We start from the raw sequence: 72,089 nt of genomic DNA, 5'->3' as shown, positions 1-72,089 counted from the left end.
CACTACTTCCATATGCCTGTAGACCCCACCCCAAATTTTAAAAAAGTCATTGACGCTTTTCTTGATTCTGCAGTAGAGGAAGGAATCATCAGTGCAAAAACAAGAATTCAACTAACAGTACGGGACCCCCGCAAACAATATCTATATCTCTTACCCAAAATCCACAAATCCCTTAGGGAACCTCCCGGTAGACCTATAGTCTCGGGAATTGGTTCACTTACTGAACCCTTATCTGTCTATCTAACAGAGCACTTGAAGCCCCTACTGGCATATATCAGAGCCAGAATTAAAGACACAACTGAATTTCTTCAAATAGTTTCGGAATCCCAATTGGAATCTCATTGGCTCATGTGTACTCTGGATGTGAAGTCTTTATATACCTGCATTCCCCATTGGGACAGATTGATGGCATTGGAATTTTGGCTGAATAGAACCAACATTTATCCTCCTGGTTTTAACACTCTTTTAGTCTGTATGGCTGTTTTTTATTTCCAGGACCAATGCTACTGGCAAATTCAGGGTACAGCTATGGGGGCTTCTTTTGCCCCTATTTATGTGGATCTATTTATGGGGTATATAGAGGAACAGATCATCTATGATGGTATGCATAATTTATATTTGCCTGAAATTGATATTTGGCGGTGCTATTTGGATGACTGTTGGCTAGTTTGGAGAGGAGGATCAGAATATCTTATAGAATTTGTGGAATATCTCAGCTGTAATAAGTGGGGTGTTGAATTTACTGTTAATTATCATGCACAAGAAATTGATTTTTTGGATGTTCATTTGGAGCGAAAACCAGATCACACACTTAGAACAACAGTCTACAGGAAGTATCCACAATACAATAGTTTGCTACATGCTTCAAGCTTACATCCCAGACACACAATTAACAACATTCCTAAATCACAATTTGTTAGAATTAGAAGAATTTGCTCTTCAGAGCAAGACCTCACCATATGTCAACAAGATTTGACTGACAGATTTTTAGAGAGAGGGTATAAGCATGATAATGTTCATAATGCCTCTACATGGGCATTTAATCAATCTAGAGAAAGTTTATTATCATACAAACCAAAATATTCTCGGGGCAAACAGGATACTATCAGGCTAGTCACTACTTTTGGGAGGAATACTTCTCAGTTCACAGATATTATTAATAAAAACTGGAACATACTTAAAAGTAACATAAGATTAGATGACTGGTTGGGGGAGAGATGCAAATTTTCATACAGAAAAGGTAAAACTCTTCAATCACATTTCTCTTATTATAAAAGGATCACATCTCAGTCTAGACTGATGGGGTGTTATCCATGCGGACATTGCTCATTTTGTAAATACATTTTCAAGACCAAGAACTTTACCAGTAAAAATACAGGCAACTTATTTGACATCAAGTGTTTTGCCAACTGTGGAAGTGAGTGGGTCATGTATTTAGTGACTTGTACATGCCAAGCATTTTATATTGGGCAGACCTCAAGGCAGTTCAGATGTGGCATGTCTGAACATTTGGGTGACATTAGGAATGGTAGAATGACCAACGCGTTGTACAAACACTCACTCACTCATCCAACAGCCAAATTTACTTTTACCATTATCGATAGAGTTTTTGGAAATAAAGATTTCAGAACAGGATGGCACGATTTACTTAACACTAAACAAAAGAAATGGATAGTGAAACTAGGGGGTCTTTTTTCCCCTGGTCTTAATGACAAGTTATAAAACTTTTATCAAGTTTCGGATAAATGTCCAGTTATTATTTTAATAACTTATATTCTTCTGAATAAATTCAATTTTTGTTGTTTCTATATTTTCAATTTTTTTATATTTTTAATTTTTATATATATATATATATATATATATATATATATATATATATATATATATATATATACATATGTATACATGTATTTCATTTGCACTACTTTTTTTGGGTCTAACAGGGAATGATGACATTATTTGCTTCATTGGTTCCATTATTTAAATGCAGTTTGTCAACCACAGATCATGTATAACCACTGAAGAAAGCTATAAGCTGAAACTGGTCTGGTTCTAATAATAAATTATTTTTGCTTCTATTTCTGCTTTCATCCCTGGTGCTGGCCTTTTTGTTTGTTAAATATTCAAGCTACTGTGGCTCGTGCATCTGCCGTAGTTGCTTGCACTTTGTTTTTTGGAGTGATCAGTATAGGAGATACCATTGTGCAGTAACTTAGAGCAAACCTGGATATTGCCAAGGAGAGTTTTAATATAACTATAGAAGGCTTTGTGGTTGTTTTTAGTGTCTGCCACAATTCTGCCTTCATAGCTGGTTTCAGAGGTTTTGATGAGGGATCTCACCTTTTTGTTGAGGCTAATAAGGGAGTTTTTCCAGTCTTCACCTTTTTCTGCAACCATTTCTTCCTTCTGTTTTAAAGTTTATTAATAGCAGGGGACCACCAGATTGGCTTCCTTTTTTTTTGAAGGAGAGTGTCTTGGTTCTGTTGGGTATGGCTAGTTCCATGCATTTATGTACATGTTTGTACAGTGCATTGGTGTTTGATTTGGCTGTCATGCATCTATTTTCCATTGACATGGGTGCCATGAAGTTAGCCAACTCTATTTTTAGGAGCCCAAAGTCAGCATTGGAGAAGTTTTTCATGGTGGTTACCTTTGCAGGGGGTGTGGGTGAGATGTGGACTTCCATGGTGATTAGTTTGTAGTTGGATCTAACCAGGGAGGAATTGACTATTGGTGTACAGCAACAGTTGCCCATGTTAGTAATAACCAGGTGAAGGATGTTGCTTCCTCTAGAGGGAATGAGCTGGTCCAGAGCATTGGAATTGATGAATTCCAGGAAGCTTTGGGCCAGTGTATTGGTACATGAGTAGTTTTTCCAGTTGATGGAGGGGCAGTTGAAGTCACCTAGTATGAGAGTGTTGGGTTGGACCCTAATCGTTTACAAGGTGCTTAGGAATGTCGAGTAAGAGTAGTTGGACATCATTGGGGACCTATAGCAGGCTATGACCTGAATCGCCATCTTACCCAATGTTAGTTGTACCTGAAGTATCTCAGATGCGTTATGCTGGGCTAATAGTCTGGAGGTGTGCATATCCTTTATGAATATGGAGACACCACCTCCTTGGAGCTTTGGTCCATGTTCTGCACCTAAAAGGTGTGGAATGAGTTATAGCCTGATAGCATAGGGGTGCTTTCTGCTTGTTTAAACCAGGTCTCTGTTACAGCACAAATATCAATGTTCTTCATTTTGAGGAGTGCTTTGAGCAAGTGTATCTTGAGATTTAGACTTCTAGCATGGAGCAGCATGGCCCTCAGATTGCATTTATTTATATCTGTTATGGTGGTAATTTGGCCTTTGGATCATCACCTAAAAAGGCACTATATTGTATTTATAAAAAAAATTCATACCTGGATGCCATTGCCTATATTTCTCTTCAAATATCTTAGGTGCTACTCTTTTTGTATTGATTAGTTTTACTTTCTCCTTTGTATAAATATTTCACCATAATAAATCTCTTTTTCTTTCCCATGTCCACATTTCTTCTTTAGATGTCTCCTGCTCCTTCCATTTCTTCTTACTTGGGGAATCATTGTTCCAGCATGCTGTGATATAACCTATGTCAGACTTTCTACACTAAATCCTTTACTTTGTTGGTATTTCATAACTGCAGCTTCTGTTTTTTTTTAAACAAATTTATTGATTTTCAGATATAAATAAACACATAGGATGTTTACAGATATTCAACTTTAAAATAAAATAAAACAATTACTAAACAAAACATAACTAAAGTATTTACAGAGACATCCACAATTATACATTATATGAACCTTGATGTATGCTAACAATGTCATGAGTAAACAGACTGTTTTTCTAATAAGACTTTTAACATATTCCATATGTTGTATGAAAAAGTGTTCCTGATGGATCTTGTTTTAATGGTAAATATTTCAAGTGGCACACTTCGTAATAATGTTTTTAAATTCTGACAAAGAGGGTGAAGCATCAAATTTCAAATATCTTGTTCATAGGTTCATAGGTTCATACTAGGCTATCTGCCCTGGGGCATTTATAAGCCTAGCCCGATTGTGTTTGGCTTACGCCATCCCTTGATTTGAGTATACTGTGTCCTTTTTAAAGTTTAGTTTACTGTGCCTCTGTCTAATAGTGACACGGAAGTAATCCCCAGGACAAACCTACGATCCCCCATCCACTCATCAAGATTCTTCTTGAAGAGAGTCAGTGAGGTGCTCTGCCTACCATGAATTGGAATTCTATTCCAGAGCGAAGGGAGCCTCTGGGTTATGAATCTGTCCCTCCAGCATGTTCTATTTATTTCTGTGCTGAGGTTCAAGTCCTTCGAGCGTGTGGCTCTAAGGGATTTAGATTTACTGAGGTGGAGCATGTCCATTAATTCTGGGTTGGACATAGCTTTATTTGTCATGCATAAATCGCCTCGAAGTAGGCGGTATGCAACTGAGTAGAGCTGGAGTTTTTTTTAACCAAGCAGCATATGGCATCTGTTTGAGTCCCTTGATCCTCCTGGTGAGGTACTTTTGGGGTCTTTCTAATTGCTGCAGGTGTTGGGTAAGGTACATCCCAAAGGGGGCATTGTATTCTATGATGGGCCTGATGAGGGATGAATAAAGGGGCACTATTATCTCTTTTGATCTAGATTTGAATCCTTTCATGATGAGGTGGGCTATGTAGAAGGTCTTTCTGACCACTTTGGCAATGTGGTTGTCAAAGGAGAGATTGCTATCAACTTGGGTCCCCAGATCCCTAATTACTTTCTCTGTACTTAATGGGCTATATGTTGTTATAACTTTTCTAGCAACAGCTCGTATAGACCATATCAAATTATATTTTTTTCAATACAGACAGGTATTGGTGTATTAAATAAAACCAAAGATTTGGAAGTGTAAAGTTATCTGAAAATAAAACTTGAAGAATGTTATTAATGCTGTACCAATAATTTATAAAGCTATGCAGCCAACAAACATGAGACCAATTTGCCTTCATTTCTATTTTACATCTGCAGCAAACATTATCTTTTTTGTTGATTTTACCCAGTATATAAATGTTAAAAATGATCTGTATATAAATGTTCATGTAAATAATCTCCATTTAAGTGAAGAAGTTGCCAATTTAGTTGATTCTAATATTATTTTTTTATCTTGATTGTTAGGTTGTTAATTATTGATTGTGAAGAAATAATTCCAGTAGCTCTCAGGGTAACTGTTTCTTTTCTAATTATAGTATATATATGTGATAGTTTTCTTTTAATTGGAAATGTGTATTGTGTGGACAGAATCAAATAGTTTAATAATTTAGGTATAGCTTTTTTTTTAATTATGGGAGACATTAGAACAAATTTATTCAGAAAAAAAATTGTCTGCAGGCTTGTACTTCCAACTATAAGTTTTTATCTAATTCAAACTCATCTGTCAGAATGTCTATAGATTTCAATTCATCATTTACCATTATCTGGGACCAATATATTAGATTCTTATCCTTCAATAGCAACATTTTTGTAAGACTGGAGGAAGATATTATTCCTTGAGTAAAGACAATAAGGGAAAGAAGGAAAAAACAATCCTTATATCCTGGGAATTTATACATTTCTAAAATTGCTTAAGAGAAGTAACATAATTAGATGTATATGCGTGATGGGTATATTTAGTAAAATAGTATTTTAATAACCATATAAATAAGTTATATATATTGATGATTTATGAGTATTGGAAGTAGTATATAAATCAAAAGATAATATCTCTATTTTTTCCATTTAGCAGTATAATCTGTATCTTTAAAAAGTGATATAGATTTAATTACAGATGGAATTGAGTATAATTCCAAGTCTAGTAAACCTATTCCTTCACTAGACCAATGTCTCATGTGATAAGCTAATGCCACTCTATGCTTATTTGTGTACCATAAGAACTTTGAGATCAATGAATTGAAATTCTTAAAATTGATTTAGGAGGAGGTAAATATATTGATTGTACAATTTATAACATTTTGGAAGTAATATCATTTTAATAATTGAGAGTTTCTCTTCCATTGTAAAAGGACGTTTGGTCCAATTACTTATATGATTTTTATAGCATCTAAACTTTGATTATAATTAGGTGGATTATATTTTTAATGTTTTTAGCTAGTATTATTCCCAGGTATGTTATTTGTTCTGGTTGTGCTAAATATTTTATAAACTTCTTATCAAATTTATAATTATTAGGATAAATAGGGAGTATTTTTGTTTTATTTTTGTTAAAAATCTAGCCTGATTTCTTTTGAAAATTTTCCATAGTTCTAAAAATAGCAGAAATGGAGGTATTATTTCTCTTCAAAGTAATAAGAATATCATCAGTGAATAGTTGTATTTTAGAAGTCACATTAGAACTTAAATTAAACCCCTCAATATCTCAACCCATCCTTATTAAATTGGCCCAGGGTTCCATTATTAAAGTAAATAGTAAAGGGGATAGGGGACAAGCTTGTTTGGTCCCTTTAGAAATTTGTATTTTTGTGAGATATTAGTACCTATTTTTATATAAGCTTGACTTCCTTTGTACAGATGTGAAATGAAGCCTATAAAGTTAATTGAGAAATGTAACTCCTCCATTACTAAGAATAAATAATCTCAATTAACTGAGTCAAAGGCGTAGTTTATATCAAGACTTATTAATGTTAGATTTTTGTTTACATTTCTAGCAGAATCAATCAGCATAATATTTTTTTTATGTTATCATATGCATTTCTGTTTACAATAAAGCCTATCTGATCTTCATCCACCAGTGATGGGAGAAATGTCTTTAATCTATCTTCATAAATGGACATAAATATTTTCTAATCAATGCTTAGTAGAGAGACTGGTCTGTATGAAGAACATTTAGAGGGATCCTTATTAGATTTTAGTACTGGAGATATAAAGGTGCAGTTCCAAGAGGGTGGAGTGATAGTTTTATTTTGATTAAAAACACTTTATGTAGTAAACTTAATGCAGCTTTGGGCATAATCTTATATATTTCAGGAATGATTCCATCATTACCAGGAGCTTTATTTTGTTTTAGTTTACTGATTTGATTTTGAAGATCGGTGAAAGAAATAGGTTTATCTATAGAATCCATTTGTTTTTCTGACAGTTTGTTTTTAGTGTATCTTTTGATGAATGCTTTTATCTCTTCATTTGAGTCTACAGTATATGATTTCTGGTTGATTTTATGAAAAAAAATTCTCTAAATTCTATTAAAATATCCCATAGGTCAAAAACCATCTTTCTTTTGCAATTAGAGAAAATCTCATTGATATGATTGAGTTTAATAAGTCTTTTGGTTTTGTTGGCCAGTATATTTAAGGTTTTAGGCTCAGTTGAAAAGTGTATAAATTTAAATTCTCTAGGCTGATCATAGTTTTATAATTTAATATCTCCAAATATGTATTATTTAATGCAATTAATGGTTTCTTCATCCTTCCTTTTTTATCTTTATTTATCCTGTTATTAAGTTTTAGTTTGTCTAATTTAGATAGTATCTCTTGAAAATCCTTGTCCCAAAGCTTGCTTTCCTTATTATACCAATTAATAATGTTCCAGTATAAATAGGCTTTTAATACATCCCATGTATATATTTTAGAATTGTCTACAGTAGCATTTAAGGGAATAAAATTTTGAATTTCTGAAGTGAGAAATTCTTTAAACTCTTTCAGTTTTATAATGTAAGCAATAATTCTTTTAATTTAGACATCATGTGTTGTTTTAATTATTAACTACACATTAACTCAAAGGTTATGGAATTGTGGTCCGATAATCGGCAGGAAATTACATTAGTTTTAGTTAAGCTATTAATCAATTCATTGGAAATAAGAACTCTATCTATTCTAGAATAAATAGCATGTCTATGAGAGTAGAAAGTAAAAAAGTGAGTTTGGATCAGCTTAATTATTAATAATTTTAAGATGATATGAATCAATAAAATATTTCAAATGTTTAGCTGGAGAACCTTTTACCAGAAGTATTAGTGCCATTATCATTTAAAATACAATTAAAAATGTTACCTTTGGATAGATGTACAACCTGGTTTAGGTGCTGTTTAACTGCAGTCACCCCAATCCCTGAAATCCAATAAATGTTTATAATTGTAAATAATTTTCTATTCATTTTAATTGTGACAGAGCAAAACATTCCCTTATCATCTTTATAAACCTCTATTAACCTGGGTAGAGGTAATGTGCTGCTCCATAGTATAACTCCTCTTTTCTTTTGAGAATGATCTGAGCTTGATAATACAATATATGCTTTAGTATTTACCTTAGATATATTTTCTTTTAGGAGATGCATTTCTTGCAGAAAAACTAAATGAGATTTATGTAGTTTTAAATATTTAAGCAAACTTCTATTCTTACAAAGGTTGTTTAGAGTATTAATGTTAATGGTAATACCTTTTAAAAGAAGCATATAAACTATTCATAAAGGTTAAGTAAAAGTTGATCATTAATATTTTCTGTGTGTATTGATTAAGCTCATTTCCATCAGTAGCAAAACAACTAATAAAAAGCAATAATTCAAATGAAATCCAATGTTTGATGATATTTAAAGTCGGGAACACAGTGGACATCAGGAAAAAGTATATATATATAATAATAAGAAGAATGCATAAAATTGAATTTATCCAAACTCTTCCTGGAGTTACAAACTCCCAATATGAGTAGCATTTACCACCCAAATCAATCACCCATCCAACAACAGTTATTCAGCCACTACCACTGTAAATAATTTAACAATATTTTTATGAGAAGAAATTATCTCATTAACTATCATAAAGGTTTAGACTGTAATAGATATAAATCTGATATTATAATTATCATTAGGTATTAGATTAAATCAAATTAAATCATAGACCACAACTTTCACAGAATGACAACAAAAATTCATGTAATATGTTTTAAAATAAACTATTGAAATGAGCTTTAACAAGCAACACAAGCATTACATCATCCTATGTATTCAAAAGGACAAATTGAATGTAATCCACAAAGAACATAACAGTAACATACCAAGTGATATTGTAATCCTCTCTATAAATATCAATCTAATAAGTCTAGCATTTAACTCTATAAAATTAGAGAAGCAATGAAAACTTGCCTCTATAATTCCAGTTTAACTACAATAGTCTTCTAAGTGCTAAACAGTTCAAATCATCTTCAACACATAAAGTACGTTTCAGAAAAGCATATCAATAGATTATAGTATATCAATTAACAAGTTTCAGAAAATAATATTTACAACAGAATATAGTGTTAAGTATGCATTGACTATGTGCACTATTTGCAATATATTATTGCTAAATAAGTAATCCCCATGTTGCTGGTTATGTATATTTGTATTTGTTCCCATAATGTGAAATTAAATACAGAGATTGCATTTGTCTGACATTCTCCACAATATATGAAACAAGAGGCATACTGTCTCCCATAATGTATATATACAGTATACACCAAACGTCAACTATTTCAATAAGGGGGAGTGCTGCATTGCATAGTGCATTATAAGATAGCCCTCTCAGTTTTTGTAGAGGAGAGCACCTCATTTTCAGTGTATCTTAATATTGCTGTGTGATTATGTACCTTTTCAGTGAATTGCAAAACGTTATATTCTTCTTTCGCCCATCTTTAACCTTATCAATGATTCTGTATCAGATGTCACCACCCCTTTCTCTTTTTCTTCTCTCTTTTCCTTCCTCCTTCTTTGCTTCCTCCGCCTATTCTCCCCTTCTTCCCTTTATTCCTTTCTAAAAAGGGGGGGGGGGCATGTCTACAGTCTAAATATGAAAGTCCAGCACATTATTTTAGCACTTGTTATCTGCTATCTTTATCCATGGTGGACAAAGCCACCCAAAGCCTTATTAAGATGACTTTTCAGCAGGAATGTTTTTGTAATGTGACGACACATTAATTGTAACACTTGTTCTCATAACTCTAGTGATCAGGACTGATTTGCTAGATTACATAGCAGTAGAACTTTATAAGGTATCATTTACACACATTATCCACATGTTAACAATATACAAATGTATGCAGACAGGACTGATATTTTATGTCCAAACATCGATACTGTTTAACAATTCATACATGAATTTAACCGTCCCCATGGGTAATACAAAAGTGGATCCTGGATTAAAGGGAAAAGAATGATGAGAATCTTTATCACTCATAGTCTTGAACCAAATCATTGTTATGGACATTCCACCTTATATTCTTGAACCAAATCATTGTTATGGACATTCCACCTTATATTCTTGAACCAAATCATTGTTATGGACATTCCACCTTATATTCTTGAACCAAATCATTGTTATGGACATTCCACCTTATATTTTGCTTCACTGGTAAATTTACTGAGACACACTAAATCTAGAACATTAACTTATATTAAACCTGTGGCTAGATAAGCCAGATTATCTTGTTGTACTATGACCACTCAGCTCTATGCCATCAAGACATAAAGCTAAAATACTAAGAAAACAAAAGATTGAACAAGCTCTATGACTAGATATAATATGACTTTTCTTCCAGCTACCACTAAAAAGGGGCCTGAAATGTACTCCATCAGCCAATTCCACTTAACAAAGAAAACAGATAAATAATAAGATTATGGTTTCTGCTCATCAAGCACTTTAAGCTGAGGCTCTGACTTAAAGCGTTGAGTTATGGATATATTTACATTTAAACTTTATTATTATATTTTTATTTAAACTTTGTTACAGCATCCATTTAGATGTCCAAAGCATGTAGGAATGTGTAAAACACAAAACTTTTTTATCAGTTATCAGTCACTGTCACCATCCCCCTCACCCAATAGATACACTGGACTCTTTCAAAAACATTCAGATAAAAGCATTAGTTGAAATGTAGACAGGCACTCCAAATACATTCTGTACTGGATTTTCAGAGTGACAGAATATATAATATCAAAGGCACTTGACAACATAAACGGCACATGTGTATTTACAATCATGGTTGCAGAAATGGGAAGCTGTAATATATGAACATAGACTTTCAAAACTTTAATGATTTAAATTATTGGTAAGAAAGCATATTACTGAATATCACTGACTTGTTGTCTGGCCTCTGTGTAAAATGTAACAGCTTAATAGTAGCACTGATCTGTGATCTAAAAATCGAGTAGTATTATAACAAATTCATCCAACACCCCGAGTCATGTTTCACTCAGTACACTCAGTTTCTTTACATCTGGATCAGTAATATTATAACAAATTCATCCAACATCCTGAGTCATGTTTCATTCTGTTTCACAACTGGACCCTATAGAATAAAATAGTCTAAACATCAGTAATTACAAGCAGTGAAATGAAAGGTCAGGGAGCAAAATGTAGCAGACTATAAACTCATGGACACTGCATCCCCAAATATGCATCTATGATGCTAGGTGTCTTAGCTATATGAGTGTCATCAATGTGGTTTACATCATTGTTTGTATATTTTGTCTCTTATCTTATGTATCAATGACTCACCATCAAACAGGTGTGCACGATTTGTGGGATGAACACTACTGTTGAATACTACATGGAGAGGAACTGTTAAACCTAAGCACCCAGCAAGCCAGGTTTCTAAGAAGTATCTTTTTAGCATTCAGAATGTTAGAGCATAAGAACAGAAGTTGCTTAACTAGGTAATATTTTATATGTTAGGATTTTGTCAGCAAAGTTGGATATAACTTAAAGCTGTACCAGTTAAGTAAGTTGTTAGAAGAGTGCCAGAAGCTCCGATAAGTTAATCAGAGCAGAAACTAAAATGTAAAACCACAAACCTATTTAATAAACACCTAACTTCATGCAGCAATTATAGCACTTTGATCACTAAGCAGTCAGTTTTATAAACATGTCACTGTTAACAGTATTTTTCAGGTTTGTTGTATTAAATAAAGGCAATATGAAGAAGGTCTCTTTTAAATAATAAAAAGGAGAAGCAATACATACAGACGAGAAAGCCTCTTCTTTAAAACAGCCAAAAGTCACACAACTAGGAAATACAAAATGTAGCAAGGTAGAAAATAGTAACAAGTGAAACTGGAGGCGAAATATAATCCAACTGTTTATTTCAAATGGTAAGCACTTTCGTCAGGTTTAAAAGCAGCAAACTTCTCCAAACACCATGAAATAATTTGAATGACCATATATACCTATGTCATAAAAGGCAGCAGCCAATCAAATCATAAAATAATCCCACATGCTATCATTTAAAAAAATTGTTGCAGAAATTCAACCCAATATTTATATCCTAACATCATATAAAAACATCCATTTGAAATACGTTTACCTTATAAAATAAGACCAAATGATATAACAAAAATACAAAATATAAAACAAATACATACGAAGTTATAGAATAAGCTTATATACTAAATGAATTAATATTATAATAATGACAGAATATATCATCAATCTATACGAATACATATGAAATAATGACCAGACAGTACCAATAATACCTGTTCATAAAAACATAAAAAATATGCATATGTTTATTTATCTGTCAAACACTTTAAGTTTTAATAAACTAGAAATATATGCTGTGTCATTCAAACCTGGTGGACAGTTGGCATTTAAATATATCTGCTACCATAACTACTTTTCCTGAATATATAATTTCCATGGACCACTCCAACTACTACATTGTACATGCTGCAGTACGGCAAACTTGAAAGTGTGTTGAGGAAATATTTTTAAATGCCTATATAATGCATTAGTTTCTTTATGTTGGCCAGACTCATAGAAATGCTCATATATTCTCTGTGCCAACTTACGCTGAGTCTTGCCGACATGATACGTGGTACATTGTGTACATATAGCAATGTAAACAACTGCTCAAGAGTAACAGCTATACTTGCCCTTGATTTTTATAACCTTGTCCTGTATGTTAATACTAGGACCAAAGAATATATGCTGGCATTGATGGCACATACCACAAGGTGTCATCTGCCCTAAAGTTGTCATGTTGCCTGTCTCTCCAGAATATTCTTGAAATTAGGTCCTCTCCGGTATACTATTTTAGGTGTTTGCCCAAAAATATCCAACATATCTGGATCCCCATTGATAATACTCCAATTTTTATTTTATTAATTTTTAAGTCTCTTCTTTTCTGAGGATCCATTTGATGAACTATTTATCGGTGCAACTCTCTTTCCCATTGAAAGGTTGTGTGGTCGAAGTTCAAGGTTCATTATTTGCCAAATCCAACAATAACAAAGCCTGGGAGAACTGTTGAGCATCAAACCGGCTCGTGCCAAGCTCTCTCGAGCTTGAAGTGCAGGAAAAAAGAAAGCTAAGAAGTTTCAGTGGGAAAAGTGAGTGTTACATAATTGTTAGCTAAATAAGTCTTACGCTGGTAACAGTAGCTCGAGGGATGCCAGGGACTTTCTCAAACACTAAAAATGTGACAGTCAATCACCACTAGGATAGATAACCGTAACTTGCAACTACTCAGAATAAAATAATTAGTTACTCTACAAGAGGCAAGAACACCCATTGCAAAATAACAAAACATAGCAAATAAACAGACTAACAGACATTTTAAATGTTTTCCTTTCATTTTGTCCCTTTTTTTATGAAAAAAGTACTTACTGTGTATATACAAAGCATCAACCATTGAACTTCATCTATGCAGCAGAACCATAAAACAAAACATCACATCTAGAGCACATCTTGGCCATGTCCAGCTTCTGTTTTTTAACTTCTACTTTGCTAATCTTCTGTTCTATGTTTCCTCTTTGAAGTCTTATTTTTTGTATTGTGATATTTTCCATATATGGGTGCCTTTACTTGTATTTCTCTTTCAATACCTTTGGGGCATCTTTTTTCATGTTGATTAATTTGGCTTTCTCTTTTGCATAAATATTGTACCATATCAGATCTCTTTTTCTTTCCCATTTCCATATTTCTTTTTTATACCTAGCAAAAATCTCTAGCTTTTGTTCTTTATTATTTTCACACTTTTCCAAAGGGTCTAAGGTTTCTCATGAATCTGTTGTGTTAATGAACACACATTTGCAGCTTCTGAAAATTTTTGTACAAGAATTTTTCTTTTATTTAACTTCTCTCTTAATCTTTTTGTATATCTTTTTGTCAGGAAGTTCTGGGCTTCTTGCATAATAGCAACGATACATAATTGTTTTCTTATCCTCAATATTCCACTCTATCAGCTTAATAGCTCTTTTTTGACCTATCAGTTTTTTGTGACTTTTGTGGACTACTACTTCCATCTACAATTGAGGGGGGGCATCCTTCTAACCATGGCCTAACCCTATTGTTTGGAATATTTCTGTCTTGAGGATTCAACACTGTCATTTTTCCAGTCATGGCACGATAGTGTCTACCAGAGTTGGACACTTTTTTAACCTGGGACTTGTGCACCCAGGTGTCTTTTTTATGATTTTAACCTTCTTCTGTGTAAAACACAAAACTTTTTTATCAGTCACTGTCACCATCCCCCTTACCCAATAGATACACTGGACTCTTCCAAAAACATTCAGATAAAAGTATTAGTTGAATTGTAGACAGGCACTCCAAATACATATGCTATATAAAATACAGTTTATATATCAGTGTTGCCTTGTTGAGATTTTGTAAAAGACAGGGTCCACCTCATGAAAGTACTCACCAAGACTTGAGGATATATTAATTTCCAGCAATACTACTCTCCTTTGCTTGATGATTTTATCATATCTCCATTTGAACTCCCTGTTTGTTTATTTATATAGCTATCTCTCTGTAGATATACATTTATATACATATATATGGAAATAGTAACATTTACTGAATCAACATTAGGTCAACAAGATTAATGTCAACCCAATAATGTTGAAACACAAATGTTGACACCAGTCTGCGCCTTCAGTGAGGTTACTACTCGGACTACTCTAAATTAAAACAATGTGTTCTCTACAAGGGGCCAACCACCCTGCACTCCCTGCTAATTATATATATTAACTCTGAGACTGTATGATACACTGGGAAGAAGTATACTCCCCTTCCCTGGGGATTATCCTTTATCACACAACTGTAGACCATGTGCAATGTCAACCAAAATGGGTTGAACATGCACAGGTCAATCTTATCCATGATCAAGGAATCTAATAGTAAGTATGTATATCTATGTATATCTGTCCATCTGTATATTTTAAGAGAGAGCGAGACAAAGAAGGCTGAGAGTTGAGTGGACAGAGGATACTTAGTAAAATGAATAAAGACATTGTATGGAATAAGAAAGATAGACTAACATAATATACAGTGCTGTATCTCTTGCCATTGGCAGACTTTTTTAAGACACTGTTATCTGTGGAGATCAGTGGCCCATTTATAGACTGTTTTATGGTTGGCTACCTCTAGCCTTTTGAGCCATGAAAGATCCAGCCCCCCCTTGACCTATTCCTACACAGAACAAAGGGTTCCACAAATACTGGCTAAAGACCCTAACACTTCAACTAATAAATAAGACATGATGGTATGTTATATGCATGTCTGAAAGTATCCTCCACCTGTGGAAAAAGTTTCCACTACTTGCAAGGCAGAATAGCACCCTTGCCACCTTCAAGGCAAACCAAGATAACTAGATAAACAAATTCATGCTGAGATTTTGTAAAAGACAGGGTCCACCTCATGAAGGTACTCACCAAGACTTGAGGATATATTCATTTCCAGCAATACTACTTTCCTTTGCTTGATGATTTTATCATATCTCCATTTGAACTCCCTGTTTGTTTATTTATATAGCTATCTCTCTGTAGATATACATTTATATACATATATATTGAAGTAGTAACATTTACTGAATCAACATTAGGTCAACAAGATTAATGTCAACCCAATAATGTTGAAACACAAATGTTGACACCAGTCTGCACCTTCAGTGAGGTTACTACTCGGACTACTCTATATTAAAACAAAGTGTTCTCTACAAGGGGCCAACCCCCCTGCACTCCCTGCTAATTATATATATTAACTCTGAGACTGTATGATACACTGGGAAGAAGTATACTCCCCTTCCCTGGGGATTATCCTTTATCACACAGCTGTAGACCATGTGCAATGTCAACCAAAATGGGTTGAACATGCACAGGTCAATCTTATCCATGATCAAGGAATCTAATAGTAAGTATGTATATCTATGTATATCTGTCCATCTGTATATTTTAAGAGAGAGCGAGACAAAGAAGGCTGAGAGTTGAGTGGACAGAGGATACTTAGTAAAATGAATAAAGAAAGATGGCTGACATTGTATGGAATAAGAAAGATAGACTAACATAATATACAGTGCTGCATCTCTTGCCATTGGCAGACTTTTTTAAGACACTGTTATCTGTGGAGATCAGTGGCCCATTTATAGACTGTTTTATGGTTGGCTACCTCTAGCCTTTTGAGCCATGAAAGATCCAGCCCCCCCCCCCGCCTTTGACCTATTCCTACACAGAACAAAGGGTTCCACAAATACTGGCTAAAGACCCTAACACTTTAACTAATAAATAAGACATGATGGTATGTTATATCCATGTCTGAAAGTATCCCCCACCTGTGGAAAAAATTTCCACTACTTGCAAGGCAGAATAGCACCCTTGCCACCTTCAAGGCAAACCAAGATAACTAGATAAACAAATTCAAATTCTCCTCAACTCTGCCTTGTGTTGCTGTCTTTGCAGCTGGAGAGAAGTTTTGAATATGCTCTATTGGCTGGACTTATAATGGAGTGCGGCTGAATGTCTAGCACTTGCCATTTATCTTAAATTAGTGTGGGGGGGGTAGATAAATTTGCAGGTCTTCTATCACATGATCTGAGGAAAAATTGGGTAACCTCTGTAAAACAAGGACTTTACTGATGTGACATTTTAAAGGATAGAAGGTAGGTGATGGAGCTAACCTATAGCTTCATTAAGGTGAAATGATGAGTTTCAGGATTTTTACAATTCATGTTAGCAGGAGAAGATCTGAGTTTTCCATAGCAGGAAGACAGCTGTCTCTTTCAGGGGTATGACAGTGGTGCTCATGTTTGGAAAAGAAGCAAATAATCATGAAGTTACTGTTAGAGAGGATTTGAAGCTGATGCTACTTGGTGTAGGATATGACTAGAACAGAGAGAGGACACTGAAGTTAGATATGTTGGATGCCTTTCACAGAAACAGCTCTGCAATCATTTGTGCTTGACAGTTTAAGAATCATTCCTAAATATTTAAAGAATATTTAAAGCAAAGGACTAATTTAACAGTTTTATTACTCAAGGGCAGACAAATATTGGTAAGTGGCATTACAGTATCAAAATGCTTCCATTAGTTTTATCCATTTCAATATTAGCTGTTTATCACTGATCTGGTAAAGGAGTGCATCTAGTTCAAAGTGTATTTCAGACTTATCAACAGGAAGTAATAGTGGCAATCAAAAACTTCCTTTAAAGCAGATTTTGTCAACTTAAAAAGCTGCAGAATGAATTTCGCCTCCCTTTGAATAAATAATGTTTACTATTAAGTAATGGATGTTAACACTAACACATACTTGATGGTTTCCTGGAAAGAAGCAAGTCAAACATCATGCAATATGCAAATTAGACAAATAAGCATTGCTTACTTCATCATACAGTATATTTTTAATTTTAAATGGATATTGAAATTATTCCTAGAACTCTACCTAAAAAAAATATTTTTAAGCAAGCTATTATCATCTTCTCTTTGTTGCTTTATTCAAGAAGAATGAAGTCACACAGCTATTAAACCTCTTTTAGTTAAAAGATTCAAAAGTCATATGCCTACGGATTTGTTAACATGTAGTCTTGATGCTGAAAATATAAACAAGCATATTTTGATGTTATAATTACACTGTCGGACTTTCATCTTGTGTACTGGTGACAATTTCAGACAAAACATTTTTATGACAAAGGCAAGGTTTCCTCTTTCTACCACTTTTCCTTACATTATATTCAGAAATCCTTGGCCAGTGTTACTTTAGGAAATACCCAGTATTAACTGTATTTGATAACTGCTGCTTAGTAGACATCAGGGAATACTTCAAGCACTTGAGTCCGATGCACTCAAAATGCAGTGTCTTAGCAAACTCTCTCTCTCTCTCTCTCTCTCTCTGTCCAGACCAGATTGCCCATCACCACTACTTTCTACACAAAGCAAAGCACTTTGATATTGTCAGCTGTGGATAAATTAGTAACAAAATATAACAAGGGCATTTATAGTGAACACAAACAATTCTGACACATCTGTCCTTAGTAAACCCTGGCTAAAGCATCTCTTCACTACCTTACACAGCTGCTTTCTTTAGTATACCACTATAAGTCTTGAGAGGCCAAGTTCTTGAATTACTGGAGGTTGTATGCTCCTTATACAATACTTTATAGATCACAAGATATCACAACTTGGTCTATCAATGATGCATTTGGTCCTAACCATCTTCTAGCTCATTCATCCTATCCAGGGATACACCAAATGTAGCCAAAGTCTACTAACCCCCAATTCATCAAACTTTTATGTACACTACCAAAAATTTACCAAGGAAGACAAATGTCCTTCTTCTTGAAGATAAAAGCATCACTCTACTAGCCAAAACAGGCCAGACATACACAGCCCTAGCTCTGACCTAAATTTGTACCAAGTAATTAGGGAACCAAACAGACCTTCCTTTGTCACCTATAACAGCACATTCCTGGATATTCTTATTGCCAATCCACCTTCAAAAATCAACTCCATAGTAGCTCACCCTCCGACATCAGTGATCAATAAGCCAAAGTTCCTTAAGCTCATTGGAAAGATCAAAACCACCATGTTTATCCTATATCATCAAACACTCTCCAGACAACATATAAAAAGCAACTAATGTAATATAAACTGGTCATTATTTTGTCATTTTACTGGTATAAATGGTTACCACCTTCCTTACTACAACACTTGTCAGCATCCAAAATCAGTTTTATCCACATGGATGCAACCTGAGTCTGCAACCTCCTTAAACAAAAAGACACTGCCTGGAAAAGCTGCAGGCAAACACAATCCCCTCAATACCATTTGAACTTCATAGGATTATGTAATTAGGCTAAAAAGTGATTAGGTTTGCAAAAGCTATTTACCTTCACAATAGAGAAACACCAACATTGACTAAACTCACACAGTTTTAGAAAGCAGTAAGCCAACCAACAGGCCACAATAAAACAAACAGCTATACTTAAACTATAATTATTGAGTTTGCAAAAATTTCTAGCTTCCTTAAGTTTATTCACGCACCAACTTCTCAACTTCAACCTTCTTCTCTTTCATTTCAAAAGTGATCATTCAAAAAGGCACATACTCTCTTCTTCAGTTTCTTCCCAGTTATGGATCTCCTGGTTTTGACAGTCTCTAGCACACATTTTAAAGTATGGATGCAGTATCCCATCATGTATGATACCAGCTTAGCCTGTCCCCTCACAGCAAATATTCCTAGATGCATGGAAGAAAGCAAGTATAATATCCATACCTGAGTGTACTAGATGTTCAAATGCTTCTGCATTCTCAGCTATCTCTCTCTCACTATATCCAAGCAAGTTATTAGAAAAAGCCATATACAACCAACTTAAAATATACTTCTATTAGTATAATACCTATCCTTGCATCAGCTTGGATTCATAAAGCAAAAAAGTACAAAATCCACCTTGCTTACCCTACTGATACAACAATTTCCAACATCAAAGGCGATGTCTTTATAGGTTTTCAAAGCCTTTGAATCACTAAATTATGACATGAAAATAAACTACCTAGCATTCTTCACATTTGTTTTTTCCACCATTAAATGGTTATCCAGTTATCTCACAAACAGAGCCATAACCATTGCAGTTAAGTACACAATTATCTTGTCACCTCCATAGAAACATTCTTACAATAGCTCCCCAAAGGCTCAACTGTAGCAATTATTCTGTTCGGCATATTAAATATCTCCTTATCGACTTCAAATTGTCTCATATTTTCATCTACACAGATGAGCTTTTCTTCTATGAATCTGGCCCCAAACACAAAACAATGGCACAGAATTTCCAGCACAAGTTCAGCAACTTAAACCCCTGGTTATGCTACAAAACAACTTACTATGAATGATAAAAAAAATCTTGCATAATGTACTTTAGAATCCCCCAAAACTTAATAGTCTACCACTACTGTATCCTGCAATAGCTGGGACACAGAGTGTGTCTCTGCACTAAAATTCTTAGGAATTATACTGGATCCATGTATAAAATATGGCCACTCATGTCAACAACATTTATCTGAAAATTAGAAGGCAGAATGACCACATTTACATAGTTCTTTCATTTATTTCCATTTGTTGACTGATGTAGTCCAGCTCTGCAGAATATCAATTTTCAGTCAGGTCCTGCAGAGAAAAAGCTCCACGAATACTAAAAAAAAAAAAAAAAAAAATCAAGTACATACAATGACACTATTACAATATGTATTACATGTATACATAAGCATTTGCAGATGATCCAGAGATTGACAAGGGATAGTTGTTACATGGAGACTGATGATTCCTGGAGGGTATGAATGTTCCTGGCAGATAAGAAGAGCAGTTTCATAAGAGATGTTATACAAGTTTTCTTACTAGTTTAAGTAAAAAAGCTGTTTAACTCGACTTGTAAAAAAATAAAGTTAGAACTAAAAATCAACTAAGATTATCTATGAAAATAAACTGATCAGTAAATCCTTGAATAAAAAAGCATGTTACAACTAAATTAACTTGTTGGATACAAGGGCACCATCTAATGAAGTTATTTTGAATAATGATGTAATATTAACTGATGTTTGTACTGTAGTGTGTAAGTTTAATAAATATTATTCTGATGTAAGTCAGGATCTTGATTCTCCTGGCCCTGTTACAGAATAGATAACTGTCTCAGGTCCTTTCCTCTTTTTGTTTTTTTCAAATTCTGGTATTAGAAGTATCTTCTCCACATAAGGTATCTAGTGTATATTTAGTAGAGGCAAAACAGATTCATACACCCATTTCATTATTTATTTTTAATAAATTACTAGAAAACAGTATTGCATTTTATAACTGGAAGTCATATTGTATTACCCCTGTACATAAAAAGGGCAATAAAGGCATCATTAGCAATTAATTTTAGACCCACAAGTTTGACATCTCTGGACAGTAAGTGCTTTGAAAGATGTCTATTAGAATCAATACATAACTCATGCTTCAGATTATCAGTTAAGGATATTGAACAACATGGTTTCATAAAGCAAAGATGTACTATGAGTAACTTAGTATGCTATTACAATCAAATAGCAATAGTCATGGATATGGGTTTGTCTCCAGGCATGATCTTTTGGGAAACTGCCAAAGCCTTTGACTTTCTGCCATTCCATTCCATTCCATTCCATTCAAAAACACCTACTCTAATCCAACATTAATTGTTGTATTGTTAGATAGATCATGAGCTGGTTAACTGTCAGACACTATTCTATGAAGTTATGTAAAATTCATTTAGATTTTCTATCTGTAACATCTGGTTTTCCCCAAACATCACTTTTGAGCCCAGTGCTGTTTAATCTTTTCTTTTTCCTTGTATTTCAAGGAACACCAAATTTTAGGTTCAAAAACATGCCAATGATTGTAAAATTGTTTTATAATACAAAATAAATCTGATGCTAATGATTTTAATGCATATTTGTGCCTAATTTGCAAGTGGGCAGAAGATACTGGACTAAAATTTGACCTGGATAGGTGCAAAATTATTTATTAGATAAAATTTAAAAATTTCCCTTCTATTTGACAAATTTATTACTAGAAGAGGCTAAGGAATATAAAGATCTTGGCATTACTATTCCATCTGATTTATTTTTAACAATTATGTTAGGACTATCAGTACTAAAGCAATTAAATATGAGTTACTTATTAAGAAATATTTCAACTAGATATGAGAAATGTTTGGTTATGAGGTATATAACTTACACCAGACCCATTACTGAGTAGAATAACATATTTTTGCACTTACACTAAAACTCAATTAAAAATTTTAGAAGGTATCCAGAAAAAATATAGTAACAGAAATCTGTCAAGTCACTTACATTATGGGGCTAGATGTAGGTATTTAAAAATCACCTAATACGAGCTGAACTTATATGAGCTCATGGTGATGGTGGTGGTGGGGTTCATAGGGTATTATTTTGGAAGATGTAAAATCCCTGACAAAAATGGAGACACCTGCATCATTATCAGTGGGCTTGAATGCTTGAGAGACACAGAACCCTGGTGTGGATGGGGTGCTCTCATTACACCTGGAACATGTCTCTGTGGCACAAACATAGACTCATTCAAGATGCAGAAGTGCTCCAAATTGCACAGTTTGTTGTTAAGACTCCTGGCACTGAGAAGGGCCACTTTGAGGTTGTCCAGTTTATTATTTAATTTGTTAGTTAGGCTTGTATGTTAGGCATGATGGGTGGCAGCAAAGACTTTGGCCAGTATGTGGTAGCCCTTGAACAAGAAGTGTAGACCATCCTTTGCAAAGGAATGAAGATTGTTGACTATCTCATTCCAGGAAGATACATGCTGGAACTCACCCCACCCCCATGGAATAATGCCAGCGACTTAGCCAACTGTTGAATGCAATTACCCTTTCCTTGAATCCAGGCAGACCTCTAGGCAAAGGGAGATTACACTCAAAATCAAAGTCTTACCCTTGACGGAAGCATGTGTAGGAAGCTCCAGGAAGTCCTTCTGCATGTCTATCATGAATTTTCCAACATGGACTATGATCATGTTGAAGCCATACTTACTGGAGAAGAGAGTTCCTTTCTTGAATGAGGTTACCCTCCCTATAGTGCACACCCTGCAGAATTTTTATACATCTTCTCTTCATAACAAAGCAAACAGCAGTCCTGCCCCTTGATCTCCCTTCACTTGATAATACAGCAAGGTAAGTCAGATACACTTGTACCTCCTTCACTCGTTAGTTTCTGCTATACACATAAAATGCATTTAATGTACAGTGAGTGTTTCATATTCACATTATAATGCATATGAGTAGAGTTACAGCTGTGGCAGTGGAATATGTTATTAAGATGCATATAAGTAGAGGGACTGATGAGGCAGTGAAAAATTGCAACATGATACATATTAGATTGAGATATGAGGAGCCATATAATAGCATCATGTGTGACAGATGGGTCGTACAGAATCACATTGTGATACATATGAGCAGTATGGCAGACTGGGGCAGTGCAGAACTGCTGATCTATACAACCTGTTCCTGAAATGTAATAAGTTTAGAATAGGCAGCAGCGTCATTTTATTTATTTATTTATTTATTTTAACCCCACTGCCTGCTGGCCATCATTCCCCCCCATAACCTATGAACCCATTCATTTCTCACAGGGTGAAAAGCTGTCACCAGTCCAGTTGTTCCCAGGTGAGGTAAGAGCCCATTGTGTGGCCATAATCCAGGCAGACACAATGGTTTCTCCTAGCCACAAGAACTCTTAACATTCCTCTGCAGCTTCTAAGGGACAATAATTCTGCCAGTCTATGAGGAGGAGCATGAACACTTCCTGGCGTGAATGATTCCTGACTTATGTGGTTACTCTGTGGCAGTGTGTCCCAGTGGCCTGAACTCCATGGGCTGCTTTACCCAGCACTCCCAGTGGGTGTCACCAAAGTGACAACCATGCCACCTCCCATTCCCAAGGATGAGACAGTCATTAGCCACTTACTCCCACCCTACCTGCCAGCTTCTTCCAGTTGTCATGTCCACTAGTCAAACAATGGTTTTCTGATTCTCGATTAGGGCTTTAGTCTTCTGCACTATGGGAGGGAGTTGAGGCAGCTGTTTTATTGATCCAAAACTGTTGAAGTGAGAAATAATTTTCTTGTCTTTTGTAATGGTTATACAATGACATTTTTAATTTTTATTAGAATATTTTTGTTTCCCATCACAGCTGTCTGACATCAGCCATGCCCCAGACCCCTCTTCAAAGAAATGCTTCACTTCTCTGTTGCCTGTCTAACTTACACTTTAAAACCCCACTGTTTGAACAAAAAAGCAATATCATTATCATCCTAGTAGTTTGGGTAGATGAGGAAGGTCTGTTCTGACTCATGACATATTTAATGCTTTTTTAGAAGAATATTGGCAGACAACCCTGCCTGCTGGACTTTGTGACTTGGAGAGACTCAGACAGAAATCTGCAGTAATTTTTCAGTGAGGTCCGTAACCCAGGATAACCAATGGATCAAAGAGGAAGTCGATGCTCACCCTATGGAGTTCTAGAAAAACTCTTATCATGCACAATGGAAACTGGTGAGGCAGGAAACCTCTTTGTTATATAGATTGTTGTTTGTACCTGAGGAGCCTTCCAGCTGTATTTGTTCTAGCAAAGGGATGATGTCCTTACATGAGATCTGCCAGAAATAGAAAAGAGGACTGTATTGTGCATGGGATGACAGAGCATTTGTAGAGTTATATGTAGGACATCTGGAAAGGTTGCAAATGTGACTATGGAAATCATCTGCAGACCAGCTAAAAGAATTATTCATCAAAGTGTGTATGTGGCAGGCTATGTCCCATGAGGCTACTGACTTCTTTCTAAATTTTCTAGGGCTGTATTTAAAAGAGTTTTGGAGGTGTATCAAGGACTGACTTTTATGTCTTCTACTAGCTTTCATGGACAGATTCCTTCAATTAGCACATTGTTCTTTATTTTCTTCAGTGGGATTAGATTTCCAGGATTGCCAGAATTCAACCTGGAGTTTGGGGAGGGTATTTTAACTCATGGGTTAGCCACTGACTGGGTCTGCAGATAGAAAGTCTAGAGATTATGAGAAAGTGTCTGTTTTGTATACTGGAAAGAGTGTGAGTAAGGAGTGCTTTGTTAGGATCTGTGGTGGCTAGAATAGGGGTCAAGTCAAGGGATGACAGAGTTGAAGAAAGATTTGCAAGATTAAGAGAACAGTTCCCTAAGAAGAGTCTTCCTTTAATAACTAAGACTGTATTTAAGCCAGAATTAAGTATCAGGGACAATGTGGATTTGTTGCTGTGTGCTACAGCAGTCAATGGTTTCAGGTGAATCCATGCTTTGTGTTGAGGTAAAATTCCCCAAGCATCAGCTGACTGAAACAAGGAGCACTGAAGAACACAATCCTGATTGCTGTTTCCATAGGACATCATAGATGGCATAATTTCTAAGTGTGCTTCTACAGTGATTCACCTTTTAGGGGGATTTCTCACTTCTCCGAGTGGGGGTGACTATAGAGTTGGAATATATAAACTCACTTTAATTTTTTTATCCCCCCTTTTTTTTTGCTAAAAAAATTGTTCTTTTTCGTGAAGAGATAATAAATATTCAGTTATTATAATAATATAATGATTCAGTTATTATAATAATGTAATGATAATAATAAAAGAATAAATACACAAAGGATGAACATACTCAAACTATGTACAATATATACAAGGCCTGAACTCAATAGGTGACAATATTAAAGTTCCAAAAAATAATTTTCTATTCTTCTTTTTAATCATCAGAGGCAAGCTTTTGTTGAAAAACTCAATAAAAGATATCACTTTTGTCCAAGGGTTACTGTTAAATGGTTTATGATGAATCCTGAGTTCTTTTACTTTGGTGTCTCTTAAAGCAGTTTCTTTTAAGAATGATAAGAAGTCTTTAAAAAGTGGCAATGTGGTTGATTTCCATTTTCTGGTAATACTTTTCCTTACTACCATAAGAACAGTCCATAGCAGAAAGAGATTATCTTTTACATTTAGTAAGATTAAAGCCTTGGATAATTAAAATGGTCAGAGAATAAAATGTTCAATAAATCATCAATATTCCACCAAAATTAACTCAGAGAAGGACAATTAAAAAAACATGTATCCAATCAGCATTACATTCTTGCAAACATCTTCAACAGTGTATATCACTGTTTCTATTAATTTTAGCCATTTTATTTGGAGTTAGGAATGCTCTGTGTAGAAATGTCCATGTAAATATGTGGCAATAGTGAGACCAAGAGGAATGTTTAATGGGTGATAATATTTGAGATTTATTCTCAGAGGTTAAACAAAGGCATGCCCCTGTGTTAAATGGTTATTTTTTTACCCTTTTGCATTTCAGGCATTAGTTTTCATTATTTCTGATACCTGGTATTTGCCATTCAGAGTTTCGTACCAGAACCTTTTGTGTTGTAGCAAATTTGTGCTATAAGAATTCATGTAACCCTGTAGCTCTGACAGTGCTCATTTATGCTGCTGAGTACCAGTATTTGCTGCTAAAATTGTGCCTGCTGGGAATGACAGCATGGATTCCTTTACCTATAGTTAGAACTACGATTCTATTCAAGTTATCTGATAAGGAGGAATGGGATATTGTCATCCAAATGGATTGCTTATCAGTCACATGACCCTGCTACAGTCATTAATGTTGTTGCATTGACTGAAGTACTATAAACCAATTTTTATCAGCTACAGTTGTGATTTTTTTTTATTTATTGGCAATTCTGTCCAATAATTAGCCTCCGTGTTGAAACATTAATTCTAGCACTCTTGGCCTTACAGTGCTTAGTGATATTGTTTTGACTTAACACTGGTCAGTTTTGGTATTGTTTAAACTTGCTTTTTTCCTGGACTCTTAGATATTTGTTATCGCTGGACTATACTCAGTAACTGCGAAGTGACTACTTTTTAAGTTTTCCAGGGGAGTTTATGTGGTTTCAGACCTGAAAGTGGAAGGTTCACTAATGTGCGGCTTTAGATTGTGATCTGTTATTGTGGTGTTACAAGATATTTTCCGGAAAGCAGTAGTGTTTGTTTTATGTAACATGGGTGGACTTTTTAGTAAATACAGTTTTTCTACCTCACTATGTATATATACATTTAACTTTTTTTTATTTTAATATACATCTTAGTTAGCTAACTACTTCACAAGCCTTTCAGGACAGCCCACTTTGTACTCCTGGCATCTTTGTCCACTTCTGCGTCTGATGGGAGTTTATGGATTTTCTTGGTACTATCCTCAAACTGATTGCTGCACTGTGATCTGTCACTCTGGGCAGAAGTGTTTGTGTTATCTAACCTATATGGACTTTCTTGGGGTTATGAGATACAGCCTTTTCTGTCTCATTATATTTATATAATTTATTACATCTAGTTTTATTAGTTACTCACTGTGATAGGACCACGTTTTTGAAATTTTTAGCATAGTTAGCCCAGCTTAAAATTTTTGCTTGCCTCATTGTATTCTGTAGTAGATATTCTGTCTATGTTATATAACCCTGCTCCACTGAACTCCTGGATCAGGTTTTGTCAGTTAAACCTGCCAGGCCAGCAACTGGCTGTTTGTATTTGTAACACTTTAGTTCTTAACTTCAAGATTTCTGTTAAGTGGAGGAGACTTAGAGTGGTCAGCAGCCAAATGGTTTAGACCAGAAGGAGGTGCCCTCTTGCTTGCCTTGATACAAGCTCTTTCTCTTGTGGAGACTAGGATTACTCAAGAGACACCTAAGGTTGAAATGGAATGGTAATAGGAGTCTTACCGGGTCTATATCATTTCATTGAAAACTTATTTCATTGAAGCTTAATTCATTGACACATATTCACTCAAAGCTCACTTCACTGAAAACCCAATTCACTGAAAGCTCACTTCACTGAAAACCCATTTCACTGACACTCATTTTGTTGGAAGGTATATATGGCTTATTTCCCACTGTTGTGTGATCCTGGAGTTAGTATAAAAAGTAGGGAGGTGTGGGGGGCAGAGTCCCCCCACGTTCGGGGGTGTGGGGGGGTGAAGCCCCCCACATAAATTGGTTATATGTTGTCTTCTGGAAGAATTCTGTCATTACACGTGTAAGTATCCATCTATATGCTTTAAAATATTTACAATATATGGGGGGCTATGCCCCCACACCCCCCAATGTGTTTTAGTTAAGAATTCTGAGGCTAAGGCTGGAAGACCATTCATCATTAACAAATGTAAATGAGCACTTAAACAAACATCTATTTTATGTTATTTACGATACTTTATTTGTACTTGTTACCTGAGGTAGAGCACTGATTCCAGTGGACAGTTTTCATACTCTGCCTAGGAATACAAGCTCAGAGTAAAAAATATAACCACATTTTCCATTATACAATATTAATAGATTGTGTGGGAAACAGCAGACCCTATCTGAGGTAGGTTCTCCCTCATCATTGCTGCACTTTTTATACACTTTGTGTTTTAGTGTAGAAGATCTCAGTCTCTAACATTCCAGTTGTACAGAGCCAATAACTTAGTTGCTAAGCGATGTAAGGAATATGATTTGGAAATACTGAATATAAATGTACAGTCTAAGTAACAACTGAAGCTACATAAATTTTATGAATTTTTAAGTGTATAAGCAAAAAAGTACCTACCTAGCATGCTTACAAACTATTAAGTAATAAGACAAGGGATTGGGATTGTAAGTCACTTCAGGACTCAACCTGCAAATATCGAAATCACAAGCAGTAGCAAGGTCATCTTTTATTCTGTTGTCTTTTCTGTTTATTCTTCTTCCCTGCTGTAGCTGAAGCTATCCTTGGAGACAGAGAGAGTGAAAAAAATAATGTGCAGTCTTTTCAGAATTCTGCCACTCTCTTAGCTACGTTGTCTTGTGATCTTTTTAATGATATGCAGTCCAAGGTATCCATTTCCATCTCAGTTTTGGAGTTCACATTCAATGGTTCAGATCTGTTGTCCATCTAAATATCCATATAAACATAGAATAGGCATACAGAGATTTTCTAATAGGGCAAGGTCTCAGGCCTTCTTGTAGTTGGCAGCAGACTGTCTGCTGCACTATGGAGCCGGACTTATTGAAAGCTTGGGCACTGTGGCAAACCTCCCTGAAGCTGTGAGGATTTTCACCCTGCCTAACTGCGGCAAACCTCCCTGGAGTAGTATGGATTTTCACCCTGCCTAACTATGGCAAACTTCCCTGAAGCTGTGAAAATTTTCACCCTGCCTAACTGTGGCACACTTCCCTGAAGTAGTGTGGATTTTCACCCCGCCTAACTATGGCAAACTTCCCTGAAGCTGTGAGGATTTTCACCCTGCCTAACTATGGCAAACTTCTCTGAAACTGTGAGGATTTTCACCCTGCCTAACTGTGGCACACTTCCCTGAAGTAGTGTGGATCTTCACCCCGCCTAACTGTGGCAAACTTCCATGAAGCTGTGAGGATTTTCACCTTGCCTAACTGTGGCAAAGCTCCCAGTTGTTGTAAGGGTGTTCACCCTGTCTAACAGGGGAGAGTCTGATTTACTCATACATTGCACTGTCTGTGCCTGACTCCCCCCATTCTTTGAAATAACTAAATTTTCTGCAGAGTTGCCTGAAGATATATCATCGCATCCTCAGTAAAATCAAATAACTTTTTATATGTGTTGATCCCGATATGTAGTGCAGCTAGGAATGGGTATTATTCATTTTGTAAACCACTTCTTAAGAAGTCTTGGTACAATTGATTGGCCAATACAAATTAGTTGCCTTCAATTAATACATTCAATATTGCCAATTTTCCCCTGTGGTATAACAGTTTAAAAAAACTTTGGGCAGCTGGTTTACTAACTATGGTGACTTCCAGCTATTTGACATCTTTCTGTCATGATATATTGCACCAATTGCAGGGATGATTTGAGTAAGTCTTGCAGGAGATATGTTTTATGCTAGAGTTATGTCAATTTAATCCTATCAGTCTATGATTGTTCTGATATTGACAGTTCTCTGCTGTTGTTGTTGTTGTTGTGGCTGCCTGATTACTGCTTCATGGTCTGTGACACTAGTTTGTATATCCTGTAAATGGGTCAGCATAGTAAGCCGCGGTGGTGCAGCGGTAGCATTGTCGCCTCACAGCAAGAGGTTCTCCAGTTCGATTCTCAGCTGGAGTGCCTTCTGTGTGGAGTCTGCATGTCCTCCCCATGGTTGAGTGGCGTTCGAAAGACATGAGTAAATGGGCATGCCTTCGTTGAAGTTTGGGCATCGGGCTGGCACCTTGGCACCATAAAAATTGACTGTCAATCATTAGCAGTGGCGACCCCTAACCGGGAAAAGCCAGAAGAAGAAGAACATAAAACAGTTGGCTCTAAACAGCATACTTTTGTACTTTTACCCCAGCCCAATGCAAAAAGCAAGACCAAGAAAGCCATTGTAACCAGTTTATTTAATATATAAATCAATGCATGGATAATGCATTGCACTTCCTGATAAAAAGAACCATAGCAAATGTATAAATACATACATTAAGAACAGTGTTGAACTGTTCACTTCTACTTAAACAGCAGTGTTAACCTCTCACTGTTGCATCCTCTGCCAAACCAGAGTAGTGTGCCTCCGCCCACCCTGAATGAACTTAACCATTACAGACAGAAAGGAGAGGAGAAATAGAGGATATCTGTATAAATGCCCTCTCAGCCTAACATCTTCTGTCAGTTATCCCTCCAAGTCATACTAAGCCAAACAAGTAGCAAACAAGGGAGTGGAGGAGTGGGGAGGATGGGTATGTTATTGAACCTACACAAAAAGAGGCCAGACCCCTCCTTGTCTAGCATTATGTAATCCTCCTTCCCCATATATAATTACTTCCTAACTGCTACTTAAATGATTTCCGCTTACACTTAAACTCAAGAACCATTAGCCATTTACTAAACTCTAAAACTATCTAGCCTGCAAGCTTATCAGAACAAATATATCTGCTCAAAGCAAACTGCATTTGTACAGATACCTCTGACCAACACAAAAACAATGAGACACAGAAAGCCATTGCAACCAGTTTATAACTCAAAGCAATACTTGGATAATGCATTACACTTGTTGATAACAGTGAAAAAAAAACATAAAAAATGTACAAATAAGTTAAGGGCAGCATTGTGCCACCCACCTATACTTAAACAACAGCATTAATAACCTCTCACTGTAGCAACCTGTGTCAAACCTGACTACAGTGCCATCATGACACCATGAACTTAACCATTCTAGAAAGAAAGGGGAAATAGACGGTCTCCCTTAAGCCCATGTAAAAGCCCACCAGTCGGTCTTTTCAGGCCTTTTTATTTTTCTTTCTCCATTACAGCCAAATCTCATCTAACTAAAAACTCTTTAACCAGTATGGAAGCATTCACATTAAACAGGTCAAGGCCCAGGCTGGGTCCCCATCAGCAATCTCCCAGTGAAGCAAAACTCTAATACACAGGGAAGAAATGGCTCAAGCTACCCTATGATTAATAAAACAACAGCCAGTTCAATGCCCTTAAACAAAGAGTCTGTTTCCTAACTAAAGTAGGCATGATCTCTGACGAAACAATTTTAGCCCTAGAAATCCTCTGCTTCAACAGGGTTCCTATCAGCAGACCGAAGATGCATGTTTTCAAATGCATCTTGGTCGAACTGACAAAACCGAAACTGCAAAATATCGAAGCGGCATGTAAGCGAATTCTTTCCCTGGGAAAGAATTCACTTGGCCGCTTTGGTACTTTGCCATTTTCGGCACTGTAGTGCATTCTTGGAGTTGGTACATTTAAGTAGGGGGGTGTGGGGGGCACAGCCCCCACGTCGGGGGGTGTGGTGGGGGGCGAAGCCCTCCACTTAATATCATGTATTAATGTGCTTACTTTTTTTTTTTTGTTGGAACAGAGATTTTTTTCCCTTGGAAAAAAATCGCTGTTCTGACAGTTCAGTTTTGTAAGCTTTCACTTACATGGGGTCGATTAATCACAGTTCGTTTACTTAAGCGTTCGGTGATCTAATATAGACCCCTTCAACAAAGCCAAATCTCATAAAATGTGTGCCAATAACCTTCTTTTTGGCCCACTCCCAGGCCATTCCCCCTAAAAGAATAACAATTCTATCCTACCTTAATGTAAAAGCATCACATTAATCTTATTTAGCAACTGATTCCACCTCACTTCTGTGCAGCCATTCCAAATTATTTCCCATTCTAAGGGATCAAGACCTAAACTGCTGCTAGGATGCTATATGTCCTGTTACGGGCTCCTGTTGTCCTTCCGTACCTCTTGTCCATGGGTCATCAACTGCTGCCACCTCTTGGAACAAGGCCTCCACTTGGGCTACTATATTGGTCAACAATATTTCAAAGATATTACATCCACCATCTTAAAATAAAAGAAAACAGTGAGAAAAAAGAAATATAAAAAAATGCCCACCCCATCAAACCTGCCAAGTTATAAGCCCAGTCAGGCCACATTCTTGATCCCTTTGCCAAGATTCTTTTAAATGTATTATTATTTTTAATTTTGTATTGACATATATAAATATATGGATATATAGCTATACAATATATGCCTACATGTCTTATTTACATTAAAGATAAACCCCCACATAAAGCGCACAATCCACTTTTTAGCTTCACAAATGGTCACTTTCATTTTTATATAATTATTAACCATTGTACTGAAGTGTCTAAAGACCCCTCCTGCTGCTGTCATCCTCATTGCTCCATGGTGGGTCACATACAGGAACCAAGAACTGCTAGATTATGACTGGAGAATTACCTCCACAATGTGCTACAGAAGTTGAAGAAAAAGTGCAGGAGATCAAAATATTTTACAGCTTTGAAAGCTTTAGCAGACTTACTGCGGCCACATGAAGAGTGGCCACCATAAAAGAACAACAGGAAGTTGTTAAAGCCTTCATACTTCAGTCTGATTGTTTTTAGAAGCTGGAATGAAGTATGAACTGGTTAATGATTTGCCATCACTGTTCTGTTGTGACTGCTGTACACCATTAATGTTCTAATATGAGACCAGAGATTAACGGAGGTGAATGGTGCTTAACAGTAGCTAGCTAATCACCTTTCTGACATCAGAAAGGTGCTGAGCAATCCTGTCTTTTCCTTAATTTCAGACTGAAATCATGATGCTTTACACATTACAATATATTGTAACATCTTAGGTGTAATAACTTGTTGAAGGTACACAGTTACTTGCATTTCAAAATATATATACTGTACATAGCAGCAGGTTAATGCCAGGATATATGAAGTCCTTATTGGATCTCAGAGCCCTCAAATTATGTTATGATATGTCATGTCATGTTATTTATGTTATATGTCATGTTATAAGCTATGTTATATGCTATGCTATGTTATGTCATGTCATGTCATGTTATATGTTGTGTTATGTCTCCAAACTCCAAAATACAATGATCCCTAAAATACAGCACTTTAAGACCCAAATTTAGAACTCCATCCTGTCATGAATTCATGACTCAACTAAACCCCTAACCCATAGACTCTGGCTGCAAAACATAAAGGAAAACAAATAACTCACACAAAAATAAAAACTAACTGTCCTGATTAATTAATAAAGTATTTTTACCAAGCACATCCATTTGCATTCATTGGTTCTGAGTATCCAATTAATGAAAACTTCTAAAAGGAAGAATGTAACAAAATAAGTCTTTCCCTCAAAAATCTCATTCTCAATAAATAAAAAAATCCTTAAACTAAAAAGGGAATGTAAAAATTCCATACAAAAAAGAATGAAAACAAAAAAAAAAGGAAATTAAAATTACTTATCTTGACATATACTTACACACCAAGAGAATTAAGGGCATTTTTAAATATTTCATAAGACCTGTACTATGAAGGGTTCATATCCTTTCATTTTAACTGTTGAAAGTTTGCGTATGCATGCATGCATGTTTCTGTCTCACTTTGTGGGGACACTTGTCAGAACATGTCAGTCAGTTGTTGTGTCTTTCGGCTTATCCCGGTTAGGGGTCGCCACAGCGGAACTCCGGTCTGCTAATGTTTGGTAGTGGATTTTTACGTGCCGAGTTACCAGCCCTGATGCACAACCTTCAACGAAGGCACGCCCATTCACGCATGCCTCCACACAGAAGATGCTCTAGCTGAGATTCGAATGCGACAACGTTAGTCAGTATCCTTTAAAATTAGTTTGCTCTCCTGTATCTGCTGTGCAACAGAAATTTCATTATTGTGGTACTGAAAAGCAACAAGGAATATTTCAAATGGAACTGCTTACCTGATGGCGTTGTTTTTTAGATGAATGAACAGTTATGTCACTTTTATGCATCACCTGGGTGAGAGATGATCCAGAAGCATAAAAGTCCCTCTTTATGTATGTTACACAGTGTTAGGTGGAATGGCCTTCGGAATTTGTACATTGTAGTATTTAAATCTGTTGACTGCATTTAGTTCTCTATGATACTTCAGAGATGTTTAGTACAAATTTTCAAGCAGGTTACATTTAATATATTAAAACTAGCTTACATGGTGCATTACTGAGGTTTTTTTTCTGATTGCTAACAGTCAGCTTACTGGGGTCAGCCTCACATGGCCCCCAAATCATTTGAGTTTTAGAGCTATATGCAAGTTGAATTATGTCCTCAAAGTCTGTCTTACATGGCCACATCTGCCATCCTATATTACAAACTCTTATTTTGATACTAATTAATAAAACAGTTGATGTGTTCATTGAGTAATCGATTTAATGAAGTCCTTGGGAATATCTTAATATTGGTCTTAATATTGGTCTTGTAGAAGGTGCCCTGTGGAGTGAAATGCACACAAGAGAGAGAAAACAAATTTCCTGTTCAAAATTCAAGTCTAAAATACAGATCACACACATTAATTTATGGATAAAAAACTGTGTGCCTTCACAGAGGATTTGACGAAGTGAGTTTGGTATCTGGAATATCTGATATTTTGTCAATGTGTGTTAAAGCAGACCTAAACTTTTTAAAGTAACTCTAAAAGGACTAATCTGTTCCTAGACTTGGACTAGAATTGAACTCTTGCATCTCTTTTGAGTTATGATAAATTTAAAACAACACTGAGGAAAAAATGCTGAATGGAGCTCATTCAGATTTTAAAGTGTTTATTGATACAACATGAAACATTTTTCTTATACTGGGCATTAAGCATTCTAGTGAATAAAATCTATATTAAACAAAGTCTTTATCAAAAACAGAAATACTGAAATACATGTATGAGTATATTAAATATTATGTTTTAAAACATGCTCATATCTTTGTATGTGTAGTTACTCATATATTCATTTATTTATGTAGTTAGTTATGTATTCATATGAATGTGTCTAAGCAAAGAAGAGAAAGGAGAGCTAGCATCAACATGTTTCTTGAACCAAAGTACAGATAAAATCCTATAATAATCAAAAGATTTAGAAGTAAAAGTTATGGTCAAAATCCAGGAATACAATGCAAAGAAGTGACTCTTTCACCTAGGACTTGAATCTAGACCTTCCGGATTACCATTTCAGCTGGTCTGCCACTAAAGTCTTGTAGCAGGATTCATATATGCGTGTGTGTGTGTGTGTGTGTGTGTGTGTGTGTGTGTGTGTGTGTGTGTTGTGGGTATAGGGACATTTTTTCTTTGGTATCTTTATATTCTGAGCAGTTTTTAAAATTCTCTTGCGAGCTGTCATGAGCTCGCAAACCTTGTTCACCATTTTTCTAATGGAGATGGACTTCTATTACAGAACTCCCCCAAGTAGTTATTTAACTATGCAACCATTAGCTCCTCTACAGACAGTTTGGTAAGTCACTGAAGACAAGTGATACTATGATGACTCAAAACACAATAAACCAGTGAAGCACATTGCCAAACACAAATGTTCAAAACATTACAATGGTCAAAACGCAAACTGTAAGTGTTTGCAGCCCTCATATAGATAGCAAGTCTCTCACACATCCCAGATTTTTATATAGCAATCTCACAGATAGAAAAACATAAAGAAGTTGTACATATCCTAAAATAAAGGAGGCACTGGCAGTTATTTGTAGATTTCATTGCATTTTGGTTAGTATTGTGTTTTTATCATGCATGTAGTTTCTTATTTCATTTTAATGATGTTTAGCATGATATTGGTGGGTTTAAGGTAGATAGGAAGTGTCTAGTTGAGTTTAACTGTGGTTACCAATTAGTCTGAGAATTGGTCATCAGCTTTAAAGGTGTATTTCACAGCAGTAATTGATAGGATGACTGGGTAACTGGATTCCTTTTCAGTTTTTTTTTCATCCTTTGGGGGAACTTCAGTTTATTTCTTGTTGACCTTTTTGTTTTATTATTTTTTTCTTATTTATTTATTTGTGGTGATATATTCATAGATTCCATCTAAAGTTAAAAGAATATATATATGCATATGTAATAAGGAAGTTGTATTATTTATTTGTTTATTAATTTATTTTGTAATTGGAATTTGGAAAGGCTTTAATATATCTTTAAAGTTATAGTAGTTAGTGTATAGATGCACATATACAGATACAAATGCTAGGGCATTACTGTAGAAGTAAGTATAACTGTGGGATACAGTATAGCAATATATTAAAATGTACGCCTTTCATATGGTAGTCTGCATGTGTGTGTGTGTGTGTGTGTGTGTGTGTGTGTGTGTGTGTGTGTGTGTGTGTGTGTGTGCATTCAATGTTTTTGTTCATTGTTGTGGTTTGTATGCTAATTGTGGCTGTGTATATGTCTGTTTATGGATGTGCTTTTATTGTGATATTGCTTTATGTTTTGACTTGTGACAATGGTTTGGATTCAGGAAGGTCTACCACCAGTAGCAAGCCCTAGCAAGGGAGGAAAATCACTACAGGACCCCCCTTTCAGTTTCATAGACAGGCCCACCACAGTGATTATACACAGTGGGCTCTCCCCAAGGCCATACTAAATGTTAATGAGGCATTCCAGAAGAGTAGTCTATGCTAATTAGCCACATGCTTTCATCAAGAAATGCTTGTGGGAAAGGATTTATGCAACTAATCGATTAAAAAGAATCATCCAGATGTATATATTAGCATAGCCAGCTGTTTTTAGTAACATGGTGAAATTACCATGTTCCCCCATTATTTCTAATGGAAGAGACCACTTTACAGGTAAGTTTTAGAGAATTTAGCAGAGTAGTAAGAGTGGCCATGGGAGTATGAGCATGTGTATTTTTATGGCAGCATGTGTGTGTGTGTGTGTGTGTGTGTGTGTGTGTGTGTGTGTGTGTGTGTGTGTGTGTGTGTGTGTGTGTATGTGTGTGTCTTCAGGAGTATAATTTGTCTTGCGCGAGCATGTTTGAGTGTGCGAGTGTGTGTGTGTCTGTTGGACGGTTGCAGTAGGGTGCTTAATAAGGGGATTGGTAGAGTGTGTGTATGTGTGTGTGTGTGTGTGTGTGTGTGTGTGTGTGTGTGTGTGTGTGGGGTGGTGAAGGGTGAGTGTGTCTGTGAGTATAATCAGTTGAGGGAGGGGTGTGTCTCATGTATGGTGAGTGTCTGTGTATGATGGGGAATCTGAGTGTGTGTGTGTGTGTGTGTGTGTGTGTGTGTGTGTGTGTGTGTGTGTGTGTGTGTGTGTGTGTGTGTGTGTGTGTGTGTCTTCAGGGGTATGATTTGTCTTGGGTGAGCATGTTTGAGTGTGCGAGTGTGTGTGTCTGCCTGGGTAGTCATAGTAGGGAGGTTAATAAGGGGATTGGTAGTGTGTGTGTGTGTGTGTGTGTGTGTATGTGTGTGTGTGTGTGTGTGTGTGTGTGTGTGTGTGTGTGTGTGTGTGTGTGTGTGTGCGCCTGTGAGTATAATCAGTTGAGGGTGGGGTGTGTCTCATGTATGGTGAGTGTTTGTGTATAAGGGGGAATCTGTGAGTGTGTGTGTGTTTGTGAGTGGGTGGGGGGAGTAACTGTGGGAGCATGGGCTGTAGACATAGAGCTCAACTTCTCTGTTCAAGATTCAGAGACAAGCAAAACATAATGGAGGAATGATGCCACAAAATCAAACAGCTTTTAAATAGTACACTAATATGCTTAAAACGTTACTAGGAGAACTGATTTTTCATTACTGTGCATTTTCTGAACAAAAATAAGTATTAAACTGTAATTTTTGGCATTAATGACTGACAGTAATCCTCCATGAGACAAAATCTGGGATGTTCAGAAAAATCAGGGACAGTTGAGATTTGTACGTGTGTGTGTGTGTGTGTGTGTGTGTGTGTGTGTGTGTGTGTGTGTGTGTGTGTGTGTGTGTGTGTATATATGAACAGCTGAGTATATCTGTGCATTCGGTTGAGTAGGGTGATGTCATGTACATTTAGTGGCTGTGTGTATAAGGGAATACATATGTTTGTGTGCCTTATAATATCTGTGTATGTGTGGGATTATCTATGACTCAGCACTGGATCTTCTACCAGCAGTTTTATTTTGAAAATTAAATTTTTAGGCAAATTTCATCACAATGTGTTATACTGTGCAAGCTGGTGGAGTGCTTTCAGATGTTTCCCATTTTCTTCACTGTTTTGTCACTGCGGAGTTGGTATATATAATTTAGGAGATGTGGATTGGGCCCCACAATTGGGAGTTGCAGAGGGGCTTGCCTTCTTGCCTTGCCTTTTTTTTTGTGTTTTTTTTTTTTTTTGCTCAACCTTTTCAAAATTCACTTTGGGGGAGGTGCCTGTACCAACATGATGCATGGGTTACTATCAGTAATTACCACCAAAATGTGCTGTTTAGCACTGGTAGAATTACACCTGATTCAGAAACATGCAAATTAGCTGATAATGGGATCTTCTTTCTCATTGTGGCTAATCATGACTCTTTGAATTACACTTCCACACCTTCATGAGAACTGCCTCTTTCAACCACAAGCATCTTCCGAGTGGTTGGCTGCTGAGCTTCACCTGCATAAATCAACTGACAAAAGCTGATTTAAGTATACATTTCTTTGCACTTATTTGAGATACAAAATTTGTAGATGATTGTTATATATAATATAATACAGGGAGATAATACTCCCTGTCTCTAGCTGCAGTTAGTTGCCTGAAGTGTGAAAAAGTGTAGCCATCTGGATACATTGAAATTTGTTAGACTGCTTTTGAAATCTTATGTTAACTTAGCCTGGCGGTTTCTTTTTGCATTATAATCTGTGCTGGTCACATTTTTTTAATCATTTTGCTCATCTTCTGAGTGGTTGGCTGCTGAGAGTCACCTGCATAAATCAACTGACAAAAGCTGATTTAAGTATACTTTTCTCTGCACTTATTTAAGATTAGAAATTTGTAGATAATTGTTATATATAATATAATACAGGGAGATAATACTCCATGTCTCTAATTGCAGTTAGTCTTCCAACCCCCCTCCTCCCACCCTGTTCTTGTTGTGGTATTAATCTTGGTGGCATTGGAATTGCCCACCCCTGCTGTAAATCTGTTTTTGGACACTCCTACTGGGTCCATCTCATTTGCTCACTCAACTGAGTACAGTGAGATCATATTTTGATTTCAGACATTCCTACCAGTCCCATCTACTCTGCTTTGTACAGAGAGAATACTTGGGAAGGACATCCCCTATAGCATTTTAATATGCTCTGTTCCCTCCCTCTCCACAAAAAAAAAAAAAAAAAAAAATACTAAAATGTTTTTGAGCTTCTCTTACATAACTGTATTCTACCTTAATTTGCTGTTATGTGTGCTTTTAAGTGTTCAAGTGCTCTTATTTGATTTTTCATAAACTTGTTTTTGTCATTTTTAACTTATCTGCATTTGTTTAAACTGTATTTGCCTTAATTTTGCTACACACTCAAGTGTGCTAGCTTGCACTGCATTTAAAGTGTTTTTTGCTACTGTCATTAGCTCATTTTTTTGTAATACATATATATATATATATATATATATATATATATATATATATATATATATATATATATATATATATATATGTATATAAATTCCAAGCTTGTTTTCTGCCTTTCCTGTAAGAAGTCTAATCCAGATACAGATTTGGTGTATCCCGGACTGTTTGTAAGCTTCTGTGCCCCAAGTCTTTCTGTGTTGGAGGGAAGCCTTCTAGCTTATCAGTGGGAGTGGTAAGCACTAAGTAGCCTATCTATCACAAGAGTGGTTTCTGGCTTGGAAATTGTAGTTTATTGGCCATTTAGGCAATGTTTCCATCTCTTTCAACTACATTTGCGCTTGCTTCCCACCTTCCCTGTAACTAGTTGTGTCGGAGGGAAGCCTTCTAGTTTATCAGTGGGAGTGGTAAGCACTAGGTAGCCTATCTACAACAAGATACAGATTCTTAGTTTTAGCACTTGAATTTGCTTATCTGTGCTCAGCACTTGTTCAGAACTTGTTGCAAGCACTAAATAAACTACAAATTACTACAGCACTCACCCTTCCTCATTACCTAGAGGAAAACAGTTTTGGTACTTACTTTCCTCACTTGCTTAGAGAAAAACAGCTCTGTACTCACTTTCTCCACTTGTCTAGAGGAAAATATTTTTTTATTCAGGCATGTCCAAGGGTCAGCTCCCAGGGTTCACTCCTGTCTTTCTGATGAATCTGGGCATCTTGGGGCAATGTAGCAATTGCCTCATGTACGCAGACAACCCTCTCCTCCTACCACCCAACACTACAACCTGTGAGAGATGCACTTATCTAGCCAAACTGGAGATAAAGCTCTCTCCAACCAAGATTGAACTTGATAGTCAGGAGGAGAAAGTAAACACTTGCACCACACCACACTCATCACATGGTCCCATTAAACTTACACCACCAAAATCCACACTTAGAAACATAAAAACATTCATGGAGGCTCTCAATAATAATCTGCTCAAGCAACAGAGAACTCCAAAGCAGAAATGCAAGCGACCTCCCACCACCAACACAACTCAAATGACACATAGCCCACAGACTCAGTGTGCCACTCAACCACAGCCCATAAAGCAAATTGTAGCTTGCTACAGATCCCCTCCATGCCCCAGGATTCCCACTCCTTTTTTCTTGATATACTGGAAAATATTAGGGTTCAAGCAAACATGCTAATATTGGGCGATTTCAACTACCCCACCATTAACTGGGAAAACTATTTATGTACCAACTCCCTTTGCTCAGCACTTTCTGGAATTCATAAATTCCAATTCCCTGGATCAATTTATCCACACCCCCACCAGCGGCAACAATATCCTAGACCTAGTCATTACCAACATGAGTGACCGGTGTTCCACACCTGAAGTCAACTCCTCATTAGTCAGATCCGACCATAAGCTAATCTCCCTAGATATCCACATCCTGCCACCACCTCCATTAAGGAAACCACAGTAAAAAAATTCTCCAAAGCAAACTTCATGCTTCTTAAGACAGAAGTGGTGAACTTCATGACACCCATGCAGATGGACAATACAGTTATAAGTGCTGAATCCTACACAAATGCACTCTATAAGCACTTACGCAGTGCATGGATCGTACTATCCCAAACAGAACCAAGATGCTACCCTCCAAAAAAGGAAGCCAATCTGGTGGTCCCCTGCCATAAACAAACTCTACAACAGAAGGAAGAAATTGTTGCAAAAGAGAGTAAAATCCCATGAGTGGAGTAGCTCCCTGGTCAGCCTCAGCAAGAAGCTGAGATCCCTCATAAGATCCTCTAAAGCTAGCCATGAAAACAAGATTGCCACTGATTCTAAGGACAACCATAAAGCATTCTATAGCTATGTCAAGAATCTCAATGGCAACACCCAGATCTGCTCTGAGTTATAACACAATGGCACAAAAAATACAGAACTAACTGATATTGCCAATATCCTGGCAGATAGGTTCAGTGCTAACTTTACCCCCCTCTCACCCCCTAAAGGGCCCATGTCTATACAGGAAGAATGCAGAGTCCCTGTAATCACAACTTCACAGGTAAAAGCAGCACTTTCTAAAGCCAAAAACACAGTATCCATGGGACTGGACAACATCCCAGGCTGCGTTTTACACAAACTTCAGAAAGAACTGGCTCCCCACCTAAGCACCATGTTCAATCATAGCCTCATGTCAGGCTTTGTGCCCACTGAATGGCACACAGCAACAGTTATCCCACTCCACAAAGGGGGAGCCACCACTGATCCTGGGAACTATCGCCCTATTAGCCTGACGAGCCTCGTCTGCAAGGCCATGGAACGTATCTTCATGGAATTCATAAATAAAGACATTAGAAACCTCCAAACTCTGGACTCCACCCAGTTTGGGTTTGTGAAAAGCAGATCTTGCCACCTGAACCTGGTTGACTTCTTTGAGGCAGTAACCAAAGCCGTAGACGAGGGTAAGGTGGTGCACACAGCCTATCTTGACCTTGCCAAGGCTTTCAACACCATCCCCCATTCTGGAATTAGAGCTAAACTCATTAAACTAGGTATAAATTCCTATGTCACAAGATGGGTTGCTAACTGGCTCACTAACAGAACCCACACTGTAAAGGTTGCAGACTCCAAATCTGACTTCTAAACAGTGACAAGTGGAGTACCACAGGGTTCAGTCCTGGGACCTCTCCTGTTTGGTCTCTACTTCTCTTAAGTACAGGCTAACACAGAAGGCCTCTGGCTAATGAAATTCGCAGATGACTGCAAACTAGGAGCTATAGTCAAGTCCCCAAATGATGTGGACATCCTACAGAAGGGCCTCACTGAGACAGATGCCTGGTGTCAGAGCCATGGCCTCAAGCTCAATGCCAAAAAGTGCATTGTTATCCCCTTTGGTAAAAACTCTGTACCCATGAACTACCACATAGGTGGCAGTCTTCTTAACACCGAATGTGTGATAAGAGACCGTGGAACCCAGGTGGACAGTAGTCTCTCCTTTGATAATCACATTGCCACAGTAATCAGGAAATCCTTCTACATGGCACACCTCATCACAAAAGGGTTTTCATCCAGGAAGAAAGAGGTCATTGTTCCCCTCTACCCGACACTCATTAGACCCATTATAGAGTACAATGCCCCTTTTGGAATATACCTCACAAGACATCTGCAGCAGCTGGAAATGCCACAGAAGTAACTCACAAAGAGAATTACTGGCCACAAACAGATGCCCTACACTGATCATCTCAAAAAACTCCAGCTTTACTCGGTAGCATATAGGTGATCTCTGCCTAACATATAAAGCTATGTCAAATCAAGAGTTGTTGGACATGTTACACCTAAAGAAATCCCAATCCCTCCAAGCTACATTCTCTAGGGACCTAAACTTTGTCACCACAATAAACAGGACTTGCTGGGGGATAGATTCCTGTCCCAGAGACTTCCCATACTCTGTAACAAGCTACCCATCTATGCCAAGCAAAGTTCCTCATTAACACTCTTCAAGAAAAATCTAGATGAGTGGATGGGAAATAGGAAATACACCCCGGGGATCACTTCTATGGCTCTGCTCGACAGGGGCAAAGGAAATTAACTTTCTTGGGTTGGCATAAGCCTGGAAACTTTGCTGGCTAGGCTTACTTAGGCCCTTGGGCTGACAGCCTAGTACCTACCTATGAACCTATGAACCTATGAAGGGATTCACTCTGAATCCCAGCCAATATGTGATTATTTGTGTAAGGTGGTTTATGTGCAGATTAGTTGCCTGTTTATGCATGTCATACATTCTGTAGTTATTGTTCTTTGTGCATGGTGTTTGGGCTGTTTATGTTGTGTTATATGGACGTGTACATATTTTAGCTTCAAACTGAATATGTTATGCTATGTTATACTTTGTTCTACTTTTTTGTTGAGGGTGGTGATTTTTGTACTGCGTTAAGAGTGAGTATCTTGGGGGATACTCTTTTGTACTTTTGGAGCATGCTTAATTTACATTATTGATTTATTTGTAATACAAAGTGTATATTTAATATTATTGCAGTTTGTGTAGGTAATTTCATGTATGAATGCTTAAATTCATTATTTGTTGTTTTTTCTAACAAGTTGATTCTCCATTTCTTTGTTTTGTTTTGTTTCGTTTTGTTTTTACTCCAATTCTCTACGTTGACTACGGGGCTTCACTCCCATTCTTCCAATTAGCCCATAATTTGCTCATTCTATCTTTGGAGATGAGAGTCGAATGACTCATTCTTCCATTCTTATGGTAACGTCCAAATAGTAAAATTGAGTTGTCATTGATCAAGGGGATTTGAATTTTTCTGTTAAAGCCCTGTCTATTCCAACTGTACATGCTGGTTACATCACAAATGGTAACATACAGTGAGTGTGTATATGAGGGGCATGTCTCCTAGTATTGTGAGAGATGTCCCCTTAATGGCACAGACCATTTCAAAGCAAAGCACTTCTAGTGATCTCCGTTCTTCATCAAGCTTCTATACAGAAGTCTCACTCGGGTAATGCAACCCTCTCCCTTAGAGTAAGGTCATCAAGGTGTGCCTCCTCATTTTAATAATTTCTATCCAGCTCCTCCATTACTCAAGTTACCAGTTCGATTTGAATTATCTAGGTCATAGATAGGGATTTATTCTTTTATGGCAATAAAGCTTCTTTACATACTAGGCAAGCCATCATGAGGACCATACGTTGCCTGGCCATATACACCTTTAAGCAGACAGAATGAAAAGTTCTTTCCACCCTTTTCATGCACTTAACAGTGCTCACCTCCCATGTTGACCAGGAATGTACATCATAACCCTGATGTAAATTTGTGACTACCCATCAAGTCATGAAGAGTAGGCGCAAAGGTAGCCAAACTTGCACTTTTATTCCATAGGCTAGGAAAACATTGAGTTACTAAACTATCCAACCAACAAGTCTTCTTTATATTTATTAGTTGATTTAGGTCCCAAGAGCAGATGTTTGCAGAGTCAATGATTTTGCAAAGAAATATAAAGTCAAATAAAACTGTCTTTTTTTAATGGCTCAGAAATAAAAAAAGATCTCACCTTTCAGCAACCTCTAGGCTACTAAAAATAAGAGAAGGAAAGATGATGAAGGATGTAAGGCTAAGACAAAGGAAGTAAAGAAGATAAAGTGTAGAAAGAGGAGCACACAAACAAACATAAAACAGACAAAGACTGACAGAGGAGATGATGACACACTTGGAGGGGTTATAGTGGAATTACAGACGTACAGACAAAAGGGAGGAGAGTGGTGATAGGAATGACCGGACAACAAATATTAGAGTGAGGTGGCACACAAGGAATGGGAACACTAATATGGGGGCTAGGAGTGGTATAACCTTCCTTTATCCAAACTGCCAAGGTCAGACCTAAGGAGAAGTCAGCTAGGACTCTGACCACCCTCCCAACTCAGCACTGCCGAAGGTGGCGAAGGCAGAGACAGATAGTGGTGTGACTCTCAAGAAACACAAGGACCCGTTCCAGGGAGCCAGTGTGGTCTTCCAGCTGCTGTTTAGTCAATTCATCCACTACCTACAGCAACTCCCTGCACATAACAAGCAGTCAGTGCCTCTGGAAATAACAATGGTGCTCCCCCCTGGAGGTTGACCTCCAAAAGAACAGGGAAGGCAATCTTTCTGTCCACTGCTGCACTCATAGAGCAGCAGTCCTGTAGTGAGGTTCAGTGTATGCAGGAGAAGGTTGTGATAGGAGTGGAACTGAAATGAACCAATGTGACTGGCACAGCCATGGCAGATGCTGCTGAAAATAGAAACATAACAGGTGCAGTGGTGCAACAGTTAATGTTGTCACCTCACAGCAAGAGGTTCTCTAGTTCAATTCACAGCTGGGGTACATTTTGTGCAGAGACTGCATGCCCTCCCTGCATTTGCATGGGTTTCCTCCAAGTACTCCTGTTTCCTCCCACATTCCAAAGGCATGTTTTGTGTCTGGAACATTTTTCCTGGGCCTCCGCTGAAAATAGGCTCTGTCCTAGTCAGACTTTCCCAGTCAACAAATGTTAAATAAATAAAATGGATAGATGTAACACCCCCCCCCCAAAAAAAAAAAAAGAAGGATAGTAACCAAGAGAGGGAGAGATGGAGATGGAGAATACAAACATTACTTGTACCTATATGACATATGGCCTGCCAGAACAGTATGGAGATATATATTAAGCAAGAATGAACTATGATAGTATGAAATATCACAACTCCTGCCTACCTGCATTACAACCTGGTCTTATGATATGATGTCAAGACATCTGAGTTCCCACCACCTTGAATGGGTGGATAGGTATGTAGCAGGAGGGATTGTGAGTGTAGTCTTTAATGAAAAATTCATGGCCATCTGCGAAGCCCCTTCAAGCAGCATATAAAAAAGCAGATCATGTACGAGTAAGCATTTGCAACAGTTACATCTGCAGGACTAAAACATGTGAAAGTTGCTATCCATGATATCATAACCAATGATCAATATTGGTCCATATTATCCATGACATCATAACCAATTATCAATATAACTATATTAATTTATTTAAAGTCAAACGTTACCCCAGGACGTAGGATGTAGCACCAGCAATTGTAAAATACAATAAACCAAAAAACAGCGTATGCTGGTGTACAGCGGCCCAATACCAGCTCTTTCAAACAACGGTTTACACAAACGTGATATTCACATGCTATGGAAAGCGATATGAAGGAGAAATCCTTATTCAATACCAGTTCTTTAAAAATCAGTTCATTCGAACATAATATTCACCACGCTAATAAAAGCAATGTGGAGAAAACAAATCCTTTATTAACAGTGAGCGCTTTCGCCATCCGGCTTCTTCAGACTGTATAATAACTAATAAAATTCAATCAGCTGTTTATATACCATTATACAAACTCCCATTGGTTAAACAATTAACTACACATAAACAATAAAATTCATATAAAAAATTCATATAAAAAACAAACTGTTACGTTCATAATGCATTACAACAGGGCATTATTTTTCATTGAACACAAGGATCAATTTCTAAAAAACATCTAAAACACATACTCCTCTATAAGCTTCAAGAAATTTTATAAAGGTAGGTAAGCCACGACATCGCGATGTCATGTTATTATAAAATGTGATAAAACCAATCTTCCATATAGAAGTATACATCTCTGTTTTAACCAACAAATGGTTAAACAAGTGAATGAATAAATGAACCTTTACCACCTGCTGCTGTAATGGTGCTGTTCGAAACCACAAAGGGGTGTTCTAACAGACAAGTGTTGAGAAACAACGCATCCATTTTACAGCGCATTCTCCTATACTGTTATCACAAGCACATTACCACAGCCTAAGGCAAAATTGCATTACTTATTAATATGTGCAAACCACTGAAAACTAAAATGCATATAGCTTAAAAATGACGACAATCAAAAATGTGATTAAAGAATCTCACTGTGAACAACTAGGAGGTGGTTTCAAAACTAGCTAGAAACATATAGGTACAGTGTACAATCATAGCTACCTTCACCTCCTGAAGCACATATAACTAGATAACTCAGAATGTCAAATCTCACCAAATCCGAGACCACATTCGGCATCGCACATTTCATAACAATAACATATCCCATGTGAAAAAGAGATTCTGTATACGTCCTAAACGCGTCTAATCTAAACAGGACGCAATGACGTATCGGAATTTGACTAAACGCCTTAGATAGTGTATGAAACGCTCAAAGGAGCATATCGATACTAGTGTAAATCCATGGAGATGATGTCATATGGAAAGCTGTAAATGTATACACAAATGTACATAAAACCTGGACATGGACACAAATATGCAAACAAGCAAAATACGCAAAATACATGTCCAGAACAAAATAGGTGAACATAATATCTCTTATCACCTATAAGTTGAAATGAAATCAATAATTAATAATTAAAAATACAATAAAATAACATACATATGTATACATAAATATAAATAAATATATATAAAAAAAAATATATATATATATATATCTATTTAAATAGATGCGCATACAACCAACCTATCTGTGTGAACCCATGTATAGGGAAAAAAGGGGGCCACAAACATATAAACCCTACTGCTTTGGTACATGTAATTTCCTTTTCTTAAGGAAGGGTCTAACCTGTACTTTATCATTCAGACCTGGATATTGTTCCGCCCTCAACCTAATGATCCATTTCATCTCATTCTCAAGTGTAAAGTTAACAACATCTCCACCTCTCTTATTTAGTTCAATCTTCTGAATAACAAAGAATTTGAAGGTGTGGGTGGTTCCTATCTCCTTATGATGTTTAGCCAAAGCATTAACCACCGATCCTATCCTTATATGGTATACGTGTTCCCTAATGCGTTCTCTTAATGACCTGTTGGTTTTGCCAACATAGAACGCTGGACACGCTATACAAGTGGCCATATACACTATATTCGAACTATTGCAAGATGTCTTAGTACAAAAATTAAATTCACGTTTGGTAGTAGGATGAGTAAAACTTACTGTCTCATTAATGTATGTACACTGATTACATTTTCCACAAGGTGTGGTATTAGTCAAGTGTACATTATGTCTGCCTGTACTCAAGCTGTTCCTGGGTTTACACAATAACCTCTTCAAATTAGGTTGGTTTTTGTACATAATACTTGGGCAAGGTCCCACAATGTCCTTTATTTCATGATCTAACAATAATATGTCCCAATGTTTTTCCATTATCTGTTTCAGGTCAAAGGAGTCTCTTGTAAAAAACATAGAGGCTCTGTTTTTAATCAAATGTGGTGATCTGTCCATCGCCAAGGCTGGTATAGGTTCTGAAAAATAGGGTTTAGCCCTGGTGTCTCTAAGGGTATTAACATTCATAGTAGTATGTTCGAACATACTAACAGTATAGCCCCTTTGTACAAATTTAGCCCTTAACCCATTTAATTCATTCACATAACCTTCATCGGTAGGGTTCAATCTAGAGGCCCTCATTATTTGGCCCTTCATAACATTATTGAAAACATGCTTAGGGTGCATGCTATCTCTATGAAGGATGGTATTCCTATGACACAACTTCCTATGTACAGATGTGTTGAGTAACCCATTACTTAGTCTATTAACATTCACATCTAAGTACGAAATCTGATCTTGTGAGTAATTTAAAGTAAATCTGAGGAAATTAGTGGAATTATCCATACCTTCTACAAACTTCAACAATGTATCTATATCACTTGTCCAATTAAAAAAGAGATCGTCAACAAATCTACGGTATAGACCCAGATGTTCCTGAAACAATTGTGATTTAAAAAGGAATGTTTCTTCCCAATGTGCCATAACAAGGTTGGCGTAGCTATTGGCACAGGATGTGCCCATAGCTACGCCATCCTTTTGCAAAAAAATGTCATCTCCAAACATAAAAACATTATTTGATAAAACTGTTTCTAGTAATAAAGCAATAAGTTCTATTTTACCTTCTGAAAAGAATGTGGGAAAAGACGATTCGCTAATTGTGAATCTCTCCACCAGAGTCCTGAATACATATGAGAAGGAAGTTTTAAATAAGGGACTCAGTTTTATTCCCATGAGAAGAGGTAATGTTGCTGATTCTATAATTGACATCAAAATGTTTGTCAGAAATATTCAGTTGAAACTTGAGTTTGGCAATGTGGTTGAAAGACAAGACACTAATAAATTTAGATCAAATAGTGTTTACATTCCTCAATTACATCCACTCTTAGATGTGTACGCCAGGATTTATTACTAGAAACAGTTTTATCAAATAATGTTTTTATGTTTGGAGATGACATTTTTTTGCAAAAGGATGGCGTAGCTATGGGCACATCCTGTGCCAATAGCTACGCCAACCTTGTTATGGCACATTGGGAAGAAACATTCCTTTTTAAATCACAATTGTTTCAGGAACATGTGGGTCTATACCGTAGATTTGTTGACAATCTCTTTTTTAATTGGACAAGTGATATAGATACATTGTTGAAGTTTGTAGAAGGTATGGATAATTCCACTAATTTCCTCAGATTTACTTTAAATTACTCACAAGATCAGATTTCGTACTTAGATGTGAATGTTAATAGACTAAGTAATGGGTTACTCAACACATCTGTACATAGGAAGTTGTGTCATAGGAATACCATCCTTCATAGAGATAGCATGCACCCTAAGCATGTTTTCAATAATGTTATGAAGGGCCAAATAATGAGGGCCTCTAGATTGAACCCTACCGATGAAGGTTATGTGAATGAATTAAATGGGTTAAGGGCTAAATTTGTACAAAGGGGCTATACTGTTAGTATGTTCGAACATACTACTATGAATGTTAATACCCTTAGAGACACCAGGGCTAAACCCTATTTTTCAGAACCTATACCAGCCTTGACGATGGACAGATCACCACATTTGATTAAAAACAGAGCCTCTATGTTTTTTACAAGAGACTCCTTTGACCTGAAACAGATAATGGAAAAACATTGGGACATATTATTGTTAGATCATGAAATAAAGGACATTGTGGGACCTTGTCCAAGTATTATGTACAAAAACCAACCTAATTTGAAGAGGTTATTGTGTAAACCCAGGAACAGCTTGAGTACAGGCAGACATAATGTACACTTGACTAATACCACACCTTGTGGAAAATGTAATCAGTGTACATACATTAATGAGACAGTAAGTTTTACTCATCCTACTACCAAACGTGAATTTAATTTTTGTACTAAGACATCTTGCAATAGTTCGAATATAGTGTATATGGCCACTTGTATAGCGTGTCCAGCGTTCTATGTTGGCAAAACCAACAGGTCATTAAGAGAACGCATTAGGGAACACGTATACCATATAAGGATAGGATCGGTGGTTAATGCTTTGGCTAAACATCATAGGGAGATAGGAACCACCCACACCTTCAAATTCTTTGTTATTCAGAAGATTGAACTAAATAAGAGAGGTGGAGATGTTGTTAACTTTACACTTGAGAATGAGATGAAATGGATCATTAGGTTGAGGGCGGAACAATATCCAGGTCTGAATGATAAAGTACAGGTTAAACCCTTCCTTAAGAAAAGGAAATTACATGTACCAAAGCAGTAGGGTTTATATGTTTGTGGCCCCCTTTTTTCCCTATACATGGGTTCACACAGATAGGTTGGTTGTATGCGCATCTATTTAAATAGATATATATATATATATATTTTTTATATATATTTATTTATATTTATGTATACATATGTATGTTATTTTATTGTATTTTTAATTATTAATTATTGATTTCATTTCAACTTATAGGTGATAAGAGATATTATGTTCACCTATTTTGTTCTGGACATGTATTTTGCGTATTTTGCTTGTTTGCATATTTGTGTCCATGTCCAGGTTTTATGTACATTTGTGTATACATTTACAGCTTTCCATATGACATCATCTCCATGGATTTACACTAGTATCGTTATGCTCCTTTGAGCGTTTCATACACTATCTAAGGCGTTTAGTCAAATTCCGATACGTCATTGCGTCCTGTTTAGATTAGACGCGTTTAGGACGTATACAGAATCTCTTTTTCACATGGGATATGTTATTGTTATGAAATGTGCGATGCCGAATGTGGTCTCGGATTTGGTGAGATTTGACATTCTGAGTTATCTAGTTATATGTGCTTCAGGAGGTGAAGGTAGCTATGATTGTACACTGTACCTATATGTTTCTAGCTAGTTTTGAAACCACCTCCTAGTTGTTCACAGTGAGATTCTTTAATCACATTTTTGATTGTCGTCATTTTTAAGCTATATGCATTTTAGTTTTCAGTGGTTTGCACATATTAATAAGTAATGCAATTTTGCCTTAGGCTGTGGTAATGTGCTTGTGATAACAGTATAGGAGAATGCGCTGTAAAATGGATGCGTTGTTTCTCAACACTTGTCTGTTAGAACACCCCTTTGTGGTTTCGAACAGCACCATTACAGCAGTAGGTGGTAAAGGTTCATTTATTCATTCACTTGTTTAACCATTTGTTGGTTAAAACAGAGATGTATACTTCTATATGGAAGATTGGTTTTATCACATTTTATAATAACATGACATCGCGATGTCGTGGCTTACCTACCTTTATAAAATTTCTTGAAGCTTATAGAGGAGTATGTGTTTTAGATGTTTTTTAGAAATTGATCCTTGTGTTCAATGAAAAATAATGCCCTGTTGTAATGCATTATGAACGTAACAGTTTGTTTTTTATATGAATTTTTTATATGAATTTTATTGTTTATGTGTAGTTAATTGTTTAACCAATGGGAGTTTGTATAATGGTATATAAACAGCTGATTGAATTTTATTAGTTGTTATACAGTCTGAAGAAGCTGGATGGCGAAAGCGCTCACTGTTAATAAAGGATTTGTTTTCTCCACATTGCTTTTATTAGCGTGGTGAATATTATGTTCGAATGAACTGATTTTTAAAGAACTGGTATTGAATAAGGATTTCTCCTTCATATCGCTTTCCATAGCATGTGAATATCACGTTTGTGTAAACCGTTGTTTGAAAGAGCTGGTATTGGGCCGCTGTACACCAGCATACCCTGTTTTTTGGTTTATTGTATATTAATTTATTTATTTATTTATTGGCATTTGTTAACTGGGTTAGTCCAGCTGGGTTTGTGGCCCATTTTCAGTGGAAACCCGAGGAGAAAAGTTCAGAGAAATAAAAATACAATTTTAGAATAAACAGTTTAAAAATAAATACAAGGACAGTTTTACAATTCCATAAGTAATAGATGACACATGGAGAATATTACAAAAAAATCAATACTTAAAGTCAAGGTAAAAACTAAATCTAATACTGTAGAGTACCAAAGTATGTACAATATGTACAACAGAGAAAAAAATTAATAAAAAGCAATTTGGGGAGAATATTATTTAGACCTACCATCTGTAATAACTGACATATGTAGAAATGAGACACACTAATTCAAGTAATGTAAAATTCCTGAAATATATACAATATGTGCAACAGAGAAAAATACCTGAAATATAAACAATATGTACAACAGAGAAAAATATTCAACAGAAATGTTTAGACAGATATTGTGCAAGTAGGCATAATATTAAGCTGAGGAGAGCTAGTGTGGAAGGAAAAAAATGAAGGAGTAGGAGTTAAGTTAAGTTGGGGTTTGACAGGGGCATGTTTTGGAGTTAAATAAATGAAGTTTAAGTTTCTCCTTGAAGTGAGATGGGTGAACAATGCTACAAATTTCTCTAGGAAGTTTCTTCCAAGCTTGGGCCATAGTGTACTTGTAAAGAAGTTTGCCTGCAGCTTTTTTTGGGATAGTATATTTGTAGTAGTTGCTGATTTGATGTCCTAAGAGTACGGGGTGGACAGTACTTAGTAATGAAGGAAGACAGAGAAGGACATGCTAGAGGTTTATGGACTATAGTGTGTAACATTTGCATTTGGGCTAGAAACAATAGATGTGGGAATTGAAGCCATTGGAGAGAGTTTAGAGGTAGGCAGTGATGAGTATTAAAGGGAGTTAGTAATAAATCGAGCTATCTTATGATAAGTCTGCTGGAGTTTGTTTAAGATAGTAGTTTGAATATGGGTGAGTACGGGAGCAGCATATCGAAGGGAGGGAAGGAGAAGGGCTTGAGCAAGAGCGAGTTTGGAATTAGTTGTTAAGAATTTCTTATGGCAACATAATAGACCAAGCTTTTGGTTTGTCTTTTTTATAAATTGTAGAATGTGTAAGTAAAATTTGAGGGCTCATCATCGATGATGACCCCTTGGAGTTTAGTGCGGGATTCTGGTTGAATAGTAGTGTTATTTGAGGATGTAATGGCAAAGGAAGATTTGGGGTGGGATAATGATTGAGGGAGGAATAGTAGGAGTTTGGTCATTTTTGGGTTAAGGATGAGGAGATTGCTAGATGGCCGATGTTCAGTATCTAGGAAGACCTGTTGTGTGAGATCTTGGAGTATGGAGATGTTATTTGAGGTAGTAATGAGCGTAGAATCATCTGCATATTGAATGAGGGAAGATGTATTGCAAGCTGTATGAAGATCACTGGTGAAAATATTAAAGAGAATGGACCCTAGGATGGAGCCTTGTGGGACCCCAGTTGGGACAGCTAGGAAAGGAAAGGAAGAGGAGAGACATTTTACTGATTGTTGCCTGCAGGATAAGTAGCTAGAGAACCAGGCAAGGGAGGAGGAACTCATATTGAGGTTAGCAAGTTTGGATAGTAGGAGAGGGTGGGAGACTCTATCAGAAGCTTTAGATAAGTCAAGGAAGAGACAAGATACCAGTTTGTTATTATCAAGGGCTTCAGCAATTGTATGAGTGAAAGATATGAGGGCAGTAGTTGTGCTATGTTTAGGATGGAAGCCATGCTGGGTGGGAGTTAGGAAGTTGTGTTCAAGAAGGTAGTTGAGTAGTTGAGAGTGGATGCATTTTTCAAGAATCTTAGAGAGGGGGGGATACGATGGCTATAGGTCTGTAGTTAGAAGGGTCAGTTGAGTTTCCACCTTTATGCAAGGGAATGGTGTAAAAAGATTTCCAAGATAAAGGGACAGTAGCCTCATGTATAGATCTAATGATCAACACATGTCCACTTTATCTATGACATCATAACAAATGATCAATGTGTGTCCACGCTATTCATGACATCATAACCAACGATCAATATGGGTCCATGTCCTAATGAGAAGATAAAATTACTACCTACCTACCCACAAAACACATACAATAACCTTCTAACCACAAAAATTAACAACAAATAAACCAAAGCAGTAAAGAAAAAGCTCAGTTCATAAATATGATGGTCTCCAGTAGAAAATATGATAAGAACTCAAGAACGCAAACAGTGGCAGCTCATGATATCAGACTGCAGGACTGCAGCCCCCCCCCCCTCCAGCTGTGTACCTCAATGGTACAATCTAATAACTTCCAATAGAAAGTGAATCCAGACTGCTACCTTACCAGTCCGGATTCAGGAAGAAGGCAGCAGACTGCTGATGCCCCAGAAGTCTATGCTGTGCTAACCACATAGACTGGAAGGGGATTGGACTGTAAGGTCAGAGTCTTGGAATGAAACATTCACAAACAGGAAGCTGGAAGTGTGCATTCCGGTGGATATGGACAAAGGATTTTGCAGAGCCAGCATTGTTTTGCAGAGCCTAGCAGCAGCTATTTGCAGAGCCGACAAAACTGTCTGGATGCAGCTTTGGATTTTAATTTGCAGAGCCGAAGAAACCGTCTGGATTTTATTGTGCAGAGCAGCTTTTGGAGTTTATTTTGCAGCGCATAGCAGCAGCAACTTTTGGTGTTTATTTTGCAGCGGGAGCAAGGGCAACAAAACCCTCAGTTGTATTTGCACAGCAGACGAAGGTAGGGTGTGTGTGTGTGTGTGTGTGTGTGTGTGTGTGTGTGTGTGTGTGTGTGTGTGTGTGTGTGTGTGTGTGTGTGTGCATGTGTGTGTGTGTGTGTGTGTGTAAAATGCCCCAGTTGAGGTATACTGGTGGCTATAGAGAGAACCCACTAGTAGTGGTTAGAGAATACCTCAGGCTTGTACCCTGGGTTCAGGTAACAAAAACCTGAATTCCCTACCCACCACCATCTTTGCAACTTTTGCAGATTTTTGCCTCATATGTTGTTCTGTTCATCATAAAATCTGTGGTTTCTGAATTTGTAATTCCTTAGATAGTTGATGGTGCAGTGGTAGCATGGTTGCCTCACAGCTAGAGGTTCTCTGGTTTGATTCTTGGGTGGGGTGCCTTCTGTATGGAGTCTGCATGTCCTCCATGGGTTTGCTGTGGTGTCCTCCCATGTTACAAAGCCACGTCTGTAGTATTTCTCCCTGGGACTCTGCTAAAAATTGGCTTTTGTTCCAAGTCAGACTTTCCTGGTTAACAAATGTTAAATAAAATTGACAGGCATTTGAATTTCAGACTTCATATTCTTCAGAAAGTACATAGTAACACAAAACCTTTTATTCTAACAATTTTCTATGTTTATAAGATGAATATTTGAAATTTGTCCGAATGTTTGGGACTGTATTCCCCAATTATTGACTTTGTCCAAGTTTTTTGTGCTAAGGTTGAGAGCTATGATGAGAACTGAATTCACTGAATATGTTTGAGGGCTGTATTCCCCCATTACTGGCTTTGTCCAGGTGTTTTGTGCTAAGAGGTTGACAGCTATAGTGAGAACTGAATTCACTGAATGGTAGCCTTTAAGTTTCAGTCTTCCTCTCTTTTGTAAAACAGCTGATATGGCATAGTGGTATGTTGCCCTAACTGTTTTGCACAAGGTTATGGGTTCAAGACTTGGCGTTGAAATGTATGGTGGTAACACAGCATTTTATATTAACAACTTTCCAAGATTATAAAGCAATGTTTAAAATGTGTCCCTGGTTTCTGGGCTTTTTTCCCGCCCCAGTAAATTTTGGCTTTTTCCATATTTCTTGTGCAGCGAAGTTGAGAGATACAGTTGAGTGTCGAGTAGATTTTAAAAGGAGCTGACAGCTGCAGGGAAAGAGAAGTTTAGTGCTGCTTATGCTAAGTCTGCTTGCATTGTTAATAGCCCAACAGGTAGTGCACTTGCTCTTGATGCAGTAAGGCTGTGGGTTGTACTCCCACACGGGATGAGTGCTGCCATACTAAGAATGTCCTCTTTGGCAAAGATACAGGCACTTTATCTGTTGATGAAACAATGAGATATAAAGTTGTTTGCTAGCAGCAACCTCTTCATTAGTTACAGATATCTTTAATGTGGAATTTTATAGATGACTTTTACTTCTGCAGAGATTGTGCATATTTACTGATACTGGTGGATTGTAGAAGTTTGAGTAGACGTTTATGATGGAAATGTTCTCAGTTGGGCAGTTTTGTCATTATTGGTACATGCATTTTGTTTCATTGTTTACTGGAGAAAATGTTCAAAACAATAAATGTAAAACACCCTCTAACAACTGCACTGTATACAAGGAATATAATTTAATACAATCAGGAAGGTGTATCACACAACACATGTATGTCTTGCGTGCAAGGGGCCTATCATTTGAAAACAGACCAGAGTTAATCTTTATACTAGCCAAATGTATTTTCTTTCAATGTGGGTTTCAGTGCTGTTTCAATGAATGTGAGTTTCAAGGGTAGAGAAGTTTTAATGCTAAGTCTGTTTTCATTGTGAGACTGTATTGCATTGTTTAGCAGATGTCTTAGTGTTTGTGCTGTAAAATGCAAAATAAAACTTTAAAATGAAATCCAAATCATCATAGAAGTAAAGTAGTATGCACATTACAGTGTTTATGGGAAATGGGGTGAAATTGCCAAGTAATGGGACATTGGAATGGCTGCGGGGGGGGGGCTCCATTTGACCATGATTTTGTGAGGGAGAAGGGCGGCAAACTCAAAGACAGCCCTGGCTGAACTATACCTCTCAACTGTCCAGATTTTCACAGAATTAATAGATTTTTGCTTCTTATTTTTGGTTTGTTCCTCATAAAATTTGTGGTTTTCTGGCAAATCATTTAGGAATTAAGTCACTAAATAATGACAGACATTGAGTTTCAGACTTCATAACCTTCAGAAAATTCATGCTAATACAAGACCTACTATTCTATTAGAAAGTTTATAAGAGCAATATTTATATATTGTCCTTATTTGTGGGTCTTTGTCCCACTTCTATGTATGGCTTTGTTCAGATTTCTTGCTCTGAGGTTGAGAGGTATAACAAATGTGTCAGGGCCATCACAATCAGCCAGAAACATTTCAAATTGTGACATACTTGTTGCACCCCATTCCCCCATGTAGTGACTCTGGATGTGTCAAGCAAGGCAAGGAGCAGTTATGCAGTGTAAGTGAGCAGAGTATCCCGCCATCCAAGGTAGACAAGTACTACAGTGGCTTTTCATCTGTTCTTGCTTGATTTTGCAGAATGTTCTGGTTTTCTGTCATATTTTTATACTGTTGATTTATGCTTCATATTATTCAGAAAGTGCCCGTTGCTCTGTGTTTAAATAGCAATGCTTTCATGACCATCAGGTAAGCTTGTCTGAGATTGTAAGATGCAAGTAAGCTTTAATAAGCATACTGTTAAAGAATTACCAACATTGAAAGCCTTTTTGTTGTTGCCATGCAGAGAATACTTACATAACTAGATAAAGTATAAGCCTTGGGTATTGAAATGCATATAACAGTATTTGTAATAAAGGACAGGATTACAGTATTTTAAGATGCTCATTACCTTTGTTGGAGACTTGCAGTCATCTTTGCAGGCTTTACCCATAAACTAAACATAATGCTAATCTATCATATGTGGTCCATAACTTGTGCAGTAATTCTTTTAAGCAATCCATCTTGAGCTTGTTTCTTGTTTGCTGTTCATTTTTTATTTTGATCATATTTTCCCCATAAAACAAGCAGATAGTTGTTGTCAGGCAGCAGGTCGTTTTTTGATAAGAAACATTTTTACAAGTGGGGGTATCACAGAGATTGCTACTTTCAGCATGTTACTTGGTACTTTTATAAAGCTGAATATAAATTATATTTAGAACTGCAGTGCAAGGAGAAGTGGTTTGAGTTGAGTGCTGCTTGTTTTTCTTATACTTGACTATGACTGACATTCCGGTAATGTATTTAAAAAGTATTTTTTTTTTATGCCTTGCAACCTTTTTGTTTCCATCTAGATATTAAGTAAGCTGCCATGCAGCAAATGCACTGAAATATTTTTTCTTCTACACTTCATTTTTTTCTTGATTGGACTCTCATAATGACAGTTTGGCACCCAGGGCAGCGTATTTAATTAAAGTTCCAGTTTTTGTGGTTTTGAGTATAGCCCCTCCCCTTTCTTGTTGGCCACACCCCGTCACATTGCCCCCACTCATTCAGCTGTATCCTGCAGCCTCCCTTTGATTTGAAGTCACCAGCTGCCACTGAACGCAAAAATAACAAAAAAGCGGTTTATTCAAAAAGCTTTTGGGTAAAAATACCTTCATCAGTGTATAAAAGCAGCACCTAACATCCTCACTTTATATAACACACAGCCATCAATTAATCAATTACATATGTTAAGCATTTAAAGTACCATAACATTCATAAAAAATTTCAACATTTAATTACCATATTAATACAAAAGATATGAATAAAAAAAAAATATATCCATAAATATGTTTCCTAGAAACATAAATATACACGCATATATATATATATATATATATATATATATATATATATATATATATATATATATATATATACACACACACACACATATATATATATATATATATATATATATATATATATATGCATATGTATATACATATGCATATAAAAAAAGAGGGGGAGATATACTCTGATAAAGACTAATATAGGCACATTTGCTTGTGTTTCAGTACAGGTTTAATTGTTGTTTACCTGATTAAGACCAGGGAAAAATAATCATTTAATCTAAGGATTCATTCAAGTTCTCTATTTTCCAAACTGTTATTTAAATCACTACCCCTAATACTAGCAAATTCCTGATCAATAACTCTAAACCTAAAAGTATTTTCCATGCCATGTTCAATAACATACTTAGCTAGGGAGTTGGTGCTTATATTTTTTTTAATATCTGACCCGTGTTCAATAATCCTGTCTTTTAATTTCCTCATTGATTTGCCAATAGAAAAAGAAGAGAATTTGGTACATGTGGCAAGATAAACTATATGTGAGGAGGTACAAGTGGCAGGACAAGAAAACGTAAATGTTTTGCCAGTCAGTGGATGAATAACAACATGTTTTTATTTATAACCTCACAACATGAACAATTATGGCATGGAATGGTACCAGAAAAGTTGCATTTACACTGTGGAATATTATTATGAAAATCTTTATAACACAGTTCTGGTTTACGACTTTGGCAGTTATGATCTGAAAACCTAGGGTAATTACCCATAAGTTTCTCTAACTCAGGTAAAGATGTTAATATACTCCAATTAGTTCTAATAATACCTTTAATAGTTAAGGAGGCTCTACTATATGTCATAATATACCTAATAACCTCATTGGCAATTGGTTGAGCCTGAATGCTAGTAAGCTGTTTAACCCCAAAACTGGGTCTAGCAGAGGTAGATCTCAAACTTAATACATGATCTATTTCTTGATCAAGTTTGTCGCTGTTATATCCTCTATCAAGGTGCAGGCGACATTTGTTTATATCAGAATTTAATCTGCTTATCTGAATAAATTGACCCTTACTGATCCCTTTAAATATATGGAGTGCATGCACACTAGAACTATGTAGAAACCTGTTCCAATGGACAGGTTTCTTGTAAACAGTAGTTGACATATTACAACCATCAAAGTCTGTAGTGATATCCAAAAAAGTAATGCTCTCACGTGAGCAAGTTATAGAAAACTTCAAAAATTCTGTGCTAGAGTTTAAATATACCAGGAATTCATTCAGTTCAACATTATTTCCATGCCAAATAAAGAAAAGATCGTCCACAAATCTTTTAAAATACTGAATTTTTGAATAAAATTTTACAGGCCCCATTATAAACAACCTCATTCTCCTATTTATCAAGCACTAAATTAGCATATGTATTTGCAACGGGTGTTCCCATTGCTACCTCATGCACATGATGGTAAAATTGGTTGTCAAAGGAAAATAAATTATTGCTAAGGACTGAGGACTGGTAATTAAATGTCGAACTTTTATATAAATGTTATAGTTCTTAGCATATGTAATCGATTAATTGATGGCTGTGTGTTATATAAAGTGAGGATGTTAGGTGCTGCTTTTATACACCGATGAAGGTTTTTTACCTGAAAGCTTTGTTTGAATGAACAGCTTTTTTGTTATTTTTGCGTTGCTGAGTTCTTATCATATTTTCTGCTGGTAACCACAAAAACTACCAATCCATGAGAAACACACACACACACACACACACACACACACACACACACACACACACACACACACACACACACACACACACACACACACCTGTTTATCCCATATACAAAAGATCATTTCTCCCACAAAAATGCACACCCTGTGTCATGCAGTGTGCTCTGCTGCTACATGCAATGACACTTGTCAAGTCACTGATCAAGTTTTCACTACAGCTGAGCAGGCAGGTCCACATAAAGATAAGTAAATGTCATCATATAGCATGCCTGTATCATGTGTCCTACATTTTGGGTGTGTGAAGAACAGTGCCTACAAGTCTAATGCTTTGCCTGTATTACTTTGTCCACTAGATGTTACCTCTGTAAGCTGTTATAATTATAAACTTACAATGATTGCCACTGTATAGTTCACTTCAGATATGAATGAAAAGCATATTTTAATAACACATGTATAACAAATTCCACATGTAATATGTAACAAGTAATAATGCAAATGAATACTAACACATCTAGAGGTATGGACTCTGCAGTGTGCACACATAACTGCCAGCTAAATAATGAAAACTAACACAGTAAGTAAAAAAACATCCATATGCACTCCTTCTCCTGGGGAGCCATTCTGCTTTTTTTTCCTCTGGTAAAGGAGAGTGTTCTCCAGTTCCACAATGGAATGACATCATTATCCTCATTAACCTTCTTTTTTGCCATTTTCTACATTGCAATGGGGTATCATGTTAACTGTTGCCATCACTCATGATTCAATGACACACTCCTGCCTTCTTCGACACTCATACCTGTCTGTTGCAGGTCTTCTCTCATACAATCCATCCACCTCCTTATTGGTTGCCCTCACTTTCTTTTACCTTCTTCCTGTCTGTCCCAAATCTACTTCACCAGATTGTCTTCTGCTTTTCTGCACATGTGCCCAAACCACCATAATCTGTTCTCTATGATCTGTACTGCAATTGGATCTACTTTGACTTTGGCACGTATGTCCTCATTTCTTCATCTGTCCCTCAGTGTGCATTCTACCATCCATCTCAGGCACTTTGTCTCCATCCCTTCAGGCTTCCTCATCTGCTCTGCCTTTACTGCCCATTTTTCTGTATCACACAGTAATACTGGCCTCACCACTGTTTAGTGCACCTTCTTTTCAGTTCTTTGGCATTCTTCTGTCATTCACTACCCCTGACACTCTGTGTAAGTTGGCTGCAGCCCCTCTGATTCTAGCTTTGACCTCTTCATTCAGACTTCCCTCCTACTCAGCCAACCCTCCCAGATACTTAAACTTGTTCCACTTTCTTCTCTTCTATCTCAATTCTCAGCTTAATCTGTTTTCCCCAGTTTGCTGCCATTACCACTGTCTTATCTGTGATTAGTTTCATCCCATGTGCCTTCAGGTTTGCATTATATTCCCCTGTCCTTTGCTGAAGTTCTTGCTCAGAGTCTGGCTGTAATGCCACATCATCTGCATACAGCACCTTTCTTGATCTGTCCCTTATGACTTGATTAAGAATGTAGCTCATTACCAGTATGAACAGCAGTAAGCTCAGAGCTGAATTCTGATGGACCCCTATTCCCACTGGGAACCCCTCTCTAAGACCGAATACTGTTCATACTTGGGAAATTGTACATAGCCTGCACTAATTCTACCATGCATGTGCCAGCTTATATAAAGAACCTCAGAGACTATAACCATACCAAGTAGGACATCAAAACCTATCTGCATATACCATGACATGGTAAATGTGGGATCTTCAGAGGTCACTTGAAATCATCATCTTAAGCCACATTATTGCTACCCTACTTGCAGGAAGTCATAATGGAGAAATGTAAAAAGGGGAAGAATCTATGTATGGCATGGATAGATTACAAAAAAGAATTTGACAGCATCCCCATTTATGGATAAAGGAGTGCTCACAGATGTATAAGGTACATCCTACATCGATCAATTACATTCCAGTAACTATGAAACAGTGGCAAACCACTTTGCAATTAAGTCATGACAAAGGGAAAATTATTATTCCAGGCATAAAAATTCAAAGGGGGATAATCCAGGGTGATTCTTTGCTAACATTGCTGTTTTGTCTTGCCTTTAACCCATTAAGCTGTTTACTTAACAGATTAGGTCTTGGTTATAATTTGGCTTCCAGAAAACATCCAAGTGTAAACACTTCTCATCTTCTTTGTGAATAACTTAACACTGTATAGCTCATCAGATGAGGAGTTGAAAGCACAACTGCAAGTGGTTAACACTTTCTTGTATGATGTAAGAATGTCATTTGGTCTTGATAAATGTGTGAAAGCAACATTTAAATAGCTGCAGCACCAAGAAAACATCAGTATGGGACAGGAATGTGATATAACAGAATATGAGCAGGAAGTAGGAGTATATAAATATTTGGGAACTGATGAAGGACTGGCAATAAAATATGAACAAATGGAAATAAAACTCATTATGGAATACCTCAGAATACTAAAACTAATACTGAAAACAACTCTGACATCTAAGAAAAAGTCTAAGCTATAAACCAATTTGCTTTTCCCGTTTTAACTTACTTTGGGGTGATTGACTGGCACCAAAAGGTATATGATGAGTTGGACAGAAAAACAATCAATCTTACCAAATGATATACAAAATCTGGGATATACCAAGATTATATCTCCCTTGATCTGAAAGCGGTATTGGCCTCATTGAAATTGATTGCATAGATCAGCAATTGTGGAACTACCTACACACACACACATACACACACACACACACACACACACACATATATATATATATATATATATATATATATATATATATATATATATATGGGTCACCTTCATTTGATCGACAGCCCATTTGACTGAAACCCATTTGATCGAAATTTCATTTGACTGACAACTAGTACTTCAGTACACTTTAAGCCAGATAACAGGGATTTGTCCCCTTCCCCAATGTAGTGCGTCCCTGGAGTTGGTATATATAGACGGGTGGGTGAGAGGTGAAGCCCCCCACCTATTTTTATTTAAATTCTGCATTTTTTATGTTATTTTCTTCTTTTAAATGATATTAGGTGGGTGGCTTCACCCCCCCACACCACCCAATGTGGGGGGCTGTGCCCCACACCCCCCTAACTATATATACCAACTCCAGGGTTGCACTTAGTTGGGGAAGGGGACAAATGCCTGTTATTTGCCTTAAAGTGTACTGAAGTACCAGTTGTCAGTCAAATGAAATTTTGATCAAATGGGTTTCAGTCAAATCAAATTTCGATCAAATGAAGGTGACCCATATATATATATATAAATACAAATATATATATATATATATATATATATATATATATATATATATAATACACACACACACTCACACACACACACACACACACACACGCACACACACACACACACGCACACACAAGCGCACACACACAAATATATATATATATATATATATATATATACAGGATACATATTACGTTGTCGAACTGTAAGAAGTTGGAATGCCATATGTTCAAATCTTCAAAAGATTGAATGTTTCAATGGGGATTTCCGTTTAGTGTGAAAAGGGAAGATTTCCCTTTACTGCACTGTAGTGCGATCTCGGAGTTGGTATATTTAAAGAGTATTGGGTGTGGGGGGGGCAGGATTTTTTTTTGTGATGTTTTTGAAGTTTTGAAAGTTCGAACGTATGGGTTTGACCATATGGCGTTCGGACTTTTGAAAATTTGACAATGTAATATGAACCCTATATAGATGTATATATATATATATATATATATATATATATATATATATATAGATATATATATAAAATCATCGAACGCTTAAAAAAGCGAACAATGATTTATCGACCCCATTTAAGCAAAAGCTTACAAACTCGAACGCTTAGAACAGCGATTTTTTTTCCTAAGGGAAAAAAATCGCTGTTCCAAAAAAATAAAACAAAATACTTAAAACATAACATAAACTGGGGGGACTTTGCCCCCCCCACACCCCCCTACTTAAATATACCGACTCCGAGATTGCACTACAGTGACAAAAATGGCAAAGTAACGGGCATGGCCAAGCCATTTCTTTATCTTGGAAAGAATTTGCTTATATGCCGCTTTGTCATTTTGCCTTTTCGCCTTTTCAAGTTCGACCAAGACGCATTCGAAAGAATGCGTCTTCGGTCATCTAATAGGAACCTATGCGAATCTTATTATTTACTGTGTCTATATGATCAAAAGTATTTCTATATATTAATAAAGAAAAGAAAAAGAGAGTAGAAAGTATAACAAACAAGAACAATACGAACCAGAAAAAGGAAATAAAACACGGAGTCTTCCAAGTGAAAAAATGTGCTTTGCTGGTGTCTCCTGGTACCTCAGCTAAAAAAGCCTTCAAGGGATAACAAATACACCAAAAACATGCCTTTTATATACCAAAATCACCAATTGTTAATTAATTAATTACAATGACATCAGAAAGTACACATGCACTAGAATTAAAGAAACACTTCCCCTTTTGCAAAACAGTATCATTGTCCCACTATGTCCCCAATTCTAAATGCAAACACAAACCTTTCATTTTATGTGTTCATATTTATGCATTAAAGTTGAACAGCTGAATTAAACAATTATATTAAACAATCAAGTAAAGAAATAACTACGGAGCTACCAGGCAAAGTCACAATACATGAAGGCAAGAAACTGCAAAATATATGACTCTCCGTATATCCAAGTAACAGATATTAAAATCAATATATGAACTGGTTCAAAAAACAGGTTTATTGTAAACGAGGTAAGCGCTTTCGCTAAGGAGCTTCTTCAGACCTATCAACTAACAAATAAAAAGTCACTGAATATATATACATCTCAATTAACATCCATCAATTAGCAAATCATACATCAGGACATGTTCTTAAAGACATATAAGCATAATAACATAGTATTAGGAACAAATTTATGTAAAATTATAACAAAATTATAATAGAAAATATATAAAAGCCTATATAAAATACATTTCTAATGAAAACCTATATCATGTCCATATAAATAAATATACATATATATTTTAAAAAGTATATATATCCATAAAAAGTACGGTTGGGACCTTTCACCGAAGTGAAAAAGTCATTTGCGTAAACGCCTTCTTTTTAAAAATGGTTTAATGGATGCTCGCTCATTCAAGCCCTTGCCTCTATCAGCTTTTAAGGTAATAATCCAACAGGTTTCTCTATGCTCTGTATAAATTCTAACATCTCCTTCCCTAATGTTAGTGTGAACTAATTCAATAACCCTAAAGCTAAAAGAGTGTTCTGGACCTAACTCACTGATATGTTTGGAAAGAGCATTATTAGGTGACCCCTTCTTTATATTGTACAGATGTTCCCTCATTCGATCACGTAGAACTCTGTTGGTCTTCCCAACATAAAATGCACTGCAGAGTCCACATACTGCAAGGTAAACCACATTCATGGACATACAATTATGGTACCCTCTGAACTTAAAAGATTTGCCCAGGTCTGGATGAAGAAATTCTTCTTCAGAATGAATGAAGCCACAAAAATTGCACAAACCACATGGTCTAGTAAGACCAAACTGACTAGATGTCTTGTCAGCATTCTTGTGACATAATAATCTCTTCAAATTCTTATGATTTCTATATCTGAAAGTAGGGGTTTGACCAACAATGTCACCTATATCATTATTGACCAAAAGTACAGGCCAATATTGTTTAAAGAGATTTGTTATGTATCCAGTATCATTTGAATAGTATAATAAGCGCTTACCTCGTTTACAATAAACCTGTTTTTTTGAACCAGTTCATATATTGATTTTAATATCTGTTACTTGTATATACAGAGAGTCATATATTTTGCAGTTTCTTGCCTTCATGTATTGTGACTTTGCCTGGTAGCTCCGTAGTTATTTCTTTACTTGATTATTTATTTGATTTTTATACTACGGAGCTTTTACTCCTGGGACTGCTGACCATTTCTTTATATTTTATTCAATTATATTAAACATTTATATTAACCACCAGGTTATATTAACCTCCAGGAAATAATGTATTAAAATTAATGATGAATCTGGTTTCTAAGGTTAATAACTTTTCCTTATAAACCTCCCCATGTCGATATGTGGGCCTGGCTAATACACTAAAAAATAAAGAAGAATCAGAACCCCATGGTTAAGACAGAAATGATGTGCAACTGGGTTGTCCAGTCTTCTCTGTCTGATATCCCCCATATGCTCCAAAATACATTTTTTAACCTGTTTCTTGGTCTGTTCAATATGCTACTTGCTAGAAGAACACCCACATCCCACAATATAAACCATTCCACTGGAATAACAAGTGAAGCTCTGTGTTGCTTTATATATTCTGTCATTGATCATGTTACCAGGTAAGTTCCTTACCCTAGGGCAAACGTTACATCTGGAACAGGGGTAGCATCCTACCTGACCACCAGTACCTACCTTTTTGTTCTTCCTATTAAGCAACTGCTTCAAATTCAAAAATCTTTTATGTGAGAAAATTATGTTTTCTGGAAACACACCTTTGGTCAAATCTCCCTGCACAACTATAGGCCAAGACTTTCTAACTAAATTCATTAAGGTATAAGAAAAAGGAGAAAACCTACTAACAAAAAACAATTTCTCATTATTCTCATCATGAAACCGTTCCTCTTTCCTTCTTTTTGTGCCACCACTGCCCCTCTGATGAATGCCTAAAACTCTTTCCTCTGTCTTAACCAACAAATCAGCTGAATAACCTCTAGATGACAGTTTGTTCCTTACTTTCATGAACTCCTTGCCTACCATATTTTTGTCAGAAGTATTATTAAAAATGCATTTGTATTCCCCATATGGTAATGAATACAACAAGTGGGGAGGGGTGCATACTGGAGGCCAGTAAAAAATTGTTGGCCGCAGTTTCCTTATAATGAGGTCTAAACTGCATGGATTTTTCTTGTCCCATATAAAGTGCCAAGTACAAGACCTGAATTACCACTCTACTGGTATTAAAAATGAATGATAGCCCAAAATTATTCCTTTCTAACTGAGACATAAACTCCTCAAAATGTTCCATTACACCTTTATACACAAACATTAAATCATCTATATATCTCTCATAGATGATTACACTGTTTGAGAAAAAGTTTTTATTATGAATGAATTTGTTCTCAAACAAATTCATGAATGTAATAGCATAAGAAGGAGCAAATGAGGCACCCATGGCGATGCCTCACCTCTGCAAAAATAATTCCTCTTCAAACTCAAAAAAATTATGTCTCAAACTGAACTCCAACAATTGCAGAATATAACTGGTTTGAGGGCCCTCACCCAACATCCTGGCTATGGCCCCCATGCCCAAAGTATGACTAATGCTGTTATACAAAGCATTGACATCCACAGAAGCCCAATAAAAATCCAGCCCCCAGGGCATCCCCCTAACCAATTCACAATATTCCTGACTATTCTTAATATGTGAAGGCACCCGTGAAACATAACTTTTCAAATGCTCATCCAGAAAAATTCCTACATTTTGTAGATAACATCCAACCTCAGACACTATTGGCTTCCCGGGGGATCCATCACACTTTTGTGAATTTTGGGGATGGTGAAAAATCTAGCTTTCTTGGGGCTCTTGATGAACAATTTCTTAACATCTTTTGTACTAAAAAAAACAAGCCTTTTACCCCTTTCCAAACATTTTAAATGAATTACAATTGTTATTTTATAACCTTGCACACATCATCTACTTCCTCAGTGCAACTAATCCTCTGTACAACTTGTTCTAGTATATAAGTATGCATGCATTGCATGTTCCACTATTTTTTGATTGTACCCTACTAAGTTTTACTGTGTAATATTACTTCTTTGCTTATTGTTACTGTGCATTATGGAGCCTTTCTCCCCGGGCCTCAACTGAAAATGGGCTCCTTGAGCCCAGTGGACCTCCCCAGTCTTCAAACTGGAAATAAATAAATGTCCAATAATAGGGTGCTGAATTCGGCACTAGGGTCATAATCCAACTTTAAGTAAACATTTTCATCATTCAACAACTGAAATGTCATCCTCTTATCCTTTTCTTTGGATAAAATGACCCAGTTGCCCCCTTTGTCTGCCTGAGTGAAAACCAGGTTCTCATTATTATTCCATAGGGTTTGCAGCTAATCCACTCCTCTTTAGATAAATTTTATACTTTCTGCTTTTATACAAAAATATTATATTCACATTCTATTTCTTTACACAATGTTTTTTCAAAAACATTAATAGCAGTGGTGTTCTTCGGAGGGACAAACCGACTCACATGGGGAACATAAGGGACTTTTAGCCTTCCATAACCAGTAATAAATCTTTCCCTCCATCACTGTTACTATTGTCCACTGCATGCTCACAATCAAACAAATGATTATTAAAACATTCTTCTTCATAAGATAATTCTAAATCATTAATGTTGACAAAAATATTCTCATGCGATGACAGATTCAACAGTGAGCTGTCAGAGTCCATCCTGTCCCTTTCCTCCATTACAATAGTTGACTGTAATTCATTTGAATTAATCTTAGCATTTTCATTATGAAAGAACATTGTGAAATTTAATCTTCTGCAAAAACGCCCTACTTCAAGAAACAAATCTGCTCGACTGCGGAAACATGTGGGCACAAATTTAATACCCTTGCTCAATAAACATTTAATACTTTCATCTACTTCAAGACATGATAATTTAATGATGTCAAACTGCCCAGATTAAATGTACCCATTTTTATTTTTATTTTTTGACGTTTTCGAAGTTTTGAAAGTTCGAACATATAGGTTTGACCATATTGCATTCAGACTTTTGAAAGTTCGACAATGTAATATGAACTATATATGGGTCTATGACATTTCGCCGAAAAGCGATTTCGCTGAAAATTTCTGACATAGGGTCCAAATCGCCAAAAAAACATTTTGTCAAAAATAGTACTGACAGTGTATCTGCCCTTATCCCCCACTGTAGTGTGATCTTGGAGTATAAATATTAAAGTAGGGGGGTGTGGGGGCACAGCCCCCCACCTACTCAGGTTATAAATAAACTTACTTACCCTTTTAATAGGGACTGCTCAATATAAAACAATACTAGACAATATTAAACTGTACTGGGTGGGGGGCTATGCCCCCCTCACCCCCCACACACCCCCTACTTTAATATTCTCACTCCAAGATCACACTACAGTGGGAAAAATTGCAGATACACTTTCAGTACTATTTTAGGCGAAATGGACCTTCAGCGATTTGGACCCTATGTCAGACATTTTCGGCGAAATTGATTTTCGGCGAAATGACACTGATCCATATATATATATATATATATATATATATATATATATATATATATATATATATATATATCTGCTAACCTCACCAGATCCAAACATAGTGAAAGTTTCAAAACATGAGGATAAGATGTCTAAGATGACTTACCTGCTTAGTTTAGCAGAAGCATATTAGTGTCAAACAGGAATGGAAATCAAACCAGAAGTAGATAAAAATCAGGCAGTGACTGAATGTGCCAAAAAAAAAAAACAAAACAAAAGAAAGAATATAAGGAGAATGATCAGGAGAAAATGCAAGAAATGTGGAAAATGCATAAAGACTGTGGTAAGCACAGAAAACTCCTGGAACAACCTCATGTTGAGCAGGATCTGATGCAGGAATGGTTAAGGAGAGGTGAATTTAAACCAAAAGATGAAAGGTTAATATTGGCAGGCCAGGATACTGGACTATGTATACATTTGTTTACATAGTCCATGGAACACATGGGAGAACTAGACAAATGCATATTCTTTAAAACAGAACTGGAAACAGTTGCACATCTTGTTGCTAGGTTTTTATACACTAATGGCAGAGGACCTGTATACTGAAAGGCATAATAATGTGGCAAGACTGTTGCACTGAGGATTGTGCAAACATTACAACATTGAAGCAGCTGAGAAGCATTGGAAACATGAGCCACAAAGCAATACAGAGAATGATGAAGTTTATATCACATGGGATCACTCATTACCAACAGTTCAAAAAATAGATGTGAGAAAACCAGATACAGTAGTCCATGAAAAGAAGACAAAAGTAGCATTGATCACTGAAAATGCTACACCCAGTGATTACAGTGTCTTATGTACAGAGAGACACACATAGTCATAAAATACCAGGATTTGCAGACTGATACAAGGGTAATGCAGAAGAAAGATACCGAGACAGTTCCAATAGTAGTAGGAGTAATGGGTCTCATAAAAAGAATTTATAGTCTCATATAAATATGCTATCAATATGTGCAACTCCATAGGAATGGCAGAAGGAGTCAGTTCTGGGCTCATTGCAGGTGCTGCAAAGAATACTTTTAGCTAACATCAAAGATTAAGACAATATTAATTTCATGAACTTTAATCGTACCCTGCCTTAGGAATGAGAAAAGGAGAAATGAAGAAGCCAGAATGGGGAGAGAGAATACATCACAGGACTCATACCTAACATATGCAGCCATAGACATTGTATTGCACTGTCTTACCTAACATGGACAAACAACCAAATTTATCTTTGATTAGTGTTTGCACAGATGCACAAAATGAACATAGGGCTCCAAAAGACAGGTAACAGCATAAAACATTATGACTGGATCACCAATCATAACTAACATAAGTATTAGAGGCACAGATGTTAAGAAATTCACCTTGAGTGCAAAGCTCAAGAGGTGCATCTTGAAATCCATGTTGAGAACTCCTTATAAAGGTTATGATTAATGAGACCCAGTCATAATTCTTTATAGTGCTTGTAGCTTTATATGCTCCATGTATTACTAGTTACAAAAAAAAAAAGAAAGAAAAAAGTGTGAAGTGTTTTACTGCCTTTCAAAGCCTTTCAAAGCCATTAAAACACTTTAGAGCTCTCAGACAACAGGCAGTACGACAGAAAAATATGTTTTTACCAGATGTGTGATTTTCGCTTCATTATTTTTATGTTGTTTTATCAAAAGCTTTTGGACATTAAAAGGTTTGTATACAATGCTTCAGAACTTTAGCATTTTTAAATAGCTGTATTGCTGTGCAGTGTCTTACATAAAAGGTAATGTACGCTTTTTTATGTTCCCTTTAAGTGTTTGGCTATGTGCTCACTGGCTGCATTTGCAGCTTTCATTATTTCTATGTAGTGCATGAAGCATTGTAATTACACTCCAAAAACGAGAAAAGACAAGCATGTTAAGCACCTTTCTGACATCAGAAAAGTGCCTTACAAACTTCTGTTACACACCTGTGTGCGCTGTTCATTTCTGCCTGTATTCTGCTTTCCTCATTTTTTGCCATGACAACTATCTTTTCCGTGCTCAGTTTCATCTCATGTGCCTTCAGTTTTTCATTCCATTTCCCTTTCATTTGCCGAAGTTCTTGTTCAAAGTCTGTTTGTAATGTCACATCATCTGCAAACAGCAACTTTGTTGATCTATCCCCGCCAACCTGTTTGCTTAATGTAGTCAGTTACCATTATGGACAGCAGTGGGTTCAGAGAAGAATCCTGTTGAACCCCT

The sequence above is a fragment of the Protopterus annectens genome, chromosome 15.part0, assembly GCF_019279795.1.
Source record: "Protopterus annectens isolate FY-2018-M chromosome 15.part0, PAN1.0, whole genome shotgun sequence".
Taxonomy (NCBI): Eukaryota; Metazoa; Chordata; order Ceratodontiformes; family Protopteridae; genus Protopterus; species Protopterus annectens.
Note: the sequence above shows the minus strand (reverse complement) of the source record.